Below are 72,089 nucleotides of genomic sequence, written 5' to 3'. Positions count from 1 at the left end.
AACATGATGGTTGAGAACAAGGACTCAGTCAACTATAAAAGGCTAGAAGTATTCTGTACTCAGACTGTTTCACAGTTGTCTTTATGTTCTTAGCTTAGCTTAGTCCTCAAACTGTAAGCTATATGAGGGAATCAAATAGGTCCATTTTTCTCACCATACCTGATGAATAGCACAATGCCTGGCATATTGCAGGTGCTCCATAATATTTGCTTAATGAAGGACCCTCTATTTACATTTTGGTGCATTTCCTTCTAGTGTTTTTTCTGTGTGTAATATATATGTATATGATTTTTTTTTTGGAATACATTATGTATCTTTTTGTTCTCAGCTTTTTTCCCACTTAACCTGATTACATCCTAAACATTTTCTCATGTTATTACAAATACTTAAGAAAAAAACTTTGTGTTTTGGAATGACAGCTGGTGCTCTGAGAATTGTGTACAATGTACTACCTGTCTCACTCACCTTGAAGGTTCTACGACATCGTGGGTGTGGCTAAGGGGACGCTGGGTTTATGAATGGCATCCTTCATATGTGTTGCTACAGAAAGAGGTCGCAATTGCTGCTTTACTGGCTGGAATGACTTACAAAGAGCAGATTGGATTATTCAGTCCTGAAGGGTTTCTGCTAGAGACCAAGAGACTAAATAATTCTTATTTCCTGAAATGACTCTCTTGGTTAGCTTCTCAGGATTTACAAGCACCAGAAACTCAACATGTCCAAACCTTTCTTATCCCTCCATGTTATCTGGACCATTCAAGACTACCACTGTTCTCTCAGCCTTTCACGCTGCAAACTTTGGGCTCCTCTTTGAGTTGTCCCTTTCCCTCCACATTGGATAAGTCCTGCCAAAGCCATTTCTGAAAACTCTCTTGAATGTTCCCTCCATGTTCTCTGTTAATCATGACCTGTCCTCTCTCAGACCTTCATCACTACGGCTTACGCAGAATCCTCCTAATGGGGCTTGTTACTTTCTGCCTCAACCACTTCTGATTCATGGTTTACATTTTAGTGAGCTTTCTTTCCTCCTCAATGAAGATTGAATCATATTGATTTTTTTTTTTTATTTTCTGCTCAAAATCTTTTAAGGGTTTCCCTTGCTATAGAATAGAGTTCTTACTTTTTGCTATGGTATTCAGGGCATTTTACTTCAACCTCTATTTCCAGTGTCTTTTAGGGTATAAATTATTTTAAATGAAAAAATTTTTTTAAAGAGCACTGTCTTTATTACAGAAAGGTAGACATGGGCCAAATCCTGGCTCTACCCCTTTCTAGGTGGTAACTTTGTGCATCTTACTTTCCCCCAACAGAACAATAACATGATGGTTGAAACAAGGACTCAGTACCCCCTCCACCTGGCTTTACCTCTTACTGGTGGTAAGACCTCGGGCAAATGACTTCAACAGTCTGGAACTCAAGTTCCTCATTTCTAAAATGGGTTTTGCACCTGTATGGTTGAATCGTTGTGAGGATTAAATGAACTAATACACATGTAGTTCTTAGAACAGCACACAGTATGTCCTAAATGCTAGATAGCTGTTTACTATTATCGTATGAGACATGGTTTTCACATCTGTAAAATGGGGGCAGTACTACCCGCTTATCACATAGGAGTATTTTGTAATTAAATAAAATGATATAGGATCACCTATGTGAAAGTACCTAGAACAACCTCTTATACAAATTAGATATTTGGTTTTCTCCATTACCCAGACCTCAACTTAGAATTCAGTTCTGCCTCTTGGGAGCTTCCATAGCCCTTTTTTAGCAGTGTTAATATAGCACCAATCACTTTATATTGTAATTATATAATTATATATATATATATTCTCTCTCTCTAGAATATATATGTATATGTATGTATATTCTACATTGTTAGCTTCTTCTTAAGGGAAGTAGCTGTGTGTCATTAATTTCCATATTACTAACTCATGACTCAATCCCTTGCATGGATGGGTAAGGCAGTACGGGTTATGATTATGAATGCATCCCCTTGATTCAGACAAATGTAGATCCAAATCTCCCTGACTCTTGCTAGCTGTATATAAGATCTTGGACAGGTTACTGACCCTCTCTGTTAATACCACCCTCCATATAGGGCTAGTTGAGGAGTGGATGAAGTGATCAAACATAGAGCACAGTGACTTGATCATAACAAGAACTCAATAACTGTTGTCTGGTGATAATTTGTAGACATTTGTTAATTTTAATTATTATCATAGGGATGCAGAGGTATCTAAGCTTTAATTCTTTAAAAAAAATTGGCTTTTTTACTTTTTTAGATTATAATATAGATAGATGTGATCTAGGAATTTACCATTTAAGTTTCATTTACTGGCCTTTACTTCCTCCAGAAAGCTGGGACAAGAGGTAAGGACAGAAATGGGAAGCTCAACAGTGAGGGTTCTCTATTTTCATCAATAAATAATAAAAATAGGTCACCCATGTGACAAAGGAACAACCTTTTCTATCATTTCTTTGCTGAAATTGAAGAAACGAAATGAGCACTGACGGAGATGGGTGACGTCACACTGTCATCTGCCATCCCTGAAATACCACTTCCTCTTCGTGGGGGCAATGAGGACCCAACACATAAATGCAGCTTGGTCACTCACTGAGGGGGTGTCACCTCTTTAGATGCTCACTTTAGATGGAAGGGTGTCATTGCCAAACACCTGTCTACCTGTTTTTAGGGAGGAAAAGAAACATAATATGAAGAAATACGGAAAACACCAGCATAAGGGCTCTTACTTTTCAGACAAACAATATAAAAGGCCTGATACATTATGCACTCCCCATCACCACCACCCACACCCACTTCAATTCAGTTCTACAAAAATAAGTTTTGTGTGCCACATTTGTGCTAGATGTCCTTCTAGATGCTGTGGGAAGTCACGGTGAGTTAAATGCAAAGATTTCCTGATATAGTAATGCCCTCAAGATAGTTTATGATCTAGTGGAGAGACAGAAGTATTCTAAAGTTATCAATAATTTGTAAAATAATGCATAATAAACTAGTGGAGAGTAAGCAGAGAGCCATGGGACACTTTTAAGGAAGGAATTGCCCAGATGAAGGGAATTAACATTTGTTAAGTAGCTACCATGTGGCACACGCTGTGCTAGAAATTTTACGTATGTTATTTCTTCCACAGAAAAAATCAGCTTAAATCAGTATTATGAGCTCTTTAACAAGTGGTTAAGTTGAATCTCAGAGAGTTTAAGTAACTCGCCCTTATCATACAGTTAACACATCACATACGTCAGGGGGGCATGCAGATCCGAGGTTGTTTGATGCCAGTCTTGACAGTTCTCTTTCTTTTCCTTTTTTTTTTTTTTTAAGATTTTATCTATTTATTTGACAGAGAGAGAGAGTACAAGCCGGGGGAGCAGCAGGGAGAGGGAGGGGGAGAAGCAGGCCTCTCGCTGAGCGGAGAGCCCGATGTGGGGCTCAATCCCAGGACCCTGGGATCATGACCTGAGCTGAAGGCAGACGCTTAACCAACTGATCCACCCAGGTGCCCCAGCAGTTCTCTTTCTGTTAGAGATAACAGGAGGTAGCTTTTGATTGGGGCTTGAAAAATGATTTGGGAAACAGGGGGGAAGAGGGGGCAGAGTAGAGCGGACACGAAGAGAAGACCTTCACCCTGAGGAAAGGATGGCATATCATGAAAGACCTTAGTAGCTATGTTGAAACTCCACCTGTCCCATCCATAGCATTCATTCCATCAAAAAACTTATACATACTTCTTATGAGACAAAGCCTATACTAGTTATGAGGAGATATATGTTAAAAATACCATCTATGACCTCACTCATATGTCATGAGTGTTAAAATATACTCTGTGAAACATGCAGACAATACATAGGATAGTCAATGCCTGATGTGGCACTGGTGGGTTATGAATCATGGTTATTTTATGTAAAGGAGAACAATGGAAACTGAGAAAATGTATCATGAAAAGGCACTGGATTGGAATTTGGAGGATCTGAGTTCTAGTGTCAACTCTACCACTTCCTGATTTTGTAGCTTTGGACAAGTCACATCCATTCTCTGGGCCTGACTTTCTTCATGGAAGGAGTGAAGGTTTAGTTTACATGATTTTAACATCTTCCTTCCAGCTCAACGTGTACACTGAGGAGCTTTGCTAAGTTTACTGTGTTCTAGCAGGTGCTTTCTCCTTTTTCAAGTTTTCTCCTCCACATCTTCCCTAAGATGGCTGATGCTCCATTTTAGGAGACTTTATTGCAAACCCTCAACCTGCCTGAGTGAGGGAGCAGAAGATCAGAAGGGGGAGGGGAGCCAAACACAAGCTCTGTCTCTGAGAAGGAAGGTGGAGTTGGATACGGGCTCAAGGCAGTAACTCCCTGGAGGTCAGCTGACTGTGGCTGGGGAATCCCAGACTGGAAGGTCTCTAAGGTCTCAGCTCTGACCATCTGTGTCTCCATGGGTGGAAGTGACACCGTGGGCCTGCATTATTCACCCCATCACCAACTATGTTTACAAAACATGACTGGTAAATTCTGGATAATTGACCATTCTTGGGTAAAACAGAAAAGTCACTGTGTCCTTGTGCTTCAGCCCAGTGGAGATGACAAAAGGGAGAAAACGGGTTCACTTGAGGCTAAATTTAAGCATTTGGGTTGTTTATCATCACTGAATCCGTAATTCTTCCTTTCCATGTTTATGATAAATGTCAGCATAATCGTGAACTGCTAACTACACAAACTTCAAATAATCTCTTCTCGGAGAAGAGAAGGCTGTTGGAAAGCTAGTTTCCTAGAAACTCTGTGCATTTACAGGGCATTCAAAAGCCTTGCATTCCAATCTTACCTCTGATGCTAACTCTGTGTCATCTTAGACAAACCTTTTTGTACCTGACTTTTGTCATTGGCAAAATGAAGAAGTTGGTTTTCATTCATTAGCTTTGATTATCTTTTTCTTACCATTGACTCCACATTTTAGAACATTCTCGCTCTCAAAAATTTACATAAATAACAATGAATCTATTTTTCCTAGTGCTATCATTTATCATGGTTGTATATAATTTCTAGCCAGAGCTTTTGGTCACAGTGAAGTACTCAGTGTGACCACACTAAGAGGATGTCATTCCAAATGTTAGAGAAGAAATTTGGCCTTTGACCTCACTTGGGGAGACTTACCACAAGAAGACTTGTGATTTCTGGAAAGATATTGAAAGGTTGGAAAGAGCTGGAGGAACCAATTTGCCAAAAACATAAAGAGACCTTGGGTTAGATCTTTATTTTACCATTCAGTAGCTACATGACTTTGGAAAAATTATTTAACCTCTCTGAACCACATTATTCTCATTTATAAAATGGAGATAATCAAGAAGTGTAACTGCCCCACCCACCTCACAAGTTTCTTTTCTAGTAATTAAATAATACACTTGGAAATTTGTTCAAAACTGCAAAACCTGATACGAATATATGTTATTCATGAATACTCCATATTCCATATATTCTTAGAATGTATGATTGCAACTGATAGTTTTTCAGACTTAGATTCCATCATCCATCTTGTTAGATGTATGAGATGATTTGCCTCGTCTTGGTCATCTGTTTTCCTTATTCACAAAGTTGTTCTTTTTTGAAAAAATTGTGGTAAAACATATATAACACAAAATGTATCATTTTAAAGTATACAATTCAGTGGTATTTACTATACTGACAATATTGTGCAACCTTGGTCACTGTCTAGTTCCAGAACATTGTCATCATCCTGAAAGAAAATCCCATATCCATTAAGCAATTGCTCCCCGTTCTGCCCTCCCTTCTCCCCTGAGCCCTTGGCAACCACTAAAAATCTAGGTTCTTCTGTATAGATTTGCCTACTCTGGACATTTCATATAAATGGAATCACACAATATGTGACCTTTTGTGTCTGGCTTCATTCACTTAGTATAATGGTTCCAAGCTTCATCCATGTAGCAAGTATTAGGACTTCATTTCTTTTTATGGCTGAATAAGATTCCCCTGTATAGCTATGCCACAAAAAGTGGTTTTTAACCTTTGGGTTATTGGCTTCTTTGAGACTGACTATACACACACAACTAGTCTCCTTCCCACACAATTACATGTAATTTATGCCCAAGCCCATTAATGTATCCCAGATGAAAAACTCTTGCTCAAGTAAGAGATCATTCTCTGAATCCTTACATTCACTCATTCATTCTGACCATTCATTCATAATTACTGTTTGAGTATAAGGTACTTTTCTACACTCTAGGGGAAATAAAAATGATTTAAAAAAAAGCAGACAAGAATTTCCTTCACCCATGGAGCTTACTTTCAAATAGTGGGCAGCATACAGTGAACAAATAAATCATACAGTTTATAAGAGGGTCCTAAGTGCTATAGGGACAAACAAAGCCAGAGAAGGAGGTAGGAAGTCCTGAGGAGGCAGCTGTGCAATTTTAAATAGGGTAGTCAGGGGAAACTTCAAAGAGAAGGTGACCTTTGGATGAGTGTGTGATGAAGTAGCCATGGGTTCAGTCTTATCTGTCGAAAGACCTGATCACTGTTGCAAAGATGCCTAAATAACATTCCTTTTCCCTGTAACAAGGGCAATTCCATCTTTAAATTGTCAAATAAGAATTCATGTAGATGTGGATTTCCACAAGTTTGCCTTCCAAAAAGCCTAAAGTTCCCTATGTTTTATGATAATTTAGGGCACAGGCTTGGGAGTCAGACTCTATCTCTGCCACAAAAGGTCTGCACGCCTTTCCAGAAAGTCAGTTAGCGCACATTATAGATTTTTCATTTGTAAAATGGTATCCTATATATCTTAATCCCTTCCACAACAACCCTATTCAATAAAATGAAGTATCTAAAACACCCATAACCCTTCACGGAGTATAGATTTTCATCAATAAATGGATAAGTTTATTTGTTTACAGAACACTTGCTGATTGCTATCCTCTCCTGAAGTAAACCACTTTTGCATGTTGTTTAACCACGGGAAAAAGGAAGTGTTCTGCTGCCTGTGTGGTTTCAGTCAGGAAAAGAAGGAAGTGGGACGATGTATTACGGGGCTTGAAGAGAACGAGCCCAACTATTTCAGCCCCACAGATGCACACTGTTGATGTCTCAGCCCTCTGTCTCTACTTTAGGAATCATTCTGGATTTTCCTGGGATTTGAGTTCTTTGTGTTTTGCTTTGGCCTCAGAGGCAGAATTCCCTTACTTGGTTCCCTCCCTCAATTCTTCCAGTTCTTTTTATTCAGAGAATCTTTCCCTGAACTTGCTTTTCACCTCTTCTGCCCCAACCCAATCCCTCACCACCCATTGCTCCACTTTATTTTTCTTCATAGCACTCAACAAATTTTTTTTTAAATCCCCAGTACGTAGAATAGTGCTTAGCACTAGCAGGCACTCAAGAAAATATTTGTTGAGTAGGCAAATGTATTGAAGATCTTGAAAGCCATGAGTTTTGTACTTTCTACCATTTGATGCTGGGTGTGACTAGATGACTTACTTTGACCAATGAACCATGTGAGTGTAAGTGACAACATATCAGTCAGGTGGAAGCTTTAACCAGGGCATGCTCTGTTGCCTTCTCTTTTCCTCTGTCAGGCAACTAGCAATGTTAGAGAGAATGGCTGCATTATCATCCTGGGTCCCCCAGAATGATTACAATGAATGGAGCTTCTCCTGACTTCTTGTGATAAACATGTAATATGAGCAAGAAACAAACCTTTGTTGTTTTAAGCCATAGAGCTTTGTGGGTTGTTTGTTACCACAGCATAACCTAGACTCTCCTGACTGATAAAAGTGCCAACCTTGTAATTTGGTCTTCTTATTCTCTCTTCTCAAGAGAGAGATCTGGGTATCATTTACTTTTAAATGAAAGTTCTGTGATTAGGAAAAAAAAATGGATGTGGTATGACAATATCATGTGGGTCACATCTGACTTATTCAAAGAAGTCTACCAGACAACCTTTGGTCAGCTCCTGTTTCATGTGCACTTTAGGCACTGGAGAATGAGATTAAATCTCAGAAGTCATCTCCTTCAGGGAGCAGAGGTCTCTCCACATGAGACAGCCCTCACCTACCTCCAGACCCAATGCCATTTGTTCTTTTTCAGTTTCTGCTGTACCGACCAAGTCTGTGCTGCCTCTGATTAATTTACCTCTTTTATGTCAGTGGGATAGACAATTATCTTAATACTTAATTTCAGATTAATTGTTTGAGGTTTAGTGTAGTGGGGAAAATAAAACCCCAAAGATTGGGCATCAGAGGATTTTGGTGTAAGTATCTATTTACTAGCTCTGTGATTGTGGGTAAATTGTTTAGCTTTCCTGAGTCAAAGAATCCTAGTTATAAAAGTGGGATGATAATGTGAGTCTATGAGAGTCCAATGTGAGTCCTCTTCCCAACCAAAATTCTTGAGGCAAGATGTGTTTTTGGAATTCTGAATTTTTTACTTTTTATTTTTTATGTTCTTTTTTAAAGATTTATTTATTTATTTTAGAGGGGCAGGGAGAGAGAGAGTGTGTGTGAGCAGGGGGAGGGGCAGAGGGAAAGAATCTCAAGCAGATTCCCTGCTGAGTGTGGAGCCTGACGTGGGGCTTGATCGCACAACTCTGAGATCATGATCTGAGCCAAAATCAAGAGTTGGACATTTACCTGCCTGAGCCACCCAGGTGCTCCTGGAATTCTGAATTTTTTAGATTTTAGAAAGGTAACATGTTACATATGATGTATAGATCAAAAAAGCCCAACAGGATCTAGGATGTCCTCTGAAAGCAAATGTATTAATATTTCTGCAGCAAAATGTATAAATATTTACATAAGTAGGGTAAGGACTATGAAAAGGCTCATTTCAACTCAAATCAAGCTTTTCATCACATGCATTTCCCCCAAACTTTTGGTTTTAGATTTTTAAAAAAATATGGATAATGTACTGTGGACTTATTTTTCAAGTTGTTATAAAGAATAAATGAGGGGCGCCTGGGTGGCTCAGTTGGTTAAGCGTCTGCCTTCATCTCAGGTCATGATCCTGGAGTCCTGGGATCAAGTTCCGCATCAGGCTCCCTGCTTGGTGGGAAGCCTGCTTCTCCCTCTCTTCCCTGCTTGTGCTCTCTCTCGCTCTGTCTCTCTCTCAAATAAATAAATAAAATATTTAAAAAAAAATAAAGAATAAATGAAATAATGTGTATGAAAAGGATGTTGTGTACAGTGTCACCATAAAAATGAGAATTGTTTTATCACAGCACAGAATTTGTAGTTCATTTAACAACATTCAACATAACATTCAACAATAACAGTAATATTCAATGAGCATCTACTATGTGTTTGTCATTGTTCTAGGTGCTGGTACTTACGTTATTAATGGACCAAGGATCCATTTCTTCCATTCAGCCTCTTGCCCAGAGGATGCATGTGTTTCTACACAATATTTTCCCAAGTGTGTGTATACACAGAGTCAGTCTCTTGATTGTTTCTTAGGCTTATTAAGATACTTCATTATTTGGAGCTTTAAAAAATACTTCAGATAAATTAAATTTTCTACTTTTCAGAACAAGTTAGCCCTAGAAGGTCTTCCGGTGAGTCACATTCTAAGCAGAGAAATCTGGCATTGAGGCATAATTAACATTCTGGGTTGCCCCCAGTTTCTATGGAGATGAGTCTAGCCCCTCAGGGGGAGGAGTGATGGATGTGTAATCTCCAAGATAAGTAACTGACAGGTAAGAAATTTTCCTTTCTCAAATGCATTAATTATTCACATTCATTATTCATCAAACACTGTGAGTTTCCATTTAGAAATTGGACCAAATAGAGAAATTCTCCCCTGTCCACCCCTCATAATCAAATTCTTCCAGGGACTGCTAAGCATTTGAGTAGGTCTGCTATTTGGTCTAGTTTAATGGCAAGTGTTAGTCTGATGTTGCTGGGAGATGGAAGGAAGATTAAACACCTTGTTGACTACAATAGCACAGACTTTGGGGGGTTTCAACTTTGCCAAGTTGATATTTTCTTATTATCATTTCTTTCTTCTACAACATTAGCTTCGTAAGAACCCAGCCCTTACCTGTCTTGTTCACTATCATATTCCCAGCTCCTAGAACAGGATATAGACACTTGATAAGTGTTTATGAAATAAGAGAATTAATGGAAGAGATTTGTGTCTGGGGATGGCAGAACCCATCAGAGGAAATGCACATATGAGCAATCCAGCCCTAGTTCCCTGAGGGATTGCTGTCTACATTCTCCTCTCCCCTGCTAGATGAAAACATACACTGAGACACAGAGAGAAGGCAGCTGGGGCAAGACCCTTAGCCCATTCCAGGATAGCCACCCTTTGGCACATCCTTTAAATCCTTTCTTATTGCGAACATTGCCTTTTAATTGACTTATTTGAACCTAGACCTGTTCTTTCCCTGAAGTGTATCCCAGAACCATGATCAGTCAGGAACTATGGATTGCCTCAACAGGCCAGGCTGTGAAACACCAGAGAGCCTAGTCCCAGGATCCAGCATCAGTTCGAGGTTTGCAAAAAATAAATTCTCTAATGGCTGATTTGTTCAATGACCAATTTCCCAAAAACATGTTCTCTGTGATCAACTTATAAAGTAGATAGCCGTTGGTGTTCGATGGGAGGCTTTCAAAAGCTCTTGAGTTTTTCAATGGTGTCTTTTTGTTCAGTATTACTGTTAGTTTCATCAGAGCTGGGTCTCTATGGCAGGTCAAGGCTTCTTGCTTTGTAGATTTTCTTCTCATTGGATCTGTGACTTTTGGGCATGAGAATTTTTTTCATGTATTCTAATCAGGCATTGTGTGTGTCTTAAATGTTAAAGATAGTATAAAAGACAGGGCAGGTGTCTGCTAACACATTCTAAATCCACTTTACTGCTTAAATACTTGTTGACTTATTCAAACAAGTGAATATTTTGTTTGGTTTTGAGCATTAGAGAAGCTTTGGGATCTGAATTATTAAACACACAAGAAACTGATGTTCAGTCCCCCTGAACTGAAAGGGCCACGTGACTGAGGGGAAACAGTTTCAGGAAAGCTAAAACTAATTGTGCTTCTCAATAGCACATCCTTTCATTAATTAATTAATTCAACATGCATTGAGTTCCTTTTTAGTGCTGGGCCTTATTCTAGGGACTTGGAATAAAAGAAAAATAAGACAAGGTTTCTACTTTGGAGACAAGTCTGCTATTTTGAAGTTTCCTGGTAAGATGTAAGGCCCATTCTGTTGAATTCATTTAAACTTTTTTTTTTTCCTTTCAATTTTGTGGTCATTCTTTTAGCCTGTTTCACCTTCTACTCTGACAGGTATAACTTATGTGTCTTAAACATACTGGAGTTGATCTTCATGGCCCATCTTAATTCTTGCGAAAATGTCCTTTCTCATCTTACAAATGTTGTGTGTGTGGTTAGAGACGCAGCTTCATCCCCTCAGCCCCTTCCTGCCCTCTCTTGCCCCGGCAGCCCTGCCCCTTCAGGGACCACGTGAATCTGAAGACCTGTGTTTAAGTCCTGCTCTTCCTTTGGAAGCTCGTGCATCTGTTAAGTGGGCTAATGGAGACTAACTCACAATGTTATTGCAAGTAAAATGGAGCTAAGAGTACTTTGTAAGCAATAAAGCAATAATGTGAGAGATTATAATAGATTAGAGCAAGTCAGGTTCTAATGCACAAATAAGGAAAACCCTGCGGGAATATAGAGGAGAGACAATTAGGGAGATCAGCAAGGTTTTGCAAAGCTGGTATGGCATAACTTGGCCTTGAGATTAGGAGATCTCTAGGTGAAGCAGAACATTCCAGAAAGGAAAAAAAAAAAGCAGCTGACAAAGTCTCAGAGGCACCAAAAAGTCCTATATGTTTAGCAAAAAATGAACAAGAGTGATTGTAGATTGGGGGGAAGTCATAGGTGTTGATAAATTAGGTACAAGTCAGTTCCTGAAGAGCTCTGTATGCCATATTAAAGAGTTTGAGCTTTATTTACAGAGCCACTGAAAAGTTTCTTTTCTTTTTCAAGATTTTATTTATTTATTTATTTGAGAGAGAGAGAGAGAGCGCCCGCACGAGTGGGGGGCGGGGCAGCGGGGGAGGGAGAGGGACAAGCAGACTCCACACTGAGCACAGAGCTCAATGTGGGGCTCCATCTCACCACCCCGAGATCATGACCTGAGCCAAAATCAAGAGTCAGATGCTTAACCCATTAAGCCACCCAGATGCCCCGAAAAGTTTCTTTCTACAAATAGTTTCTTGTGTGAGCCAATATATGCCAAGCACTGTTGTAAGCACTTGTGATTTATCAGAAGAATCATAAAAAGAACATCCATGCATCCAATTTAAGAAATAATTTAAGAGATGACGGATCCCCTGTGAAACTCTCTGTGTTCCCCTCCTCGGTAGAACCCTAATTCCCCAAGAGTAACTCAAACGCTAAATTTGGTGTTTGTTATTCCCTTGTTTTTCACTACAGTTTTATTCATACGTGGGGTTCAATGAATATTTGCTGGATAGAGCAATGAAAACACATGTCCCCATGTGGGTGGTCTCTGGTGCCCAGTCTCACAGGTGTTGCTCCCATTTCTGCTGCATCCATTATCATTCCACATTCTTAACGTGTCTGTCACTCTCAGGTTTCTTGATTTACATGCTGGTGTGAGTCTTTATCAGATAGTTGTGTTTGTTATCAAAACAACTTTATACAGATTACTCTCAGAATTCCATTCAACATAGCAATGATTTATAATTTCTACCTCTTCTTCCCATCTTTATCCATGTTAAGTGGAGTTATTATAATCTAGATATTTTGTGTTTTGTCCTTGAGTTTTTTGCTTTGTGTTATTCTGTAATGCCTGTATTTCTAGGTAATGTTTGTATTCATTATTTTTATGAGTTCCCAATATTCTATCAAGCAAATATATTACAATTTGCTTTATCATAATTAAATTGCTGGATATTCAGGTTGCTTCCAATTTTAAACTATTATAAGTAACATTGCTATAAAACATTGCCTTTTTACTTAAAAGATTTTTTTTTTCTTGTTTTGAATTCTTTCCTTAGGATATATTTTCATGAATGCGATTACTTGGTCAAAGGCATGATTAATTTTGTGGTTCTTGTTACCTGAGGGGCTTGCTTTACATGAAAAAAACACTGTTTATTTTTCTGATTATAAAAGTAATTCATGCTCATTATAGAACACCTGGAAGACACAGAAATGTGTAAAGGGAAAACCAAAACTTTCCTAATCTTATCCCACAAAGATAACCATCGTGAACATTAATTTTTTTTAATCCATCATTAACATTTTGGTGTATTTCCTTTAACTTTCATAAATTGGGATCATATATTGCTTCGTATCCTGCCTTTTAAACTTGACTATCAGCTCTTCCCATGTCACATAATCATTTTCAAAGATGTAATGTTTTTTAATGGCCACATAATGTGTTATGTGGATGGCTATCAATCCCTTCTTACTGAACTTTTTACTGGAACGAATAATGCTGTCAATGAACATCCTGATATAGAATGAGAATTCTGATTATTAGGACAAATGTATGGAGGTAAAGTGCTAGAGGAAGGATACAAATATTGTCAGTTTTTGATCCATGCAGGAATCATGAGCCTTGATTTGTAATATTCCTTTGCCACTCTGTATCAGTTTCCTATTGCTGCTGTAACAAATTACCACAAAGTTAGTGGCTTAAACAAATACAAATTTATTATCTTAGAGTTCTGGAAGTCAGACGTCCAAAATGTGTCTCACTGGGTTAAAATCAAAGTATCAACAGGGCTGCATTCCTTCCAGAGGTTCTAGGAAGAATCCATTTCTAGCTTCTAGAGGCCACCGGCATTCCTTGGCTCATGACCCCCTTCCTTCATTTTCAGAACCAGGAGTGTTAGGCCAAGCCCTCACACTGCCATCTCTCTGGCTCTCCCTCTCCTCTCCCTCTTCAACTTTTATATTGGAAAAGTGATTACACTGGGCCCTCCTGGATAATCCAGGCTGCTCTCCCTATCTTAAAGTCAGCTGTTTAACAACCTTAATTCCCCTCCTGCCACGTAACCTAATATATTCACAGGTTCTGGAGATTAGGACATGACCATCTTTTGGGGTGTCATTATTTTGCCTACCACACATTCCTTCCTTTGTGTATTGTCATCCTACCTCCCATTGCTTCGTTTTGATCAGGAGTCAGTTCCGCCAGGATTCAACAGAAAGCCAGAAGTGTTTTGGTCCTTAACTATATGTGTAAGACACTACCAGATACAAAGCCCTAAAAAATTTCTGCTGATGGAGGAAATATTTACTTACACGAGGACCTTAGTCAAAGCAAAGTATGACTAGTGATGAAGAGTAGTCCCAAGTAACTCAAAGGAACACAGAGGACAGCCGATTAATTTTTACTCTGGAAAGCTTCCTGAAGGAAGTGCCACTTGAACTGAAAATGTAATGATGGCTAGAATTTTTATAGGTAGAGATGGGGAATGGCAAAGAAGGACCAGAATGACTAAAGGCACAGAGAATGTGTTCAGAGATTGCTTAGTCTGGTAGAGTGCTGTCTGATAGAACTTTCTATGGTGACGGAAATGTTCTATATCTGTGGTGTTCAGTAGGGTGGCCACTAGCCAAATGTGGCCATTGAGCACTTTAAATGTGGCTGGTGCAACTGAGGAACTGAATTTTAATAAATTTAATTTTAATAAATTTAATTGTAAATAGTCACATGTGGCCAGAGGTTGCCATTGGGACAACACAGATCTAGAGTGACTAGAACAAGGGATCTTTTGGGGAAAGGGTTTTTGAAGACTGCATTAGAAGATTTATTGAGGCAACATAATACAATAGAGGGCCTTGAGAGACTCTGGACTCTGGGAACCAAACTGAGGGTTACAGAAGGGAGGGGCGTGGGGGGATGGAGTAACCAGGGGATGGGTATTAAGGAGGGCACATGTGGTGATGAGCACTGGGTGTTATATGCACTACACTGAACACTACATCAAAAACTAATGATGTACTATATGCTGGCTTATTGAAAAAAATGAATCATGAAAAAATTAATTAATTAATTTAAAAGACAATAGAGGGCCTTGAAAACCATGCATTGGGTAATGGGGAGTCACTACAGTGTTTTGAGCTGGAGAATTACATGATCACAAGTATGTCAGACTTAAGAAACTATTCTGATGGCTTTTGGAGGATGGGAAGGATGGGAGGAAGTTTAAAGCCTGTTGATACCAGGACTGATGCACAAGTCCTATTAAGTTCTACATACTTCCTAGTCAGTATTAACATTTTAGGGTGGCTTTATGTCCATACTCTGGGCATTAGTATGCAGATATCTGAGGATATATGGATAGCCTTTCCTATTGGATTCTTAGCACTATTGGATACTTCCTATATCTTCTGTATAAAACTGTATTAAGATCTGGTTTAGAATTTTCCTAGCATTTTTATTCTTTTACCTTTAAATTTTAACTTAAAGCAAGTGATTGTAAGGGCTGTGAGGGCACAGACAATGGTATCCATTGTTGTATTTCTAGCTCTTTGAAGAATACTTGGCACAGTTTAACTGTTCAAAAAGTATTGTGTAAAATAATGTCTTATTAGGTTGATGAAGAATCTTGTGGCTCTGATAGGATTTCCCCGTACCTTTCCAAAAGCCCATTGTCAACCACAGTCCTGAACAGACTCTCACAATCCTCTTATGTAGCCAAATGTTCACCTCCTACAGTTATTTGTCTTTCAAGGTCATACCTTTCAACTGGAAGAAGTTGCCCCCCCAATCTCTCAATTTTTATCCAGTACTTCCAAGTGTCGAGAGAGTTATCCATAGCCTTTTGGATGCTTTATGGATCTATAAATAAGTGTAGTAGTTGGTTGCATTTTGGGAAGCTTGGTCATCTCTCTGACATCTCATGACCATGTACTCCTCACACCCTGTCCACCCAGGCTACCTCCTCCCCGGCTCAACAGAGACAAATCAACCTTGGTAATGGAGCACTTCCCCAGGCAATTATCACTTATTTCTTTGTACTGCTAGTACTTAAAAATCCTTATTTTTTCCAGGTAGTTGACCACTCATTTTGGCACTGTTTTATATTATCATTTTATTATTTCCTATATATCTTGTTCTTTCTCCTCTCCTCACTGTAGTATAAGTTCCTTAAACACAGATGTCGAAGTAAACAAAGACCATCCAAATGAGAATAAGCAAAGGCTATTTAGGCAGAGTTTGCTATACTAAGGGAGTCAGCCACCCTCACTTGGGTTGGGCGGAGATTCAAAGGCAGGCAGGGGCATAGGAAAGCTTTATAGTGGGAAAAGGGGAACGCTTCACGTGTGCCCTGACTGGAGGCCATTGGCATGGAGAAGCCAGAGGCAGGCTAACTAGAAGCAGAGCATTCTATGTGAGTGGTTAGGAGTGCATATTTGGTTTTCTTTGTTTGGTCCTAAGTTGGACGCCAGAACAAAGAGGGAACCTGTCAATGATTCATCAGTTTCCACCGTTTGGAGCTGATTGCTATAGGAGTCATTGTTTGGCTTCCTTGAATGTCCGTTGTAGATAGTGGATTGTCTTCCCGGACCGATGGCTGCAGACTGTGGGTCAGAGTCCTGTTTTTATATACGTCTGGCCATTGTCCATTTGTATATTCAGTCTCTCACAGGGACTGTGTCTTAGGCTTCTGTTACACCTGGCCTTCCCCCATGCTCTTCAGGCTCTCTAGTGTCTTCTACATGCCCAGACATAACACAGGTGTATGGTCCACATTTGGTTGAATGATTTGGCTGCACATCCTGTAGAAACGGACACTGAGCTGGGAGTTGGCTTGGGCAAGTCACTCAGTTCTATTCCGGCGTATTCCACTCCCTTCACATTTACAGTAACCCTGTGAGATGTCAGGCCCTAAAAACCAAGCTGATGGCACAAAAAAGAGCGATACAAAATCCCTGCTCTCAAACAGTCCTTAACAGATCCCTCTTTACACTTTAGGTTTTCATCTGTAAAATAGCAACAATAATTGCATCAAGCTGTTGGGAGGGTACGATCAGATGAAGTACATGAAAGCATGCAGCACATTGTAAAGAGTTATAAGCTGTGAGGAAGTTTTGCTATTTTAAATGTTTAATAATTGTTTTTCTGAAAAGACAAAGTAACTCCAGAAGATGATGCATCTTGATAAACTTTTCCTCCATATTTTCTATAATTTATGATATAATCACGCCATGGACAGAGAACCTCTGCATTTCTTTTTCTAGATTTTTACTGAAGGATCTGGGTATAATTATACCTCTGTCTTTTCAGGGGGTGATACAGTTTCAAAAGCCTGTTTAAAGGATTTCTAGTTGCCAAGCTGTCCTGTGAACTGGCCAATACGATTCCTTGAATCATCGCCCAGTGCGGACCCAATTTATATTTGGAATTTCATGCCATCTTGAAGGAACATCATCCAGTGCCAGGGTCTTCTTTGAGCTAATTGGGCTTTGGCAGTGATGTCATTCCATGGTGGGCGTTTGTCGAGACTATGGCAGTGATAACGCAAGTCTCATTTTCGGCAGCGTGTGCCCATGTGTGCAAAAGGCTGCTCCCCTCCCTCACAGGCAATCACTCCTCCTGCTGTAGTTCCACTTCTGGTCCCTTTCTGAAGACGGGAGATCAGTGGGCTATTTATACCCCATGGCTGGAAACATTCCTCTCCTTCTATTCCACGTGCAAATATTTCTCCTATCATTAATGTGGCTTAAAATATAATGAGGGAGAGCAATCATCCAACTTATCAAACTTTTTGATAGGCAGGAAACAGTCATAGAATCACAGAGGGAGGTGTCTCCTGGGGCTAAAATGACAGGTGTTGGGATGAAGCAGATCTGTGTGCAATGGCTGCCCAGCCACTGTTAGCCGTGCGCATCGGACAAGGTTGTTAACCTATACCAGCCTGTTTCCTCACCAGTAAGATGAAGGTAATGCTTTTTGTCTCATGGGGTTGTGGGTTAAATGTAACCCAGATTTATGGCTGTTCCCCTATGTCTGCTGACTTTGCTGACCTCAGATTTTCTTTCTACCCTGTGAAGTGATCTTCATGACCCAAGAGCATTGGGGAATAAGGAAGAATTTTCTGGTGATTTTCCAGGGGAGATGGAGAAGGTTTCATTACATGTATCACAGTGGGTTTTCGCAATCCCTAGGATCCCTCCAGAACACTGTCCTCAGCCTCTGCTCTATTATTTCTGAACAATTCAGTTCTGCCCCAAACTTGCACACCGTTGCAGTCATGCCAGTCCCACGGGCATCTTGCTACCCAGTAGTTCAAAAGCCCTGCCATTAAGTGGACATCCAACTGTCTATCAGAAGGAACTTTGGCACTTGTCCCTTATTATGTCAGTATGTTTTTTGGGGTCTCATCTTTCACTCACACGGTCTATCAAAGTATTGCTTGCAGTCATGTTCAAGTTTGACCCCCTGAGAGGTGTCCTAAGGGGAATATAAAAACACCTTCCCTCATTTTGCTACATTAGTTTTGTATTACGTAATACATATAAAACACTTAGCACCATGTCATAGTACTCACAGACATCATAGTACTCAACAAACAGAAGTTCATTTTTTAGGCAAAGTGAAAGCTATGTAGTGAGATACATAGCTTTGATATATCTGGAACAACTGCTATACTTAAAAATTTATATCTTGGGCACCTGGGTGGCTCAGTTGGTTGGGCGACTGCCTTCGGCTCGGGTCATGATCCTGGTGTCCCTGGATCGAGTCCCGCATCGGGCTCCCTCCTCGGCAGGGAGTCTGCTTCTCCCTCTGACCCTCCCCCCTCTCATGTGCTCTCTCTCATTCTCTCCCTCTCAAATAAATAAATAAAATCTTTAAATGTTTAAAAAAAAAATTTATATCTTGTACTTGTCCCTTAATTATTTACATTTTATTAGAAAAGGTATCAGCAATCCTAAAGTGTAATGCCCAAGGCATCAAAGACTTCAAGGGTGTGTCACTGCGGACTTAAACTCCCATCTGGAGACCTGGCCACACGCCCACACAGACAGCTCAGTAAGCCATCAGCATCTTTTCCTCCTTATACAGAGAGGTTAAATGACTTTCCCAAGTTTACATCAGCCTCTAAATTGCAAAGGTATGGGCTACCATGTAATTTTGTTAAAGAAAATAAATACTTGACTGCCATTTTGTCTTCTCCAACAGGGAAGTTGTATTGACCCCAACCCACAATGTCCCATGGTCTCTCAGTGCTTCAGTGAGTAGTCATTGATGTTCCTAGCTGGTTTAGTCTCTTCTTTCTGGGTCTTAGCAAGTCTTTTTGGACTTCATTCTACCACTGTGTTGTTTGTCAACTCTTCTGCTGGCCTGGTCACTTTTTATCCATTTAACTAGAGAATGTGCTCTGGGCCAGACACTCAGCCAAAGGCTGGGGAAATGGGGTGGGTGGGGGAGGAAAAAAAGTTCTTGGTGAACTCAGCTGCATCACATGGAGTAGTAAGCTGCAAAACACTCGATGAGCTAGTGTTCAAGGCAGGGCAGGACGGGAGAGATTCATTTTGCCTAGGAAGTAGGGAGCGAAGGAAGGTTTCAAGAGCCTTGGTGTCTGATATGGACTTTAAGGAAAAGGAAGATTTTTTTCTAGGCAATGAAACAGATGATGACAATCATTACAGACTTTTTTGGGTGTGCCAGCCAAATCAAAGTGAGAACTTCAAGGGGGAAAGGAAACTCAAAGGGACAGAATTAAGATCTTTTATTACATCATCTCTTCCTGTGTGGAGACCCCGTTCACGTACTAGAGGGCTTTGTATTTTCCTTTAATAAGGAAGGCCATTCCCTCATAAATGAAGGTTTTTTTCCTCTTAGTGAGGTTAAATGACTTGTCCAAGTTTGTATACTTAATAGGTAACAAACAGAATCTAAACCCAGTGCCTACCACAGGGTCTAACCCTTAGTTTGTGGTCAATAGCCAGTATTTATTGCATGAACAATGAATGAATGAATGAGTGAATGAGAAAACCCAGTTCTCCTGACTCCCATATAATATGATTTCTGCTACTTGGCATTTGTTGTTGTTGTTTGGTCACATGTTAGCTGATGATTATCACCGTCTCGAGCAACATCCCAAGGATATACCTTGAGACCTTTGTGGCTCCTCAAATTCATGAAAGCATGCATTTTTAAAAAATATTTTATTTATCTGAGAGAGAGAGAGAGAGAGAGAGAACACAATGGGGGGTGGGGGAGGGGCAGAGGGAGAAACAGACTCCACTCTGAGCAGGAAGCTGGATGCGGGGCTCAATCTCAGGACCTCGGGATCATGACCGAAGCCGAAGGCGGATGCTTAACTGATTGAGCCACCCAGGCACCCCAGTTTTTTCTATTTTAATATGAACATTTTATATAGGGCAGGGAGTCCACCAAACAGTTTTAAAAATTGCTTTCCATTCTCTCTGACCCTAGTCTCACTACCTTTCGATCTCTCCTGCCCATAGTCATCAGGGGCTTAGCCTAAGTGTACCTTGACCTGCACCCCTCATATGCTTTCTTTGTGGCCTGTCACAGGCCAATATTGCTTTTCCAGGCCAGAGTTAGAGCCTCCAACCTGCCTTCTTATCCTTTCCTTTCACTTCATTTATTCTTGCATTCATTCAACAAATATTGAGCATTTCGTAAGAATTAGACCCTGTACAGTGTACTGAAGATCCAGAGGTAGAGAGGAAAGACACAAAGTCTCACCTCATGGAGCTCACCCTCCAGTGGAAAAAACAGTAGAAAATGAAAGTTATGTTATGTATTGGTTTATATTATGTCATGGTAGTTTTGTTAAGTGCCACAAAAGGGAAGTATAGGATGGTGAGGTTGTTTAGCAGGAGAATCTAATTTGTTTAGGAGGGTTAGGAGCAGCTTCCCTGAAGGACCGCCTTTAGGGGAGTAGGAAATAGCTCAGCAAAGAGATGGGGATGGAGGGGGCATTCCTGACAGAAGGCACAGTATGGGTAAAGGCCCTGAGGTAGGACAGAACTTGGTTTTCCCAGACATTTAGAAAGCCTCACAGGACTCTCATGGTCTGGCCCAACAACAGCTTCACGATGGCTTCCTACTGCACTGGGAGCAAAATCCTAAGTCCTTCTTCTCATAAATAAGATCACACATAGTCTAGAGCCCCTACTACAGCTCAGATCTCATTTCTTCCCTCTTCCCCCCACCCCTGGCCTCATCTTGCTGTTCCTCCGAAATGGCAAACATAGTGCATTTTCTGGGCACCTGCATTTTTTTCTCCCTTCTACATAACCACCCTCATACCAGATATCTTCATAGCTCACTCCTTCATTTCCTCTGGGTTTGCACTAAAATGTTCCTGAAGGGGCCTTCTCTGCTCACTCTTCCTATGACAGGGGGTAGAGCCTAGGGGTAAAGCATTGGACTGCACTTTTCCTATGACAGTGGCCTTCCCTTGCTCTCTGTTCCACTACCCTACATGTTGTTCTTGATCACACCTATCACCACCTGGCATATCATTTTTATTTGTCAATGAATTGTGTCTCTCCACTAGCTTGTGAGGGTCATGATTAAAGCTACATTTTTGATTGCTGTATCCTCAGCACCTAGAACAGTGCCTGACTCATGGTTGGCACTCAACAAATATGTATAACAGCTGAATGGGAAGGGTGATGCAGGACCAGACTGGAGAGAAAGCCAAGAGCCAGACCCTTTGACATGTACCATATATTTTCATGCCTCTGGGACTTGCTCATGCTTTTCCTTCTGCCTGCAATGCTCTTCGCCACCCGCTTCCACTGTCATCTCCCACAGTGGAAGTCCCATTGACATAGCCATTGTGTGAACTTCCACATAGCATTTAATTCCTCTTCGGATTCTAGTGGGTGGGATATATGTTTGACTCCAGTCCTCAAATAGACAGCTCCCATTGGATGAAACCATATTGGATTCATGCCTGTACCCAGTCCATCACAGAGCTTGATCCAGAGTAGGTACTCAGACAAGTCTATGCTTAATTGGATGGCAAGAGGGCAGTAATTCAGGAGAGCTAATAATCCAGGTCGGGAATTACAGTGAGGTCAGGGAGCTGAGCTAAAGTCATGGCTCGATTTGAAGGAACATACAGTTAAGAGCATGAACTCAGAGACTTGTTGCCTGGCTTTTGAATCTAGCTTTGTCATTTACTAGTGATTTATTTAAACCCTAAGGCCTTAATTTTCATATCTGTAAAATGGGTATAATAAGAGTAACTCTCATAAAATCATTACAAAATTTACATCAATCACTATATGGAAGTATTCAGAACAGTACAGAACATAGTGAAAACTATATACATCTGTTGTTTTGATACATAAATAAAAAGCCTAGGATACTGTCTACAGGCAAGAGACCTCAAAGTCCAGGGGAGGTCTGAACTTGGTGGAGGAGAAGCACCTGGAGATTCACTTGGTAACCCTGGCAGGACAGTTGCAGGCAACGAGATCTTGGGAGCCAAACCCCAATCCAAGGCCATTCTCTAGTCTGTTGTTTTACAGAAAGGGAGACTGAGTCCAGGAAGCATCTTCCCCAAGCTCCCACCGTGGCAAAGGAAAGCTGACACCTCCAGTGGCCCCCCAGTCTAATGCTCCCCCTGCTATTTCCCCGCAATTTATCAGTGGGAGCCAATAACGTTTCCCAGATGGTGGTTTATTATTTATTTTCTTGTTGATTTCCCTCCTTTTTTCTCAGACCAGTCGAGGAAGTTTATAGGAAGCACTAGAAGGCAAACTATCATTAAAGACAAAATTAGGACTTGGAAACGTATACATTAAAATAAGAAGCCAGAGTGATGGTGAGGTAGGAGAGAGCACTGATGACAAGCAGATTATAAGGGTCTATGCAGTTGTTCTTTTCATGTGCAAATTAAGTTCTGAGCTTCCTAACTGCCAAAGTGAAAAGAGATACATGGACAGTTATATAGAAAAGAAGATCAAAGTGCTTTTCTAGCTCTTAGCCCTAAGAGAAGTTCCTTGTTTGTGCCAGGCTCCACAGGATGACACGGAAACTCTTTCTTCTGATGATCACCATTCTTCTGTCCTGGAGCTGTCTTGGCTGATGGGTTGTCCGGATTTCTTCCCTAAGTGGGTTAAAAATTCTGAATTTGCTTGAAAAATCTTAGATCCTCATTCTGACTCTGCTGTGATTATGGGGTTCCCCTGATCAGCCAAGAAGTACATTTGTGATTCAATCTCTTAGAATTTCATGGTTCTTAAAAACCTTAAAGGTCATCAAGTCTAACATCCCCATTCCATTCACCTTCTGATGTCTGAATCCTCTCTGCAACAACTCCATCAAGTGGCCATCCAGATTTTTCTTGAATGCCCCAGTGACAGGGAGCTCACTACTGCAGAGGGCATCTCATTTCATCCATCCATGAAGTTTTTTATTCTATCAACTTGACATCTGAATCTTGGCCATACTTACTGAAAGCTACATTTCATCACTGAGGAAAGAAATCAAGTCAAATGGCCAGCAGAAAGAAGCTCTGGGAATCCTGAGCTTCCTTAGAAGTAGACTTTTGTTCAAATAAAGTGTTAAAATTAAAGCAGTATATATCTGAGTGGGGCCAATTGGCATTAACTCATCACAGCATATGGTGTGCTTCCTTTTATATGCATGTTTAGCAGCTAGTGGGTACCAAACCTCACACAGCTCTCAATTGCTAGCACTAATGAAGGATCTGTTTGCTTTGGGGGATAAAGATGGTATCACTGATTCACAGTTGTTTTTCCAGGAGTGATGAACAGATTTCATTTCCTCATCCCCACTCTCTTGCTCGGTCCTTTATCGTCCCCACTACCACTACCTTCTTCAAACCTCATTGTCTCTTGCCAGGACTGTTCACTTGCCTCTGACTGGCCTCCCTGCCTTGGTTCTGGCCCTCTCCGGTCTAAGATCACACTACCAGAGGGATCTTCATCAAGCACAGATTTGCCATATCACTTCCAGCTTGAAACCCTTCAGTGGTTCCTGTTAGCTCCTTCATGGAAGCCAAGTTTCTTAGCATGGAAGGTAGGCCAGGCAGGGGAGGGGGTCACTTGAGGCCGCGGAATGGGACAAAGTTAACTGTCCCTCTTTCAGGGTCAGTGGTGTCCCCAAAGTAGTACAAGTCCTTCTGGAACAAAAGCTTACATTTGGAGAACTTTACAGTATTCATTCTTTCCACGGACAAAAATTAATTTTATCTCCAGCAAGCAGAAGAAACAGATTCTCTCAAAGCTACCGGTAATAGTACGGCTACTACTGATTATAATAATAATATTGAATATTTTTATAGCTTATGTGTCAGGTTCTGCCTCGAAGCACTTTCTTATTTCATTTAATCCTCACGACAAGACGATGGCACTTGCACGGCCCTGAGAGTGAGCACCTCCTGGGGTGCCTCGCTTACCTCACCCTTGTCCCAGCCCGGGCAAGACCCCGGATCCCGGACAGGTTTCGGGGGTGGCAGCCAGGGGCGGGGTATCTCAGATGGGAAGGTTGGCCTGAGCAGAGGTTCAGCCTTGCCGCTGGTGGTCAGATAAGAAGACCCAACCCAGAGTTTTGCAGTCAGGGTCGGAGACCCAGGAGGCCATCCTCATAAGTCACATGGTGGAGACGAAGCTTCGGGGCTGGGATCCAAGTTCCCAGCTGTGTGTGCTACTGGTGGGGATGGGGGGGCACATGCACTGTTTCATTTCTGGTCCTCAGTTTTCTCCTCTGCACACACAGTGTTGACAACCCCCTGTCTCCTTCCCACGTTTAGTTTGCAAGTGGCAGTCAAGGTGTCTGATGAGCAGTAAAGTGAAGCACCAACACAGCATGAGGCCGGGAGAGGGTATCCGAGTGGGTCCAGCTTATCCCCACCCCTGACGCCCTCGGAGAGCGTTGCGCATGACTTCCCCTTTCTGGGGCAAGACTTCATATGTCATTAAGGTGGTTGAGAGAGCTCAGTTTGATGAAGGCAGCTGTGCTTCCTGTCCACACAATCAGATCCCACCATCCTGGCCCAGAGGCAACAGGCAGCTAGGAGCAGCACGGCCTTCAAGTCCGAACCCCAGCTCTGCCCTCTTGGCGAACGCTTTTTCGGGCTCGGCCACAGTGAAATGTTTCCTTCCATATAAACGTGGGGCCGTGCCCCTGCTTGCCTATCCCATCACCCACACTTCCTTTACAGCTTAAAACATGCCACTTCCTCAAGACTCGGAGGCCCACCTTAGGAAGTGTGAGATCCATGTTGATAACTAGCTAGAAGGCTAATTGGAAATATTTTGGGGTTTGCATGTTAGCTCTGTCAAATCAAGTAAAAAAATCATTCTTATCTCTTATAACCAGCAGTTATGCAAGTCTGCCAATGGCATTAATTAAAGCATGTTCTTACTTCTCAGAGCATTTATCGTAAATGAGGAACAGGAACATTCAGGGGCCTATTTTATTCTCTGCAGGAGCCAAAGCCCCGTCTGAATTCATGCCGTATGGGAAGAGTCTATCCTGGAGGGCAAGGTTATCTGATTCCTTGTGGGCAGATATTTGAGTTCTGTATTTATGCAGCACTGTATCTGTCCCAGGTGTCAGCTTAGATGGGATAGGCTATCCCCCAAGTGAACCTTCATACTTCCCACAACAACACTTGAGATTTCAAGCCTTACCTCGACCCCGTATGGCGGGCAAAGTGGACGCTGTCTGCAGAACAATTTTACATCCACTACCCTTTTCTGATCTTCACAACAGCTCTCTGATGCTGGTTATTATCCCTGCATTGCAGATAAAAAATCTTAAACTTGCTTGCTATAAAATAAGGTTGAACAGAATTTTTGCAAAGGGTCAGATAGTAAATATTTTAGGCCTTGTGGGGCTCTGTCACAACTCTCAACGCTGCTGTTGTAGCATGAAAGCAGAGATAGACACTAAATAAACAAAAAACACGGCTGTGTTCCAATAAAATTTCCATTACAAAAAGAGATGGTGGGCCATACTTTTCTGAGCTCTGCTGTAAAACACTCAGAATATTGTGTGTGGGGGGATGCCTTTGGTAAATAGAAAACCTTAATGAGGGCATTTGTTATAAACTCAGTAAATGTAATTGAGTGCCTACTATATGTCCAGCACTGTAAGGGATACATAGATGAATCGTAGGTAAATCAAGGAGCTCACGATATGGTGGGGGAGATATCTATTTGAACTCACATCACTATCATGTATGTCTCAGAGTGCTCCGGGCCATTAAAGAGGGCAGATGGGACTCAGAATTCATAGCATCAGGAATATCAAGGAGCTTTCTGGAGGAAAACGCATTAGCTGGGCTTTGAAGAACAACATGGATGGAACCCAAAGCCTTGTTTATGGGGCGGGGGGAGTGGGGGCATACTTGTTGGAAGGTCACTGCGATTATATTTCCTCTCCTCATTCTGCTCCTCCAACCACTAGAGACCGGCCGTGTTCAAAGCCAGTGCCCAAGTGAGAGCCCTTGTAGGACAAGTGTGGTGGTGAAGGGCGCCTGAAGATCTGGGCTCAGGATGGTGCTCCAGGCTGATGGGAAGAACAGATCCTAATTAGGCCATGCAAGGGCCAGCTGGAGCGACACAGGTAGTTTTGGGCAGCCAAGAAAGAGAAGTTAGGGTAGAGGACATCCCATGGCACTGAGTCACAGGGAGGGGCGGTGGCTGTTGTGGAAGCTTAGGTGGCAAGTCACGATGCTGTGGTTGCATCCCTGACTCTGGGTCCTGCACCGGGAGGAGCCCCCCACGCTAAGTACAAGCAGAATGACCTCACTTTGGGCTTGTGCCTGGGGTGCTTGGGGGCTCCCAAGGCACATTCATCGCCATTGTCTGTTCATCTTTACAACAAATCCTTACAAAATTAGTACTACCACTCCCATTTCACAGGCGGAGAAGCCGAGGCTCAGAATAAGGCACTGCTGCGCCCATGCATTTGAAGCTAGATCTGTGTGACCTCGAAGCCAGCACTTTTCTCACTGCTCTATTCTGCTCCATGGGACATGCACCAGCGGTTAGAGATGGAAGAGTAGGAGAAAGAGAGAACCCAGGTCAGAACCCCAATCAGCAAAAGCCTCTCGAGTGGACTTAGGGTTCAAAAGAGTGCTTTCCGCAGGAGACAAATTGCCACCCGACTGGAAGCACCGGGCCTCCACGGAACAGGCTTTTATTCTGGCACAGTCTGCTAGAGGCGGGGAGAGTGGCCCCAGGCTGTCTCCTTCAACCCTCCGAGCACATCCCTACCCCTACCCGCGCGTGCCTGCCAGCTGGTGGGCTTGGGACTGCTTCCGGGCTCTTCCCCCTTTGCTTCCAGCCCTTCCTCAGCCCGGTCCTGCTGGCTTCTAACTCTTTCCAGCCAGCAGCTTTGGATTAATTATTTCTTTGGGCAGGTTTTCAGGGTTCAACTGTCAGAGTATCCACCACCGGGCCTCAGTGTTTATTCCCGAGGACCACATGCCCAGGCCTCACATTTGTGTCAAGCCCCTGGTGTCTATTTTTAACCTCATCTCAAAGCAGGGTTATGCACACAGTCTCAGTGAGGCCCTGCCAAGCCTGGGAGAAGACTCTCCGTGTGCCACTGAAAATTCTGTCGCTTTATGAGCCCTGATGGTATAGTAAACTCATTGATGATTTCTCTGATTGTCTTTGGAGAGTAAACAAACAGGAACTGCTTTGTTCATGTGGTTGAAAAGCCATCATTTTTTTTTAAAAGCAAATATTTCAGGGATACTGCAGTTTACTTGGCCCCGTTTTTGCATTTCTTTCTTTTGATACAAAGTACTAACTGCCTCAAACCTGGAGATTCTCTGCAAGTCTCTCGATCCCTGAGTAGCCCTGGTGCCCCCAACAGCCCCAGTTTTCAGGGAATAGGAATCAGATGGAGAATTCTGCCTCTTGCCTTCTGTCCAGATCTTGGTTCACAGCACAGCTCCCAGCTCAGTCCCCAGGCAGCGCTTCTGCCCACACCACCACTGCCTTCGTCTGCTCTTCTTCATCTCTCTTGGACTGTGATTTAAACATTCTGGAACATGATCCTTCTGTCACCACTTTCTTCCCGTGCACTCCATTTCCCACACTGCTCTTACAGTGAAATCTCTATAAAAAGCACATCTGATCATGCCCTCCCCGGCTGAAAGCCCTCCTCCATAGCTCGGTTTTACTCCCAGCTTGGCTGGGGTGGGGGTCTTCGCTGCTGTCATCACCTGACATGACTTGTCTAGCGTAGGGATGCCCGCAGAGGACAGCCCCCTTCGGTCCCAGAGAAGAGAAGCTCCCAGGGCCACTCCCTTCCCCCACCTTACCCCTCCAGCCTCTGCAGACCCATCAGCCAGACAATGTGATCATTGTCTGAGACTCTTTCCCAGATCCAGGAAGGGACATCCCGCATCAAGCTACAAAATGCAGATACTTCCTCCTTGTTTTATTCCACGCCAGAAAAGGCCCGAGGTCCTCCGGGCGATGTCTGACTTTCTGCCCTTGGGTTCCTCTCTCTCAGGTTCTCTTTCCCCGCACGGTTTTCTCTTCAGTTCTCAAGTGTGGTGTCCTCACTGCAGACCTTTGCCCAAGGGGCAGTTCTCCCTCTCTGACTGCACCAAGTTGAGTGACACCTCTAGTTTCAGCGCATCCCAGAGTGAGAGGTGAGGGTGGCTCTCATCCTCCAGGGGACCGGGGACCGGGGACCGGGGACCGAGCCCCTTCGCATCAGTAGATTAGCATATGTCAGCCTGGCCCTTTTTAGAAACCTAGGTCCCCTCACTGTGGTGTCTGGTTTTGACTGACAAGCCTGGCTTTCCTTGAAGAGAAGCCAGGCTAGCTGTAGGTGGCTGGTTTCTTCGCCAGAAAGGTGAAGGGTAGCATGGCTTGGATCCATAGCTGATAGAAAGCGGAAACAGAGGGGTCGCCGGATTCCTGACACAGTGAACAGCTGGTCATCTGTATTAGCTTCTGAGGGTTGCTGTGACAAGTTACCACACGCTTGGTGGCTTAAAACACCAGAGACATCATCTCTCACAGTTGGGGAAGCCGGAAGCCTAAATTCAAGGCTGGCAGGGCCATGCTCCCTCTGAGGGCTCCAGGAGAGAATCCTTCCTTGCGTCTTCCACTTCTCATGGCTCCACGTGTTCCTCAGGCATGGCAGCATCCCTCTGATCTCTGCCTGCTTCTTCACGTGGCCTTCTCCTCTGTGGCCTTTCCCTTCTCTCCTGTCTCACATCTCCCTCTGCCTTTCCTTCATAAGGGTACCTGTCATAATAATCCAGGATAATCCAGGAGGAACTCCTCTTGAGATCCTTAACTTAATTATATCAGCAAAGACCCCTGTTTTAAATAAGGTCAGATTCATGGGTTCCAGGTGTTAGGACATGGACATATCATTTGGGGGAGCCACCAATGAAGTCCTTTATGCGTTTGCATTGGTTCCTGATCTACCCTTGATCCTTGATGGTCCTTCACCATCTTCCCACCTGTGCACCATCATCATGTTTTCCTCACTTTGCAAACTCATTTTATCCTTAAAGTATGAGCCCCAACATCACCTTGTTCCTAAAGCCTTCCTTGACCCCCAGAGGCACCATCCCATGTTCTGTCCTCTGGAACCCTGAGGCATGTTGCTCCCTTGCCTGGAAGGTACCTGCCAGCCTGAGTCTGGAAAATGAAGCCTGTCAGACAGGAGAGTGCACAGGGCCAGGCAGGAGAGAGCCAGACTGGGAGGGAAGGTCCAGGGTGGCCACAGAGCTTACTCTGCCGCTATTCTCACCCTCATTTCTAACCCCAGCCAGCGGCTGCTTCTCAGAAGGGTCAAATGCCCCAGAGCAAGAGGAGGTGGCTAAAGCAGTAGATGTCATGGGAAAATCCTACCCTCTTTCAATCTCTCCTCCTTTTCATACAAGCTCAGAAATTTCTGATACGGAAACAACCCAAGGATCCATCAGGGGGTGACTGGATAAAGAAAATATGAGATACACGCACACACACACATATTCACACAATGGAATATTATTCAGCCATAGAAAAGAAGGAAATCCTGCTATTTGGGACAAGGATGAACCTGGAGGACATTATGCTAAGTAGAATAAGCCAAGCACAGAGACAATGTAGGGTCTTACTTATACATGGAATCTAAAAAATGTTGAACTCACAGAAACAGAGATTAGAATGGTGGTAGTCAGGGACTGGCAGTTGAGGGAAACATGGAGATGGTGGTCAGTTTTAATAAGCAAGGGAACTTACGCACGAGGCTTGTGTTGGATGGCTACGAGATGAGTAGATCTCTACACCAGCCCGTAAGAACCTTAAAGTTTACATAGAGGCCTTAACAAGGTTTAGTCAGGTGTATCGTCCAGATCGTCCCAACAACACATTGTTCTCTCGAGGCTGTGACCTTGAAAATGGTCAATGTGTGGGAACAGTGGGCAGAATGTACATTCCAAGGACAGGGAGGGGCAAAGAGCCTCCAATTACCTGTGTCCATTACCAGTGGTTATATCCTCTCGATGACTTCCTTCAACAGTTAAAGGGCACAAACTTCCAATTATAAGACCATCAAGATTTGTGGCTTAAAAATTTTTTTTTATTTTAGAGAGAGAGAGAGAGAATGGGGGGAAAGGCAGAGGGGGAGGGAGAGGGACAAGCAGACTCTGCGCTGAGCACAGAGCCCGAGGTGGGGCTCTATCTCATGACCCTGAGATCACGACCTGAGCCGAAGCCAAGAGTCAAACGCTTAACTGACTTGTCCACCCAGGTGCCCCGATTAAGATCTGGGGATTTAATGTACAGCATGGTGACTATAGTGAATAATACTGTATTGCATACTTGAAATTTGCTAAGAGAGTAAATCTTAAGTGTCCTTTCCACACATAAAAAAAATGGCAACCATGTGAGGTAGTGGGTCTGTTAATTAGCTTGATTGTGGTAATCATTTTGCAGCATATACATATATCGTATCATCACATTGTGCTCCTTCAATATATACAATTTTTATTTGCCAATTATTTCTCAGTAAAGCAAGGGGGGAAGAAAAGAAGTTCCTTTAAGAGGAATAAGGTCTTTCCCTTCCCGTTAAAGGAAAGACAGGAGAGAGAGAATCGTCCCCTCTGCATGTAGTTTCCATCTGTGCCTTCTCCACTTAGCTGCGAGGGAGGTGGAGAGCAGAAGGGCTCCTGAAAGATGGCCATGGCAAAGGGGCAGACCACAGACACCGGAGACATCCAGGATGATGGTCAGTGCCGCTCCCCCTCGGCTCTCAGGGCCTGTAGGAAAGAAGCCGCTTGTTGCTGCAGAATGAATGGTGAATTAGGCAACAGCAGTTTCAAGACTGAACTCTGCCCTGACTGCCCATGACCTTCCCTTCTCTGGGCTTCACTTCCCTCCTAGGAAAATGAGACGGTGATTAGGTGAGATGTGAGCGCTCAGTGGTTCCAGGAGGAGCTCTCATCAAGGACCACTTTGTTCTCTGGAGATTGACTAGAACATTTCTGCAAGGCTGTCTCAGCACATGAATCTATAAGACCACAACACAGGAAATCTTCACTGCCCACACAGTTTTGGGAATCACCGGAAAGTTAACAAATACTTAATGAATACAAGGACAGTGCCAGCCTTTGAAAGGCACTAAGGACAAAGAGACTGTTCTGGTTCTCAGAGAGCTTATGAGCTAATGTAGGGGCACATGTCTTTAAGAGTTACCATAATACTGGCCAGACAGTGATGCATACTATGATAGAGCAAGTTAAGGGAAATCCAGAAAGGCTTCAGGGAGGAGGTGACATTCTAGCTATGTTTAAGTGTGAGGAGGAAGTAGGCAGGCAGTAAAGGAGAAAAGGAAGGAAGGGCATCCAGATAGAGTGACCAGTCTTAACAGAATTCTGGTGGTTTAAAGTAAATGGGCTGATGTGCCTAGGTATGAAAAATGTTAAGAAATGAGCCCCAAGAGGTAGATTGGAGTCTGAATCAATTATAAAGCATTTCATTGCCCCTAGTCAAAATCAGTTCAAACTTGCTTAAACATTAAAAGGGATTTATTCATTTATGGAACTGTAAAGTCCAGGAGTAGGGCAGATTTCAGAATTGGTTTATTTCAGTGGCCCAAGAATGTTCTTAAAGTCTGCCTTCTCTCTGTCTTTCTCCTCTGCTTCTGCAGGATCAGCTTCATTCTAGGCTGGTGCCTCTCTAGCCAAAAGATGGTTGTCAACTCACTCCCCCCACGGATATGTTCTTCCTTGAAGGTAAGCCTTTCGTTCAAGAATAGAGAGAGAAGATTATTTCTGGGAGCTCTCTTGGAAGATTAAGGTAGTTTCTTTTATAGAAGCCTCCAGCAAATGTCTACTTCATTTAACCAGCCTGAGTTGGGTAGGTCATATATTCATTCCTGAATTTATATCTGTGGCTGGAAGTGGAAGCTATGCTCATTGCCACAGACCAATCACAAGCATGACCCAAAAGTTGAGACTAGAGGCAGCTTCCTCCAAATCCAGGTTACTACAAAGTTAACAAAAATCAGGATGAAATACACCCCTAAAAGAAGGAGAAATAGATATTGGAAGGTGCCATAGACATTGTAGATTCCACAGACTCCTTTGTAGTTACAGGATCTACATGTGGCCAAAGATCTGCCAACAGGGGGCTGAAATGAACAACAGGAGGTGTTGACTGTGTGGGCAGATTGGTTCTTCTGACAGGCATGGTGCTGGGGGCATATGCTTCTTCTGGGGCAGCTGTGGTGGAGCTTCTAGGTCCATTCATACCAGAACAGTCCTAGGGAACAGCGGGAACTGTGTCCTGACAATGTGGCTCCATATTTGTTATTTCTGATGATAATGGGATTCAAGCCTAGTTCTTGGGCCCTCCTGGAGATTCTGTGAGATACCTGATGGATATAAATCAATCCCTTTCTGCTCACAGAAAGTAAAGTGGATTCTGTTTGCAGCTAAGAACCCTGACAATTACTGACTTCCTCTATAGAGTTCCATGTCGGGAAGTTACTTTTACGGAAAGGAATGCAGCCTTTATCCGTTTATGTGCAGGACAAGAACCACTGATGAGTTTCAAATGGGAAAGTGGTAATGATAGGACAAGATCTCATTCCTCTTTTCAACCCACCATCCCACTGAAACTGTAACTCTCAAGGTCACCGGTGACTTCCATTTTGCCAAATCCATGGGTCATTTCTCTCTCGCTCTCTCTCTCTCTTTTTAAAGTAAACTGTTTAGCAAAATCTGATGCAGTGAATTGCTCCCTTTTTCTTGGTCATTTTCTTCTGGCTCATTATGTGACAGTTTCCCTGTCTTCCTCCCACCACTGGCCACTGTCTCTTACTATCATTTGCTGGTCCCTCCTCCACCACTGAACCTCTGGACATTGGAGTGCCCTAGGCTCTTCTCTTCCTTATGAATCCCATGGCTTCAAATAACTGGGGTATATGCCAGTGACACTTAAATTTATATATTTAGCCCAAACTTTCCATTTCCCTCTGGATTTGTATATCCAGCTATTGACTTGACGTTTCACTTGAATGTCTAGTGGACACTTGTAACATAGTCAAATAAAAATGCTTATTTTTCTCCCAGCTTACTTTCTTTCATTGCCCTCATTCAAAATGGCACTGCCATCCACTCAGTTGCTCAAACCCTAAGCCCAGAATCATCCTTGGTTATTTTTTTTTTCCAATTTCCCCAGGTCAAATCCATTGGAGAGTACTGGGAGCTCTACCTGCAAACTGTCTTGAGCACACGTGTCTATTCTCTTCTCCCACTGCCACCCCGGCGCCTGCTTCACTTCTCCTGCGTCAGCTCTGACCACTTTCCCCCCTTTCACACCACCTGCTAGCCTCCTGGGCCTTCTTTGTGTTCTTCAAAGAGCCACACTCATTTCTACCTTCTGGATCTCTTCTTTCCATTGTCTGGAATGCTCTTCTCTCAGATCTTGGCATAATCCGTTCCCCTCTTGTCTCTAAGGCCTTGGGTCAGATGTGACTTTCCACCTAAGTTTCCCCCCAGTGCATGTCACTTTCTATCCCAAGACCCACTTTGATTTCTTCCAATGACTAAGCAGTGATCTGAAATAATCCGGTTTGTTTCCTTTAGTAATGTTGTCTCCTCTGTCTGGACAAACGCAGATACTTGCCTGCCTTGATCACTTAACATACCCAGAAAAGTGCCTGGCACTTAATTGCAACTGAATATGTATCTATGGGATAAATGAGCGTATGTTTTAGAAAAATCCCTCTGATGACAATTTGAAAAATCACCTTAAAGGGAAGAAATCTGTGTCTTTGAAAGTCCTCTCTGGCTGGAATGTGCAGTACGTATCGGACTTGGAAGCCTCATAGTCTCTTGGAACAACAAACCTTATAGGATGTTAGGGGAGGTGAATTCAGTATGATTAAGCCCAGAAATGACTTAGGAGATTTCTTCGTCGGTTTCAACAGGTGGGCTTTCTTTTTCTGTGCTGTTGCCTTTAAGTCGAATAGTTAAAATGGCCAAAATAGCTTTCTGTATTTGGGTTGCTGACACCACAAGTGTGTGAAAGTGGAATTAGATACTTTTCCCGTGGCAGCTCCTGACCCACAAATCACGGACAATCACTGCTAGGACAGAGCCATTCTCTGAGTGTGTCATCTGGCAGCGAAGAGGCGAGGGGAATGAGTCTGCAGCGGGGTGTGCTTCGCTCCGCGAGTCAGAGGTCCTTTTGGCTGGCCTAGTGGTGGATAATGTGGGACAATTCTTTTCTTTCCACCTCTTCATTACCGCACAAAAGAGCACACAGACCTTCACAGAAAAGGGGTTAGCCAGGCTCCGTAACTCTAGGATTCTTCTTTTTCTCTTTACCCCAGAGCCTGAGTTCTCTCGCATTCTTTTCAAAGCACAGTGGAAACAGAAAGGATGCTTAGAAAAGCGGATAAAAAGAAAACAGAATAGAAATCTCCTAAACCTGCCAAATTCTTTCCCCTGAATCCCATGTCATGCACAATTTATATTCAGTAAAAAATTTTTTGCAAGACAAATAAAAAACCATCCCAATGGCAATTATCCCCTTTCCTTATTATTATTATTTTTAAAATAACCTGTATGGAGTGATTTAAATTCTTAGGGCCGCTCTTCCATTGTGCAGACTGAGAAATTGTAAACCTCGTAATTGGGAGAGCTGGGAGATCTGAAAGAGTGGGAAAACCAGACTTGAGGAGCTGGCAGAGTCCCCACAGATCCACATGGAAGCTGAGTTTTGCCAGTCTGCACGGACAGTCCCTTCTGAAAGGCATATGATGTTCTACTTGGCAGCACCATGTAGTAGAGAAGTGTGGAATTAGCAGACAGGAAGGCAGGACTGCCGTCCTCACTACTCGGGTGACCTTGGGCTAGCTATTGAGAATTTCTGAGGCCAGGCTTCCTTGGGATGCCGTGGGAGCCACGTTACCTCCTACCCTGTGTGCAGTGCGGTTCTGAGAATTTAATGCATCCATGAGAGCGCTCAGGAAATGGGGAAGACCTCTGTGTCTCTTAGTCTTTATTTTCTAGTTTGTCAAATCAAAGTCGTAATCTAGAACGGATAAATCTATTCACAGTGAGTGTTCATTCATTAGACAGGCTGATTGATGATGAGTTGGGATTCTGGATTCAGACCAGAAGACAGAAATAAACCCACTCTTGATATTTTAGAGCCTCTCCAACTTAATATGACTGAATTTGTGCATTTAGTATAGAGCTTGAGTATTAGATAGAGCTACAAATGTGGCTATTTAGGTTCAGTGAGAATAGATGGTTTTATCCCTTCAACATTTACTCAGTAAGTATTTTTGGGTGCAGGTAAAGTGTTTGTAACAGTGCTTGGCACATAGCAAGTGTTCAATAAATTCCCACTGTTATTACTGTCATTGCTAGCCTGGGCTGAGCTCTAGAGCTACAAATAGTCAAAGCCACGGTGTCTGCCCTCAAGAACTCTTGAGTCTAGTGGGGGAGACAGATTTGTGAGTTGAAAACTACAGGACAATAAAGCTAGTGGGGACAAAGACGGACTTGAGTCAGCCTGCCTGTATTCAGATTCTGCTCCATTATTTATTAGCTGTGTGAACTTGGGCAGGGTGACTTACCCTTATTTCCCTCATCTGTAAAATGGGAGAATACTGGCATTGATGTTAAGGGATCACTGAGTGAGTGAAATTAGATAATTATTCATTCATTTACTTATCAAAGGTTTATTGAGTGTCATGGTTGGCAAAATGACGACCCCCCTGCCCACCACAGGTACCCATGGCCTGATCCCCAGAACCTGTGAGTATGTTAGGTTACTTGACAAAGAGGAGTTAAAGCTGTAGGTGGAATTAAGGTTGCTAATCAGCTGACCTTAAAATAGGACATTTAACCTGGATGAATGGCATGGGCCCAGTATAGTCACAAAAATCCTCAGAAGAGGAGGAGGGAGGCAGGTGAGGAGTCAGAGTCAGAGAGAGATTTGAAGATGTTTCACTGCTGGCTTAGCAGATAGAGAACCAAGGCCGTGGACCAAGGAATGCAGGTGCCCTCTAGAAACTGGCAGAAGCGAGGAAACGTATTTTTCCCCTTAGAGCCTTCAGAAGGAATACAGCCCAGCCTACTCCTTGATTTTAGCCTAGTGAGATCCATTTCAAACTTCTGACCTCCAGAGCTGCACAATAATAAATCTGCACTGTTTAAGCCACTAAATTTATGGTAATTTATTACAGCATCCATAGGAAACTGATACAGATGTCTACCATGTGCCACCAGACTCTGTTCTAGATGCTGGGGCTAAGCACTCGGACGCACACACAACCACACACTTGTGCGCTCATACGTGCCCTGGTCTTCTGCAACTTAACTTCTAGGATGATAAACAAGTAGACAAATAAATATGTATCAGAGCCTGATAAATGCTATGAAGAAAAATTCAGGCAGAGTAAGGGCTGGAGAACAAAGGGGATGTTGTTTGCATAGGAGTGGTCAGAAGGCCTTTGCAGTGAGATGGCATTTGAGCAGAAACATGGATGAGATAAGGACTTGACCCACACGGGTGTTTATGGGGAAGAGCAACCTGGAATGAGAGCTCCTTTCTGAGGGCTGTTCCTATGAGGGATGCAGCTATGAACCTTCAGCACATGGGGGAATGAACACCTCAGTTCCAAAGCAGGGGGGGGGGGGGGATCTGACTAATGCATCACAGCACCCACCACGGGGCTGTTATAATAGTCTGTTCCAGAGGTGACGATAATTTGTATGAGGGTGCTTGCAGGGGAGAAGGCAAGAAATACTCATTTTAAAGTAGAGCTCACAGATTTGCAAATGGATTTGCTACAACGGAAAGAGAGATGTCAAGGCTGACTCTAAGCAAGTGGAATGGAATTGCCACTTGCTGAAATGGGGAAGACTGGACGAGGGGAAGGTTTTGGGGAGAATAATCAAGAGTTTAGTTTTAGACATATTAAGTTCAAGCTGCTTTAGCCTCTCTAAGTAGGGAGATGTTGAATTCGGAGGAGAGATCAGGGCTGGAGATGTAACTTGAGGAGAAACCATGGAATTGACCTTAATCACTTTAGGGAGTGGAGGTAGGCAAAGTAGAGATCCAAAATTGAGTCCTGGGGCACTTCATCAATGAAAGATTGGAATGATGAGAGAGGGCTCTTGCAAAAGCACAGGGCCTGGCATGTGGTCAGTGCCCAGGAGAGGGTAGCAAGCTGCTATGGACTGAATTGTGTTCCCCTAAAATTCGTATGTTAAAGTCCTAACCCACAATGTGACTGTATTTGGAGATACAGGTTTTAGGATGTAATTAAAATTAAATGAGGTAATAAGGGTGGGGCCCTGATCTAATAGGATTGGTGACCTTCTAGGACTCATGACAAGTAAGCAAGCTAGGAAGAGGGTTCTCACCAGGAATGAATCGGCTGACACCTTGATCTTGGACTTCTAGTCCCTGGAACTATGAGGAAATGCATTTCCTTTGTTTAAGGCCCCCCAGTCTGTGGTACTGTGTTAGGGCAGCCCGAGCTGGCTAAGACATTAGCCGTGGAAGGGTGACAAAGGCCAGAGTGACTTAGGCTAGAAAGAACTAAGAAAGCTGGGAGGACATGATTTGTGCCCAACTTTTGGACCAACCCATGTTCATCCACATCCCTCTCTGGGCCTCAGTTTTCTCCTTTGCAAATTAGGGGCTCCGTTCAGTTCTTGCATTCTATAAACAATGTTTTGGGAATGGAATTGTTAGAAAACGTGGACTAAACAAATATTTCATAATTTTATTCTTTATTGTGGTAAAGTATACATAACATAAAATTGAGCATTTTAACCACTACCCCTGTCCAGGACCTCTTATCTTTCCAACTGAAACTCTGTTCCCATTAAACCATCACTTCCCTCCCCTCTGCCCAGCCCCTGACTCCACCACTCTACTTTCTGTCTCTGTGAATTCGACGACTCTAAGTAACTTGTATGAGGGGAATCCTACAGTATTTGTGCTTCTGCGTCTGGCTCCTGTCACCTAGCATAATGTCTTCATTTCATCCATGTTGTAGCATGGGTCAGGATTTCATTCCTTTTTAAGGCTAAATAGTATGAGTCATGTGGATTTGAAATCACAAGACCTGTGTCCAAATTCTAATTTTTCTACTTATGAGCTCATGTGACCTTGAGTGTGCCCTCGGCTTTCTCATTTCCTCATCCTTAAATATTGAAAATAGTACCTACCTCAACAAACATGTTGGGTGGAGAATTTGATATAATGGATGTGAAACCTCTTTGAAAAGATGATGATGCTCTGGCTATTTTTAGCTATAAAGAGGCCACTAGGTTGGCTGCCAGGGTTTGATTCTTCTCTCTTGGCCAACCTAATGACATCTTTCCAAGCAATTCCTTGGCTGAGGATGATCCAATTCACTTATCATGGCCGTCAAATAAATGGACTTGGTTGTTTTCCTATCAGCCTCTCGATGTGTCACTTCAGAACAGCCAAAGATAAGGAGCCTCTGTCTCTGACCCAGACAATTTGGACCTTGGTGCCTCCATAGTATGCCAGGGAAAGTACAAGCCCAAGGCCTGGAGAAAACTGTCTTCTTGTTGGCTTTTTTTTGTGTGTGTGTGACATTCTAAAGCAACATCAGGCTCCCTGTTTCTGGCCTGGCTCCGGGAGGTAATCCATCAGATGGTGGGAGGTGAATTAGTGGGAGGTGACATGAGGCAGCATGGCCTGGGAGTCTGGGGCCTGAGGGCCAGGATGGGTCTCTTGTGGGTGTGCTTTGTGACTGGGAGGGAGACATTTCCCCAATCCAGGCAGGTCACCCTCTTCTGTGTGATGAGGGGTGGGACTCGATGGCCTCCAAGGTCTGGCTCTAGCCTTCTGTGAATCATGAATTATTTAAGAATGCAATCCCACTTTCTGTCAATGACTCTCAATCTTTCCTTCACCCCCACTCTTCATGCACTCCACTTGTCCCCAAGAGCTGTTCATTTCAAGGTCAGCTTTAAACGTGATCCTTACCCCTAGCACTGAGCCTATTGCCTCCCTCCTTCCTCTTCATTTTGACTCCTTTCTGGTCCAGTTTTCTGTCGTCCAGAGGAGCTGGCTTTAGAAACCTCTGGTTTCCTAATGCATGCTGAAAGATTAATGGCAGATTATGGCTTCAGTTCCCATTCTGCTTGTGTTTTGGGAGAAGAGCAATACTCCAACTTCAGAAGAATGGCCCTCTTAGAGTAGAGTCTAGACTCAGAGTGGGGAGATAGGTTCAAAAAGTAGACAGGGGGCCACGTTACGTAGGCGTCCAAAGAGAAGCTAAGAGGTTTGGACTCTATCCAACGGCTGCAGCGAGCCACTGAGGGTTGTTGGAGCTGTATCTGAACTTCATCTTCTGGAGATCATTCAGGCAGATTTTTGAAGACTAGATTAAAGTGGAAGAAAGCAGAGGCGGGCAGGAGAGGGAATCCAGCCTCTAGGTGAGAGAGACCAAGGAGGGTGGTGGCAGAGATGGAAGGGAAGAGCCTGGTCTGAGAGGTTAGAGAAGAACAGACTGGACTTGGCCCGGTGGATGTGGGGATGAGAGGGAGGAGTTGAGAATGACACTGAAAAGCGTCTAGCCGGAGAGGCTGAGGCACAGTTTGGTCTGGGGTCAACAGGAAAACAGCTGCCTTGCCATTCTCCGTCAGCCCACCCCGCTGCAGCCACAGCCACATCTGCTCTTGCCTCAGGGCTTTGGCACTTGTGGAGCTCGGTGCCCAATTTTAGCTTAAATGTTGCCTCTTTCAAGAGGCTTCCTTGACTAACCAGTCTAAAGCCGTCTCCCTGCCCTCTCATCTTCTACCTCGGGTCTTCATTCCCCTCGCTCTTTTTCTCCAGCTAATGCAAGCTCATTTATCTATGTGCCTCCTTCCACTAATTTAAGTTCCACGTGTGTAGGTGTCTTACCTGTCTTGCACATGAGTGTATCCCTAGCACCTAGAAATAGGGCTTGGCTCATAGCAGGTGCCTAGGAATTATGAGAGTTTAATGAACTGGAAGGAAGGAAGGGAGGGAAGAAAGGAAAAAGGAAGGAAGGAAGAAAAGGGGGGGGGGGGGGGGGGAGGGAGGAAGGACAGACAGGAGGGAGGAGGATAAAAACTAGAGTCAGCTGTGGCAGGTTATTTCCAGAGATGGCCGCAACAGAAACTCCCATCTTACAGGCCTTTCCCTATGAGACTTGCTGCTCCTCTCAGCAGGTGGAGTCTGTTTCCTCTCTCTTGAACCTGGCCTGGCCCCATGAGGTGCTTTGACCTGTGGAATGCTGCTGCAGTGACATTGCGTGGCTTGGGAGCCTAGGCTCTAGGAATCCTTGTGGCTTCCATTTCACGCTCTCCCGATGCTTCCTCTCTGAAAGGTGCGGTAAGACCATCTTGCCAAGAAAGCCCAAGGCCCTGTGGAGAGAAAGGGAGCCTTGCAGCCAACTGCTCCAGGGGAGCCCAGCCCCCAGCAGATCTGCCAGCTGAATGTGGCTGCGAGTAATCCCAGGCAGGAAGAGCTCTCCGGCCACACCACAGAGTTGTAGAGACAGTCCATTGTTTTCAACCACTGCGTTTCTTTCTCCACTTTGGGCTTTGAGTTTAAGATCTGGTGGGCATCCAGATGGAGATGCAACAGCAGGAATTGAATATATATATATATATGTATATGTATATATATACACACACATATACATATATGTATACATATGCATATATGTTTATACGTATGTGTGTATATATATACATGCATTTCTGCAGAAACTGGTTTGATGACCTGTGTATCATATATATATATATATATATGCCTTTAATGTGAGTCAGAAAAGAAGTTCTTCTGTTTTTTGTTTGGACTGTAAAGACAGTTATAATAATGGTGTGCTTTCTTACTCCTACTCTGAAAATTTTTCAAATGGATGAATGGGGGCAGATATAGCCAGATAAAGGAAGGGTTTCGCACCTGGTGTGGTTTGAGAGCCTGCCTGCCCTAAGCTTCTGCCCCATTCTATTCCCTGACGCCAGTCTTCCGCCCGCCTGTCAGCCCTTGGTCCGAGAGTTAGGACAGTAGCCGCCGAAGCAGCAATTGCAGGCCGCCCTAGCATGAGTAAACACGCATCTGGTGCTTTTCACCTGAGAAAGCAGTAATCCTCATACGAACTCTGTGGCACGGGTTCTGATTTTTTTTTTTTTCAAAATGGAGAAACAGAGGCTCACACTGAGTCACACAGTGCACAGGTAACAGTGAGGAGGGATCCAGTTGACTATACTCCTGGGTCAGCACGCTTTCCGTACCACCACCCTCAGTCCACAGTCCGATGGAACATTCTATGAGCTTCTTGGAAACTATTTACATAACAAAGAGAACAACCTTGGTCTTGAAAGCCATTCATTGTCTGTCACAGGAGACAGGGAGATATCATCTTTGGGCAAGGTCTTCACCCATCTTGTAATTTAAGTAAAACTTTCATGCTAATTTCCTCTCCCTTCTAGTGTTAGTCCTGGCTCCTGGGAAAGGAAAGGAAGTGCTTTCACACTTTATAGACAACCTTGGCTTCAATCACATCATTTGCTCCATTTTTTTTTTCTCCTACAAAATATGAAAAAGCAAAAGTAAAGGCTTCTCTGTTTCTCTTTAAAGGAAGAATATAATAGTTGTTTTGCACATTTTAATTTAGCATATTTAAAAAGATTGAGAGTTGATGTTTTTTAATTGCAGGATTTACTTTGGATAAAAATTAATGTGGGATGAGCTAAGAATACTTTTTCTTTTCTTTTTTTTTCTTTTTGACTGTAGGGAGACAAGGGGAAGGCTCTGGAGATCTGTTTGCAAACCTCCAGCAACCTTCCTGGTCTCCCTGAGACCAGCCACACGCTGCCTGAGACTCTGGCATCACAGGCACAGTTAGAATATCTCCCATCCAAGTACCAACCAGGCCCGACCCTGCTTAGCTTCCGAGATCAGACGAGATCGGGCGCGTTCAGGGTGGTATGGCCGTAGACAGTTAGAATATCTGATTGGGGGCGGGGTGAGGGTGTCTTCTAACCAGACCTCTTAGCTGTGCAATTTTCTATCACAGAAGAAAGGCCATACCTGACTCTCCTTTCCCGGTTAGTGTCCCACTCATTTCTTGACTAATGCAAGCTGCTTCTCACTGCTGCCTTCCACACCCCTCTCCATTGTGCTCCTGGGCCCCTGCTTCATGCCGAGCCACTCCCCACTCCCCTTGCTCATTGCTGAGATCTGGATTGCCCTATGGGACTTGCCCAGTGAAAGCTACTCATTCTTCCGCTTTCCATGTACCATGGAGCCAGGAAAGGAGTTGACATTTTCTTGGATCTCCGCTTATGTTTACAGACATTACACTGTCACCCAAGTTAAAAATTGCAATGTATTTTGAGTTTTATTCTATTTGGCTATATAATCCATTATCTTTTCTATATCACTGTCGTGTACTAGCCTTCCAGGCACTGTAGTTCATTTATTGAAGACTTTGGCACCTGACTCATGACTTGTCTCTCCATCTCAACTCCTGCCATCATCATCCTAGGACATTTCAGTGACAAGAATTGGACCATCCCACATCCTAGTCTCATAATTCTGGAACTCCTTCTTCCTGGAGACCATTACCTTGCCTCACTTTCAGTCACATACTCTAGGACCATCTCCTAGAAGAGTTTCCCTTTTGAAGTCTTCAAGTCCCTTCCAGTAACCCCATGCTTTGCTTCCTCAAGGCTCTTGGACCCTTAATTTTCTCTCCATCAGTTGGCCCTCTCCCAACGTTTATTTCTTTTTCTCCCCTTTTTAGAGTCCATGATTGATTACCCTTTCCTTCTCAGCAACTCTCTAAACACTTACTACTCTCCTTGAGTTCCACACCCAACCCCGCACCCCTCGCTCTACATTCCCAGTGGAATGTCATGTCTCACACTGCACTGAGAAAATTGATCCTTCTAGTATCAATCCATCTCTGTCAATTTACAGCAGCTTCTCATTCATTGCCTCTTTTCCCCTCTGCCTCAGAGGATATGTATCCTTGATGCCACTTTCTCTTCCTGCACCTTGTTCTACCAGTCATCAACTCTCTATGAGACCTTTTTCCTTCTATGAAATCCTTTCCCTCAGAATATAAAAATGGTCATGTTTTTCCCCATCCAAACAAACAAACAAACAAACAGACCATGATTACCTCTATCCCATGTTTACCTCTAACTCAGTAGGATCTTATCCAACTATCTCAAAAGAATGGCCTACACTCACTACCTCTAGTTTCCCGTACCTCATTAACTCTCCACCCTGCTTCAGTCTGCTTCTTGCCCCAGTCCTTCCACCGAAACACCTGTTCACTAAAATTAATAGTAACTTTCTAATTGCTAAATCCAATAGGTGTTTTTCCAGTCCTTATCCTATTGAACCACTTCCCAGTATTGAATACTGTTAATCATTCTTTTCCTTCTTGAGACTCTGGATTTCCTTGCATCTGGGATATGCATCCTTCTGATTTTCATAGTAGCTGGGATTTCTCTCTCTGGTTCTCCATGGCTCCTCTTCCTCTTACATATTGGAAGCTGCTAGAGTTGTGCACTGTCTTACACTCTCCCTAAATGAGCTCTTTTGCCCTTATGACTTCTGTTTTTAACACCTATAAGTCACTAACCCCAAAGTACTTTTTCTTTCATTCATACCTCCCCCGAGTCAGGAATTTAACTATCTTCTAGATAGCTCTAGGTGACTCTTCATACATACATAGCATGTTCCCAAACCAGTTCTTCCTCCTAAATTCTACAATTCACTCATCCTTGCCTAGGCACCAGGTTAAAACTTGGGAGTCACCCTTAACATCTCTTTCTCCTTGCCAGCCACATCGTATCAATGGGCATATCCTGCCAAAATAAAGCTTCCCCTTTTTCTTTATCCTGGATTGGTGCAATGGCCTTCATGCAGGGCTCCCTGCTTCCATTCCTGTTTACTTCTGGTCAACCCTCATGCCACAGTCAGCACAATTTAATGAAATATAAATCTGACCAGGCAAGCCCATTTTTAAAGCATTTAAATAGGCAGTATGTCCAGGGGAATGTCCAGGCTCTTCCCACACAAGGACTTCTTTGATCTAACATCTGCAGACATCTTCAGCCTCATTGATCAGCCCTCCCTGCCTGATCCTTTCTGCTTCAATAACAATTAGCTGCACAGAGTCCATACCTGACACCACCCCAACCAGGCAGGTCTTGGTGCCTTTGCTTGTGTTCTTCCCTTGCCTGGAATTCCTCATCATTCTCTAACTCTCCTTTGCCTGGCTGAACCTCACTCATTCTTTAAGACTCAACTCACAAGTCCTTCCTACACCCCTTGGCTAATGTATGAGACTTTCCTCAGAGTTTCCACAACACAGTGTGCATACTTCCATCAAATTGCTTCATACTGTCTTCTATGTATATCCTTCCACTACATTGTAAGCCTTTTGAGGTCTCATTCAACGTTCCATCCCTCTTGCCCAGTCCAGTGCCAGATATTTAGAAGGTGCTTGGGAAAAGCTTTGGATGTGGAATTAAGAGCCAGGGTTCAAATCCTTCCTTTTTCATCCATTTTCCCTGTGACAGAGATAAGTCACCTTCCTCATCTGAGTCATGCTTTCTTATCGGTAATTATTCCATTTACCTTTCAAGAAAAAACTGAGGATCAAATGAGATAACATTGTAAACTGCAAAGTACTATGAAAATATTTTATTATATAGGATATGCAGAAACACACAGAGGAAAAAAAAGATCTATCATAACATTATGGATCCTGTACAAATTTTAATGAGACTTCATATTCATTCAAAAATCTGCATAAGCATTTTTATATCAGTATGGTAGTTTGCAAAGTGTAGCGAGGGATTATTTCTTTGTTTTAAAAACCTACTCACTGTGCCCAGAGGCACTAGAACTGGGCTTGTGAAAATAGTCAGCTGATATTACTTAATAGCTGTGACAAGAGCACTAATCCAGTTTAACATTAGAAGCACACAAATCTACGGAGAATCCTAAGGAGTTTATGGCAATGCATCTTCTTTGCTCTGTGCCTTCAGACCGCCCCTTCTACCCAGCTCTTCCAACAGGGCATTTTACACTACTTTTCAGTTCTGTGTGAAAATCAGGCTACGGAGAAGGGATGATTCAGATGAGATTTCACAAGCCAACCTGATTTACCTTAAGTGAATACATGTCATTTATCCAATTCTTTCTCTAGTGCTTGGCAAGAGAGGAGGAGAAACAGTTCCACTCCGAAAGGACAACTCCCAGTTCAGATAAGTAGAATTAGAAATAAATGAACAAGCAATGAATGGGAGTGACCTGCTTTAACGAGTCAAATCTTTATAGAAAATTGGAGTGGGAAAACTCTTAGTTCCAGGTTGTACAACAAAACACTCCAAGGAACTAAAAGCATCGGGCAAGAGGAACATGTACATTTCTTCTCCATAGGGAAGAAGGGGGCAGTTCAAGGGCTCCCGGGACAAGGGAAGTTGTATGGGGTACGGGCAGAGGCCCGTACCTGGGTTTTGGAGGTGGAGACCTGGCTCTGCCACCTACTGATTAGATGACCTTTGGCAGGTTATTTCATCTGTTTGGACCTGTTTCCTCATATGTCACATGGAGATCAATCATAAGACATGTCTCATAAAGTGATTGAGAGAGAGAGAGAACCTGGCATATATTCAATAAATAGTGGATATTATTTTAATTAAAGTTAAATTTATTTGAAGGGAAAATGCAGGGAAATAAAAAATGATTGGAAAGACACGTCGGTGACACGCCGGGGCCAGATTATGCAGCTCTTGAATTCCAGGCTACAAAGTTTAGATTTTGTTTAGACAAGGAGGAGCCTCAAAGTTTTTGAGCAGCAGTGTGACACAATGACAGATGTGCTTTTTGAAGTTGATCTGGAAGTGCTTTGTGCAGGGAGCTTGAAGGGAACTATCAGGAGGCAGAACCAGCTAGGAAGCTATCATTTGGTCCAGTGAGACCTGATAAAGTCTGACCTAGGGCAGTGGTAATGGAGTTAAAGAAGAAGGAGGTTATTGGGATAGAACTGGCAAGAGTTTGTTAAAGAGGGTTCCTGTGTGTTCCCACCTTTGTGGCTGGGAGGATGGTAGTGCTCATTATTTCTTCAAAGAAGAGCCAACAGTCATTTGGGTATAGTAACTCTCTGAACATCTGGTCTGTGATCAAATTTTGGAAAACTTCACTGGACTATTGGTTCTTATTTCAAAAAAGTTTATGTCTGATTCCTGATTTTCTTAGAAGAATGCCATCAGTAGGAATGTAGGATTCACCAACAGCAAACCTGGCTGGAGTGCATCTCTTCTGTGAAATGACTCCTTAGGCCTTCCCAGCTCACTGCAGGGCTACCCAGGTTAGCCACATTCATCTGCTGCCAGGAGGATGTTTGAATCCAGGTGAGAGCCCATGCCAACCCCTCTGGCTCTTCTTCCTAGAGTGTCTGTGTTCTCCTCCCCACCCAAACTGGCTGAAAACATGAGCACATCTGATCCTAGTACAACCATGTTGAATAGTCTGTTCCTTCATTCTCCTTATCAAAGAACTCAGCCTGGCTGCAGAGGCTTAGCCTCCCCAGGGAAAACCGTGCTGAGACCCAGTATCACATCCACCTTATCTGTGTTGTACTATTCTGTCCTTCTTTAAACTCTCCATCTGCTGTCCTGATACCGAGGTAAGGCTTAATGGTCTGTAATCCCCAAGTTCCCAGTGATGCCTCTGAAAAAGATTGGGCCCCACATTAACAACCTCCCAATTTTTGGCAACAGCGTCTTTTGTAACCCCATTTCTCTGTTGACGGGGCCATTTTGTTTATGTGAAAACAGCAAATACATAAAAAAGTAGCCCAAATGCCATCTTAAATGACATATAAAGAAGATCAAGACAGTGTGCTGCATAAGTAATTACAGTTTTGGTGTAAATCTAGGATGCAAGTAGGGCTTGTGCTAATTAGTTAATTAATTATTTGTAGTTCGTTTTCGGACTACAGATCTCATTAATACAGGCTCTAATGGAAGACACATTTTATGTAACATTCCGTGTGTGCAGAAATCATGTGAATTTATCACGCATGTACTTTACACTTTTCCATTTGATCATCATACCAGCCCTGTAAACAGCACATGTCTTAGTTCAAAAAGGTATGGGACTTGCTTCAGTTTCTCCCTAACCAGAGGGTAATTTTCTGGAAGTCAGGGACCATCTTGTGTCTCCAAGGCCAGAGAAGAACTGGACCAGAGTTGGAGATAGAGCTGTGGCAAGACCTTACAAGCTTTCCTCAGTTCTGTGCTTTTATTAAAGAATGGCAACCAATGTTGTGTAAACTGGATCAGCTGGGGCCATATCCAAAGGAACATCTCTGATGCTGGAGACATTGCTAGAACTCTAGGGTGCTGAGGGCAGGTTTCAGCAAGATCAGAAATTCAGAAATTGTTGGGTTCACACAAAAGGATAGAGTCAAGTCCACAGGTTCGGGGCTAGAGAGGGACAAAGCCAGAGGTAGGGTCAATGGATTCATAGCCATAAGACCACAGATGTGTGTTCTTCTTTCAAAGGATGTCTTCAGCCTCACCTGCTTTTATCTTTAGGTTTCTATGGCCCTCTCATTGCCCTGATGGGCAGGGATTCGGGAACCTTATGGGAGTCTCAAGCAGTTAAAACATCTCTGAGACCTCCAAAGCAGAGACACACCTTTATCATTGTCCATATCCTTACTTAAGCCAGGGCTGGGTCCTTTAGTGTGACCCGAGGTTCAGTAATGGGAACAATATTCACAGCAGTCCTGGTATACTGTATTCCAAGGTGGCAGTATGGATTATGATAGAAACATCCTCTTGGGAAGAGTTTTTCTTCTCCAAGGCAGGGTCAGGAACTGTAGCCTATTAATTAAATTTAAGGATTCTAATGTAACAGGGGACACTGGTTTTAAACCATAGACTGAGACAAAGCATGGCGGCAGTACATGATGCCTGTGATGACCTTGGAGCATTGACAGTGTTCGATATTATTTTGGCATAGGATCCACGAGAGCATAAATTCTGTCTCAGCTCAGCCTCTTCTTTTCTTGACATATTTACAAGAGATATACATTAACGAAGAACAAAGGCAAAGAAAGGCAAATTCACATTTTATTGTTCGCTGGGACTGAGACCCAGTCCAGCACAGAGAACTTTGGCAGGCTGGACTGGAGTTATGTAGAACTCAAGAGCTTTAGCCAAGGGTCAATTTAACATGCTTGTTAATAAGGGCAAAAATACACAAAGAAAAAGAGACTCTTTTAGGTGCCAAGTTGGCTTAAACTCCCCGGGCAGTAGCTTCAGGACCATTGCTGTTCAATTTATCCATTTTTTATTTTACGTTTAATGCCTTTCCTGTCCTGAGTAAAAAATCTTTGCTGACTTCAAGTTCTCAAATATTTTCTCTTACATTTTCCTCTAGGAGTTTTATAGTTTCAGTTTTCTGTTTTGTTCTATGATCTATTTCAGGTTAATTTTTGTGTATGATGTGGGGTAAGGATATCTTTTCCCATATAGGTATCCAGTGATTCCTGATTGAAGACTGCCCTTTCCCCATTGACTTACTTTGTCACCTTTATTGAAAATGTATGTGTGTGATCTCTCTGATCTGCTCTGTTGATCCATTTATCTATCCTTACACCAATACCACACTGTCTTGATTGCTATAGTTTTATAGTAAGTCTTGAAGTCAGGTAGGGTAAGTCCTCCAAATTTTTGCTTCTTTTTCAAAATTGTTTTGGACATTTTCAATCATTTACAATTCCATATACATTTTAGAATCAGTGTGTCAATTTCTACCAAAAAAGGCTGCTGGGGTTTTGATAGGGATAACATTGAATCTATAAATAAATTTAGAGAAAACAGATATCGTAACAAGATTGAGACTTGCAATTCATGAACACATGTATGTGTACCTTTCAATTTGTTTAGTTATTCTTAATTTATCCACAACATTTTGTAGTTTTCAGTGTACAGGTCTTGCATATATGTGTTCAATGTATTCCTAAATGTTTTATTTTTTTTATGTTACTGTATTGATATTGTTTCTTTGATTTCATTTTCTAAATTTTTCACTGATATTCTATAAAAATACAATTGATTTTATATAATTACCCTGTAACCTGCAACTTTGCTAAATTCACCTTTTAGTTCTAGTTTTTTGCAGATTTCTTAGGATTTTCTGCATACAGAATTATGCTTTATCTTACATGATTTTTTAAAAAATTTTATATGACTTTTAAAAGCAGTGATACTCAGACCTGTACCTCTGAAACAAATAATACATTATATGTTAAAAAAAAAAAAAAGAAGGTAGTAGGAAGGGAAAAATGAAGGGGAGGAAATCGGAGGGGGAGACAAACCATGAGAGACTATGGACTCTGAAAAACAAACAGGGTTTTAGAGGGGAGGGAGGTGGGGGGATGGGTTAGCCTGGTGATGGATATTAAGGAGGGCATGTATTGAATGGAGCACTGGGTGTTATATACAAACAATGAATCATGGAACACTACACCAAAAACTAATGATGTAATGAATGGTGACTAACATAACATAATAAAATAAAATTAAAAAAAAAATGGAGTGATACTGCCTACTTGAAAAAGTGGCCCAATTCTTGTCTTGGGAACTGACCAATATAATTACTATTTACTCATCTTTGGGGAAGTCATGAAAGATACTGTGCATGGATGAAGGCATATTGATTATACAGTGAATCAGTAACCAGCCATCCCTGGAAGTCTTAATAGATTTCCCTGATTGAGGAGAATAGGAAAGAGGTTGATGAATGCCTCTTGGTATTCCTTCTTAAGAAAGAGGTAGATAGGAGGGGAAAATAAAGGTCAGAGAAAATTGAGGAGTGAAAGATTTCAAGGGACCGTGGGTTGGGCCAGTCCTCCAATCAGGAAAGGACTGACTTCTTGGAGCAGGTGTCTGGGCTGTGGTAGTGTCTGCTAAGATATCCCACTCTTAATGAATCATTTGTGTGGGCAAATGTTATCAATATCTCCAGGGATTCTAATATGCTAAACAGGACACTGCAGAACTTATGGGTACAGGCACAGCTTTCTTCAGGTCATTATTTGGAAGATGACTTGGAAGAAATAAGATTAACTGGGAAGTTAATGACTGCCTAAGATGCATGTCTGAGAATGGAATTTGGATTTGGAGATCGAGGTTTTAGAAACTGAAATTATGAGCTCTTAGTTAAGACACTAAGTATCTGGAACTTAAGACACTGGAATTTTGAGAAAAACAAGGGCTTTGGAGTTAGACAAACCAGGGTTCAAATCTCATTTCCACCCTTCTTGACCTTGCTCTGTGTGCTGGGGGTTGACTTGAGATTTGCTCTCCTACCTCCAGTTGGGTTTAGCCAATGGGAGGTGCTGGCAGGTAATCAGAGGTGAGAAGTGAGGTCAGGATATTTATTTTCCCAGTTCCCTCTCTGTTGGGTTGCAGTTTGGCCATGGCTGCTCCCGACAGTTGGCCTTTTCCTACAGCTTTCTCTCCAGGTTCAAGTAACCACTAGCTTTTCTTGCCCCTTCATGCCCAAGGATAATAAAAGCTTTCTACTGTTTCTATTAATGGATTACTTTATCGCCCCTTGCAGGTTTTCTATAACTCTGCATACCTTACCATGTTCCCTTCATTAAACTTTCTTCAATCATCTCTTTTGAGGATGTCAGGACGCTGTTAGACCAGCCCACCTGTTTAATAGCTTTGGAACTTTGAGCAAATTATTTCACTACCTGAGTCTCTGTTTTTTCATCTATAAAGTGGAAATAAAAATATCCCTTGCAAAGGTAAGAGATAATAGATGGGAATGGCTCAGAGTAGCTACCCATTAAGTGGTACTTATCATCATCATTAGTGGTAACTATTATCACATGAGGACTGGCAAGATCATGGAGTCCTTGGTGACTATTCAGAAAGAAATTGTTAAGAGTTGGTTACTAGTTACCCAGAAGCATAAGACTGGGGGTGGGGGTGGGAGCAGGGAGAATCTCAGGTAATGAAGGGTGAAAACTAAACAAAGCGTTGAAAAGATGTATTAGTACTGTGTAATAGAATAATTTTGATATTTTAAGGCAAGAAGGGAGATACACTTTTAGGAATCTCAGACACTTGATGGGAGGATCCTTACACCTAAATATGGTAATGGAGGCATTCACCTTGTTAAAAGGAAGCAGGTATGGTAGTGCTACCTATCACAAGACAAATCCTTGAATGGAGATGCCTTGAGCTATGAGTCAAACCTTGAGAAAGGCAAAAATATAAAAGAAAAGAAGTTGTTAATGACATGGGGGCATTCTGAAGATCATCCAGCCAGATGGAAAAAATGAGTCCCTGACTCAGATTACAGGTCTGGTAAGGAAGCAAAGTGTCTTCATGTTGCATCTTGATTGTCCCCAGCTTGCTCCTACACCATCACTTAATCCCCACTGCTACTCTGGCCAGCTGGTCCTCCTCCCTGTCTCAGTCTCTTAGAAGAGCTCTCAACAAATTTTGGTGGAAAGGTCTTTAGTTCACTCATTGCCCCCTTCTTTCCAGGGCACGCATGTCTGTTGGGTTGGAGGAGTCAGAGTTGGTTCAAGCAAAAGCTCCCTATCATGGTACTTGCAATGTCTCTCCCCACAGACTCTCAGGCTTTGCCATTGAATCTAACTAGTCATGCAAAACCCCTCGTCTTTGGTTGTAATTTATGTCCAAGGGACTCTGCACATCCTCTTGCAATTTACTTTCTGTTGAACGCCCCTCCCTATCATTTACTCTCCCATGCCACATGCATCTGTGTGAGTTCTTTTTTTTTTTTTTTTTTTTTTTTAAATTTTTTTTTATTGTTATGTTAATCCCCATACATTACATCATTAGTTTTAGATATAGTGTTCCATGATTCATTGTTTGTGCATAACACCCAGTGCTCCATGCAGAACGTGCCCTCCTCAATACCCATCACCAGGCTAACCCATCCTCCCAACCCCCTCCCCTCTAGAACCCTCAGTTTGTTTTTCAGAGTCCATCGTCTCTCATGGTTCTTCTCCCCCTCCGATTTCCCCCCCTTCATTCTTCCCCTCCTGCTACATTCTTCTTCTTCTTTTTTTCTTTCTTAACATATATTGCATTATTTGTTTCAGAGGTACAGATCTGAGATTCAACAGTCCTGCACAATTCACAGCGCTTACCAGAACACATACCCTCCCCAGTGTCCATCACCCAGTCACCCCATCCCTCCCACCCCACCCCCCACTCCAGCAACCCTCAGTTTGTTTCCTGAGATTAAGAATTCCTCATATCAGTGAGGTCATATGATACATGTCTTTCTCTGTTTGACTTATTTCGCTCAGCATAATACCCTCCAGTTCCATCCACGTCGTTGCAAATGGCAAGATCTTATTCCTTTTGATGGCTGCATAATATTCCATTGTATATATATACCACATCTTCTTTATCCATTCATCTGTTGATGGACATCTTGGCTCTTTCCACAGTTTGGCTATTGTGGACATTGCTGCTATAAACATCGGGGTGCACGTAGCCTTTCGGGTCCCTACTTTTGTATCTTTGGGGTAAATACCCAGTAGTGCAATTGCTGGATCATATGGTAGCTCTATTTTCAACTTTTTGAGGAACCTCCATACTGTTTTCCAGAGTGGCTGCACCAGCTTGCATTCCCACCAACAGTGGAGGAGGGTTCCCCTTTCTCCGCATCCCCGCCAACATCTGTCATTTCCTGACTTGTTAATTTTAGCCATTCTGACTGGTGTGAGGTGGTATCTCATTGAGGTTTTGATTTGGATTTCCCTGATGCTGAGCGATATTGAACACTTTTTCATGTGTCTGTTGGCCATTTGGATGTCTTCTTTGGAGAAATGTCTGTTCATGTCTTCTGCCCATTTCTTGATTGGATTCTTTGTTCTTTTGGTGTTGAGTTTGATGAGTTCTTTATAGATTTTGGATACTAGCCCTTTATCTGATATGTCATTTGCAAATATCTTCTCCCATTCTGTCAGTTGTCTTTTGGTTTTGTTGACTGTTTCCTTTGCTTTGCAAAAGCTTTTTATCTTGATGAAGTCCCAATAGTTCATTTTTGCCCTTGCTTCCCTTGCCTTTGGCGATGTTTCTAGGAAGAAGTTGCTGCGGCTGAGGTCGAAGAGGTTGCTGCCTGTGTTCTCCTTTAGGATTTTGATGGACTCCTGTCTCACATTGAGGTCTTTCAACCATTTGGAGTCTATTTTTGTGTGTGGTGTAAGGAAATGGTCCAGTTTCATTCTTCTGCATGTGGCTGTCCAATTTTCCCAACACCATTTGTTGAAGAGACTGTCTTTTTTCCATTGGACATTCTTTCCTGCTTTGTCGAAGATTAGTTGACCATAGAGTTGAGGGTCCATTTCTGGGCTCTCTATTCTGTTCCATTGATCTATGTGCCTGTTTTTGTGCCAGTACCATACTGTCTTGATGATGACAGCTTTGTAGTAGAGCTGGAAGTCTGGAATTGTGATGCCGCCAGCTTTGCTTTTCTTTTTCAACATTCCTCTGGCTATGCGGGGTCTTTTCTGGTTCCATACAAATTTTAGGATTATTTGTTCCATTTCTTTGAAGAAAGTGGATGGTATTTTGATGGGGATTGCATTGAATGTGTAGATTGCTCTAGGTAGGATTGACATCTTCACAATATTTGTTCTTCCAATCCATGAGCATGGAACGTTTTTCCATTTCTTTGTGTCTTCCTCAATTTCTTTCATGAGTATTTTATAGTTTTCTGAGTACAGATCCTTTGCCTCTTTGGTTAGATTTATTCCTAGGTATCTTATGGTTTTGGGTGCAATTGTAAATGGGATCGACTCCTTAATTTCTCTTTCTTCTGACTTGTTGGTGTATAGGAATGCCACTGACTTCTGTGCATTGATTTTATATCCTGCCACTTGACTGAATTCCTGTATGAGTTCTAGCAGTTTTGGGGTGGAGTCTTTGGGATTTTCCACATAAAGTATCATATCATCTGCAAAGAGTGAGAGTTTGACTTCTTCTTTGCCAATTTGGATGCCTTTGATTTCTTTTTGTTGTCTGATTGCTGTGGCTAGGACTTCCAATACTATGTTGAATAGCAGTGGTGATAGTGGACATCCCTGCCGTGTTCCTGACCTTAGGGGGAAAGCTCTCAGTTTTTCCCCATTGAGAATGATATTCGCTGTAGGTTTTTCATAGATGGCTTTTATGATATTGAGGTATGTACCCTCTATCCCTATACTCTGAAGAGTTTTGATCAAGAAAGGATGCTGTACTTTGTCAAATGCTTTTTCTGCATCTATTGAGAGGATCATGTGATTCTTGTTTTTTCTTTTGTTAATGTATTGTATCACGTTGATTGATTTGCGGATGTTGAACCAACCTTGCAGCCCAGGGATAAATCCCACTTGGTCGTGGTGAATAATCCTTTTAATGTACTGTTGGATCCTATTGGCTAGTATTTTGGTGAGAATTTTTGCATCCATGTTCATCAGGGATATTGGTCTGTAATTCTCCTTTTTGATGGGGTCTTTGTCTGGTTTTGGGATCAAGGTAATGCTGGCCTCATAAAATGAGTTTGGAAGTTTTCCTTCCATTTCTATTTTTTGGAACAGTTTCAGAAGGATAGGTATTAATTCTTCTTGAAATGTTTGGTAGAATTCCCCTGGGAAGCCATCTGGCCCTGGGCTTTTGTGTTTTGGGAGATTTTTGATGACTGCTTCTATTTCCTTAGTGGTTATAGGTCTGTTCAGGTGTTCTATTTCTTCCTGGTTCAGTTTTGGTAGTTGATACATCTCTAGGAAATCATCCATTACTTCCAGGTTATCTAATTTGTTGGCATAGAGTTGCTCATAATATGTTCTTATAATTGTTTGTATTTCCTTGGTGTTGGTTGTGATTTCTCCTCTTTCATTCATGATTTTGTTGATTTGGGTCATTTCTCTTTTCTTTTTGATAAGTCTGGCCAGGGGCTTATCAATCTTGTTAATTCTTTCAAAGAACCAGCTCCTAGTTTCGTTGATCTGTTCTACTGTTCTTTTGGTTTCTATTTCATTGATTTCTGCTCTGATCTTTATTATTTCTCTTCTCCTGCTGGGTTTAGGCTTTATTTGCTGTTCTTTCTCCAGCTCCTTTAGGTGTAGGGTTAGGTTGTGTACTTGAGACCTTTCTTGTTTCTTGAGAAAGGCTTGTATTGCTATATACTTTCCTCTTAGGACTGCCTTTGCTGTATCCCAAAGATTTTGAATAGTTGTGTTTTCATTTTCATTGGTTTCCATGAATTTTTTTAATTCTTCTTTAATTTCCTGGTTGACCCATTCATTCTTCAGTAGGATGCTCTTTAGCCTCCATGTATTTGAGTTCTTTCTGACTTTCCTCTTGTGATTGAGTTCTAGTTTCAAAGCATTGTGGTCTGAAAATAGGCAGGGGATGATCCCAATCTTCTGGTACCGGTTGAGACCTGATTTATGACCTAGGATGTGATCTATTCTGGAGAATGTTCCATGGGCACTAGAGAAGAATGTGTATTCCGTTGCTTTGGGATGGAATGTTCTGAATATGTCTGTGAAGTCCATTTGGTCCAGTGTGTCATTTAAAGTCTTTATTTCCTTGTTGATCTTTTGCTTAGATGATCTGTCCATTTCAGTGAGGGGGGTGTTAAAGTCCCCCACTATTATTGTATTGTTGTCGATGTGTTTCTTTGCTTTTGTTATTAATTGCCTTATATAATTGGCTGCTCCCATGTTAGGGGCATAGATATTTACAATTGTTAGATCTTCTTGTTGGATAGACCCTTTAAGTATGATATAGTGTCCTTCCTCATCTCTTATTACAGTCTTTGGTTTAAAATCTAATTTGTCTGATATAAGGATTGCCACCCCAGCTTTCTTTTGGTGTCCATTAGCATGGTAAATGGTTTTCCACCCCCTCACTTTCAATCTGGGGGTGTCTTTGGGTCTAAAATGAGTCTCTTGCAGACAGCATATCGATGGGTCTTGTTTTTTAATCCAATCTGATAGCCTGTGTCTTTTGATTGGGGCATTTAGCCCATTTACATTCAGGGTAACTATTGAAAGATAGGAGTTCAGTGCCATTGTATTGCCTGTAAAGTGACTGTTACTGTATATTGTTTGTGTTCCTTTCTGGTCTATGTTGCTTTTAGGCTCTCTCTTTGCTTAGAGGACCCCTTTCAATATTTGTTGTAGGGCTGGTTTCGTGTTTGCAAACTCCTTTAGTTTTTGTTTGTCCTGGAAGCTTTTTATCTCTCCTTCAATTTTCAATGACAGCCTAGCTGGATATAGTATTCTTGGCTGCATATTTTTCTCATTTAGTGCTCTGAATATGTCCTGCCAGTCCTTTCTGGCCTGCCAGGTCTCTGTGGATAAGTCTGTTGCCAATCTAATGTTTCTACCATTGTAGGTTACATATCTCTTCTCCCGAGCTGCTTTCAGGATTTTCTCTTTGTCTCTGAGACTCGTAAGTTTTACTATTAGATGTCGGGGTGTTGACCTATTTTTATTGATTTTGAGAGGGGTTCTCTGTGCCTCCTGGATTTTGATGCCTGTTTCCTTCCCCAAATTAGGGAAGTTCTCTGCTATAATTTGCTCCATTATACCTTCTGCACCTCTCTCTCTTTCTTCTTCTTCTGGGATCCCAATTATTCTAATGTTGTTTCGTCTTATGGTATCGTTTATTTCTCGAATTCTGCCCTCGTGATCCAGTAGTTGTTTATCTCTCTTTTTCTCAGCTTCTTTATTTTCCATCATTTGGTCTTCTATCTCACTGATTCTTTCTTCTGCCTCATTTATCCTAGCAGTTAGTGCCCCCATATTTGATTGCACCTCATTAATAGCCTTTTTGATTTCTACTTGGTTCGATTTTAGTTCTTTTACTTCTCCAGAAAGGGTTTCTCTAATAACTTCCATGTTTTTTTCAAGCCCAGCTAGTATCTTTAAAGTGATGATTCTGAACTCTAGATCTGACATCGTACTAATGTCCGTATTGAGTAGGTCCCTGGCAGTCGGTACTACCTCTTGTTCTTTTTGTTGAGGTGATTTTTTCCGTCTTGTCATTTTGTGCAGAGGAGAATAGATTAATGAGAGAACAAAATGCTAGCAGGGTAACAACGTCCCCAGAAAATATACTCTAAACAAATCAGAAAAGACCTGAAGCAGTGGGAAAAGAAAGGGAAAGAGAGAAAAAAGAAAAGGAAAGAAAAAAAGAAAAAAGAAAAAGATAAAGATAAAAACAAACAAAAGCAGAACAAAACAAAACAAAACAAAAACAGAATGTGATCAAATATGATCAGGCTGGATTATAGATCAGTGCCACACACTAGATTTTGGGTGTATTTTGGTCTGTTAAAAGAAAGTCCCTCCCAAAATTTTAAAGAAAGAAAAACTTATATATGTACAAAAATAAGGGTTGATATGATGAAGGGATGGAATATGACTGTAAAGATGGAAATTATAAAAAATTTTAAAAAAGGATTTGATAAGTTGTTTGAAAAAAGAAAGAAGAGGATTAAAAAAAAAAGAAAGAAAGAAAAAAGGGAGAGAATGTGATCAGGCAGGGGAGTAGAAAAAAACCATACACTAGAGATTTAGAGTATATTTTGATCTGTTAGAAGAAACTATCTCAAGATTTTAAAGAGAGAACAACTTATATATATATGCCAAAAATACGGGTAACTACTATGAAGGGATAGAATATGACTTTAAAAATGAAAAATAAAAATGTTTTTTTTTTAAAAAAGGGATTGATAAGATGTTGGTTGAAAAAGGGAAAAAGAAAAATTCAAAAAAAAAGAAAAAAGGAAAAAAGAAAAAAAGACAGTTAAAAAAAATAATTAACTTTGAAAGACTAAAGAATCATGGTAAAAAAGCCATGAATTCTATGTGCTGTATTCCCCTAGCGCTGGAGTTCTGCCGTTCTCATTGATCGGTAAACTTGGTCTTGGCTGGCTGTTCTTGCTGATCTTCTGGGGGAGGGGCCTGTTGCCGTGGTTCCCAAATGTCTTTGCCGGAGGCAAAATTGCCCCGCCCTTGCTGGTCCGGGCTAAGTAATCTGCTCGGGTTTGCTCTCCGGAGCTTTTGTTCCCTGCAAGCTCTCCGTACAGCTTTGGAGGCGGAGAGTGAAAATGGCGGCCTCCCAGTCTCCGCCCCGGAGGAGCCGAGAACTCAGGGTCCCGCTCCTCAGCGAGCCCCCAGAGAAAAGCAGTCAGTCACTCCCGTCTCCCCGGTCTCCGGCCGCACTCCGCCCTCACCCGGCCTGTGACCGCGCCTTTCTATCTGGCACCCGACCCCGGGTGGAGTCTCCAAACCCAGCAGATCCCCGCGGTGCGCTCCCGCACCTCTCCTCCCGGGGGAAGAAGGTGAGTCTCCCCGGATCTGCCGCTTGTTGGGTCCCTGCTGGAGGAGCAGTGGCCCGACTGTCCCACGGATCACGGTTTATAGCAGCCCCGAGCTGAGAGCCCGCGCCTGGGCTCCGTCTCTGCAGCCGGCTTCCCCGCTCCGATACCTGGGAGCTCTGCCGCACTCAGGCACCCCCGGTCTTTCTGTGACCCCGAGGGTCCTGAGACCACACTGTCCCGCGAGGGTTCCACCACCCACTTCGCCACCAGAGTGACGTCCCTCAGCGGAGCAGACTTTTAAAAGTTCCGATTTTGTGCTCCGTGGCTCTATCACTTGCCAGAAGCGGCCGACGGAGGCCCCTCCCCCGCCGTCTATCCTCCCGAATATCGCCTCGGATTCACTTCTCCGCACGTCCTACCTTCCAAAAAGTGGTCGCTTTTCTGTTCAGAGAGTTGTTGCTCTTCTTTTCTTTGATCTCCTGTTGAGTTTGTAGGTGTTCAGAATGGTTTGATCCCTATCCAGCTGAATTCCTGAGAGGAGACGAAATCCAGGTCTCCTACTCCTCCGCCATCTTGCTCCGCCCCCCTGTGTGAGTTCTTTTCCCAGGAGGCTTCTCAACATCCCCGAAATTCAAAGAATAAAGCTGGAAGCCAGAAGGTGTCAGATCTAAGCAAATTTCAGATTCCGCCCAGCTTCTAATAAATCCTTATTGCCCCACAATTTTTTTCTCCCAGCAGGTAGATAAGGTGATGAGATTGTCTCCTGTACTTAATTGTGATAGAAAGAAGAGGAAGCCTGAAAGAAAGAGAGAGAGAGAGAGCTCCCATTAGCCAGGGGGGAGAAAAGAAACCCAGAGAAAAGATTCAGCTAGTTTGAAATTCTAAAGTGGTAGATGTCTCAGCAGGTTTGGGAAGGTCCCCATGTGGACATTCTGTCTATGAAATTACATACAATCCTGATGACAAAGAAACTGAGGTGGACTCTAAATAGAAGGAATCCTTTGGTTTCTTAGGGAGCTCTATGTGAGCTCAGCTCTTCCAAGGACATTACTGGAAACCAAAGAATGAATATAAAAATGGTGAAGATTTGTGCAAATGACGTCAGAAAAGCAAAAGCTCAGGATAAATTCTGACTTGTGAACAATGCTCAGGACATCATAAAAGACACAGAATGCTATTTGGAGCAAGCTGAAAAGTGAACAAGGCAAAAGCAAATGTCTTGGGTAAATACTTTCAAAGCCATTCCAAAACTTGGCCTTCATTTGCTCTGCCAAGAAGAATGACCTTATGAATGGAAAGGCTAGAAAAATCAGGGGCATAAAAAAGATCACTGAAGTCCAAGCTGGTGAAGAGACTGACACAAAGCTTTCAGCCTCCTGCCTAGGAACATTGTATTCTAGGGAACTGCAAGACCTTGCAAATGAGATTACTGGGCCACTTCTTGTTATCTCAGAGGAGCTGTGAAAAATGGGGGATGTGTCAGAAGACTGGAATCAGCTAAGAATAGTCATGATTTTCTAAAAGGGGAAAAAGTGGGTTATGTAAAAGAAACTGTAAACTTAAACGTTTACAGAGACCAGAAAATAATGGAAGAGTCAAGTAGGACGGATGGAGACCCTAGCAAGCTGGAAAAGGCAGGTTCTTTCTCAAAGGCACAGCTGTTACTGAGCTCCGGACCGTTGTAGCCATGTCTAGAATTGCTGGAACTTCAACATTTTTAAGTTAAATTTTTAAATTTTCAAATGGGGTAACAATTTGAATGTTTTAAAAAGTATTGTACAGGCCAAATTAAACAGGTTTGTGGATGGATAGGGCCAACAGGCCACCAGTGTTTGACTATAGATTTACCATTTTGCAGCTCAGAAGCTAGGATGGTGTATTAAATGATCACCTGGTAAGTATTTTAAAGGACTGATGATCCTCAGGATAATTTTGATATTATCTCCATTCAAGGATTTGTCTTGTGATAGGTAGCACTACCATACCTGCTTCCTTTTAACAAGGTGAAACACCTCCATTACCATATTTAGGTATAAGGATCCTCCCGTCAAGTCTCTGAGACTCCTAAAGCTGTATCTCCCACACTCTAACCTCTCTCAAGTCCTCGATTCTGTGATAGACTTGGGTGGTGTGATTTCAGCAAGGCCCTGCCAAGGATAGCTGTCTTACCCCCGGGGACTAGATGGAGAAGTTCAAATGGAATGTGAGTACTTCCAGGTGGATTCTTAGCTGAAATGAAAAACGATGCTCAAGGTTGACGGATTAATAAACCAATACTGACCCACAGGGAAATCTCCATTCTCTTGTCTCTGACCAACTACACCTGTAGAACCTAGAGATAAAAAAAAAATTAGCTTGTCTCCTCCTGCAGGGTGCAGTGAGAATATCAACTCCTTTGTCTTGGCTCTGCATTTTGTAGCGAAGGGGTCAGCAAACCGACCCAGTTTGTTTAACTGAAGTTTTATTGGAACATAGCCACACCCATTCTTCTACACATTATCTCTGGCTGCTTTGGATAGATAGGGACAGAGTTGAGTAATTGTCACAAGAGCCTGTATGGCCTGCAAATTCTAAAATACTTACTACCTGTTCCTTCACTAGATGAGTTTGCCAACTTTCTGATGTAGCTAAACATCATAATGGTAATCTTAGTGACCTTATTGGACTGTTGACTAATATTGGATTTGTCAGCCCAAAGTCTGTATCATACGAACTGCTATCAAGCTACATCTTGAATCCTAGATTGAAACAATTGATTTAATGACTCACAGACCACAGCTTTAAATTTATCCCTGATAAAATTCAGCTTATTGTTTTATAATTTTCTGTACAGTGTCTTTTAATGCCTTTGGCTTTATTTCCAATGCATCCCATTTTTAAGATAGGCTGGAATGGGACCTCCTGGTGAGGTAGGATTCAGAGGCCTGGGTCCAGATGGCAGCTCAGAGTGGCCAGAAGTAGATCTAATTTGGGGGTAAGTTCAGCATAAGTGTCCAGGAGAAGAGCTAAGGGTCAAGGTCAAAGAAGCCATGTCCATCATCATTGTGATGGGCAAAGGCAGAGCAAGAGGTCGGGGGTGAGTAAATGCAGAAGCAGGACTAGAAGTGAGCTCAAAATGAGAGCAAAGCAAGAGAGTTCTGGATTTTATCTGTTAATGAGGAAAGGGTGTCTCTTCCTGGATGCCTATTTCAGGAGTCATTAGATTTAGATGAGTTTAAGAGGGTGGGTCCCATGTTGATATTAGTATATTTATGAGGAGAGGGAGAGACCAGAGCTCACTCTCTTTGCCTTGTGAGGACTCAGCAAGTAGGTGGTCATCTGCAAGCCAGGAAGAGGGATCTCAGCAGGAAGGTAATCTTGCTGGCCCTTGATCTTGGACTTTCCAGTCTCCAGAAGTGTGAGAAATACATATCTGTTGCTTAAGCCACCCTGTCTGTGGTATTTTGTTATGGCAGTCTGAGCTGACTAAGACAGATATCATCAATTTTACCCTTTTTAAAAAAAAAATTGTGGCTAAAAACACATCACATAAAATGTGTCACTTAACCATTTTTTAAGTGTATAGTTCAGCAGCATTAAGTTCATCTACATTGTTTTGCAACAGATTTTCAGATCTTTTCATCTTTCAAAACTGAAATTCTATACCCACTAAACAAGAATTCCCCATTTCCCCTCAATTTTACTGTTCAAAACAAGTTATGAAAGCAGCTAAAGAGAAACACTACCAGATATATAAGAAACTGTACTCCAAAAGCAAAATAATAAAGAAAAGTAGATGCAATCTGGTATATTAGTATCCTCTTTTCCACTTACGTCTTCAAAGAGAAAAAAAATATAATTCCTTCTCTTGTTTACCTACTTGAGCATTGAGAGCTTCAGGGGCTGGGACCCAGGTTTTTGGCTCTCGGCAGAAGAATCTTCTCAGTAGTGTTCTTCACAGCTTGGACTGGCGTGTGGAAGAAACCTCAAAGGAGGGCACGCCTCCTTTCTGGTGGCATGCCCCCAAAGGCTTATTATTAATGAACCAATTCCTATTGCTGCTTTCCTTCTTGCTACTGAAGAAATTACCAATGGTTTTAGAATTCCTTCTCCCCAGAGTTATTTTTTTTTCCCATACTTCTTCCATACAGCTTGACCAAAGCTCAAAGAGATTATTACCAAATGCATTCCACTTTTTTTTTTTTTGGTATGAAACATGGTAATTTTCTTTGCCCTGACCAGAAAGGGCTTTCCAGTGCCTAAACATGACTTGCCGTTCTCCAGCTTGCTTGCTTGCTTATTTATTTATTTATTTATTTATTTATTATTTTAAAAAAGATTTTATTTATTTATTTGACTTAGAGAACGAGAGACCATGAGTGGGGGAGGGCGGGTGGTAGGGGCAGAGGGAGAGGGAGAAGCAGAATCCCCACTGAGCAGGGGGGCTCAGTCCCAGGACCCGGGGATCATGACCTGAGCCAAAGGCAGATGCTTAACCGAATGAGTCACCCAGGTGCCCCTCCAGCTTATTTATTAAGCAATGTCTCCCTCTATGCAATTGTCCTGTACATTTTTGTGTTTTTTTTTTTTTTAAATACTGATTGCTATTTGAAAGTGCCAGGAGTTATTCATCTTGATACAATGCAACTTTAAACAAAATGGAAATATCTTTATATTTTCTGAAAGTACGTGATTGTTGTACCATAATTCAAAGGTTAGAATAAAAATGAAAGTTCTCTTGTAGTTGCACCCTAAGTGGTTACCCTTTATGTCTTAAAGAAAACAGCAACATTGAAACAAAATTCCACCAGAGCTTTAATGTATCCATTCAGAAGAAGCTGTCTTAATGTATTGGCGAGCTGCTGTGGGGTGTGACATGGATGCTGAAGTTGTATGGTTAAGGGCCGGGATTCCAAAATTAGAGAGACCTGGTCTTGACCGCGCTCGCTTCCTAGCTGTGTAACCTGGAACAATTTACTTTATTTCTCTAAGCCTCCATGTTCTCATCTTCAATGTAGGAATAATAATCATCTTTAAAGTAGGGACAGCTGCTCCCAGGCTTGTGAGATGACGTGACATAGAATATCTGAAGAGCCTGGGATATAGTAGATGCTCAGTAATGGTAGTATCATAAAAGTCATCTATTAGGGTTTAAAAAAAAAATTTTTTTTTAAAGATTTTATTTACTTATTTGACAGAGAGAGAGAGAGAGCACAAGTAGGCAGAGCAGCAGGCAGAGGGAGTGGGAGAAGCAGAGTCACCGTTGAGCAGGGAGCCCAATGCGGGACTCAATCCCAGGACCCTGGGATCATGACCTGAGCTGAAGGCAGACGCTTAACCAACTGAGCCACCCAGGCGCCCCTAAAAAATATTTTTAATGTGCTAAAATACACATAAAATTTTAATAGCTTAACAATTTTTAAGTGTACAGTTCAGTGGTATTAAGAACATTCACATTTTTGAGTAACCATCCCCACCATCCATTATATTATTAATAATAATAATATTAATTGTTAATATGGTTCTAATGCCCTGTCCTGGGGAAAAATAAAAGTGTGTGAATTTACTGCTCTCCTGTGTGAGACTTTGTCAGAATAGAGTCCTTCCTCATCTCTCAAAATCTTTTCAAATCTGGTCATATGTTTGTGGCTGGGTTTTGAAAATCCCTTCGTATGACGCGTTCAAGGCATCGGTCTGATTCTAGTGTTATCTGGCGTTCAGAGCTGTAGAGGTGGGGGCTAAACAGACCTGCACAGCAACTCCAGGGTAAAATTAATTCCCAAACGCCCTTGCTGACACTTCGCAGTGTCTTCCTCAGCAGACGTTTCTGACGGCTGCCGGCCTAGGCTGTGCTAATGGAGGTTTATAAAGGCCTTCACAATTCCTATGGTAACACAGGAGAAAGGCTGTTGCCATGGGGACTAGTCAAGCCCATATAAACCTTCCATCTCTATCAGACAGATGAGAACGATACGAGAATGAATCTTTTACTAGTTCACCTTCTGAAATTGCTAACAATTATCTCTGTTTTTGGAAAAGGATTCATCATTTCTTGCAGGTGGAAACTCATTCACGTTTTCAGCTTTCAATAAGTATTATTTCAAAGCCTGCCTGATGATCTTGGTGTCAACCAAAGTCACCCAGAGAATGAAATGGCTGGTGATGGAACCATTTCCAAATTTCTCCAGTGTTACCAGCCACTAAATAACATTTATCACAAGCATGTGAACTTCATATTGTTTTAAGAGAATAATACGTTTCTTTGAAATGGATTAATCCTAAGCATATGTCTATCAATGCACCTTTAAATTGTTTTACAGTTAACTCTAGGAGGGTCTGAGCTCCGTGAAGTCAGGGTCTGTGTTTTATTTATCTCCATATGCCCAGCCTCTAGCCCACCATGATATTAAGGATTCAGTAAATGCATCCATTAATCAGCGTACACCCTTATGTTGATAAACGCAGAAATAGCAGGTATTGGTGTTCCGGTGTGTAAGAAGTAGGAGCTACCTCTAAAATATTTATTTATTTATTTATTTTAAAGACAGTTTATTAATGCCTACTGGCTTCATTCATTCAGTGATAGCTCAGTTCCTGCTTTTCATTCATGGAGCTAGTCTTTAGGTATATAAATCTAAACACGACAAGGTCCCCGTCTTCCTGGAGCTCTTGATCTGGAGGCAGAGACAGAGAGATACCTCTGCCAGAGTAAAGTAAGATTGGCGTTAGAGTAAAAGGATAGCCACCAAAACCATATTTAATTCTGACTGGGGCTCAGGAAGAGAGAAGATGAAGTTTGAGGTTTGAGCAGGGCCTTGACAGATGAGTAGGAGTTCCGCAGGCAGGTGAAGCAGGTGAAAGGTGATTGTGTGGGGGAGGAGATGAGACACGTAAGGCTGCAGGAAGGACATATATTAGGGAACATAGTGCATTGAGGGCATGGTGAATATTCTCAGGTGGCTGAAATACAAGTTTTCTGAAGGCTAATGCAGGAGGCACACCTGTGGCCAGATTACTATGTGGGGTAGAGAGAGGGAGAAGGTCCACAGAATGCTTTCAGGATGTGAAGGCAGGACCAGCCCCAGAGCTACAGAATGAGGAGGCCCACCGTTCAAAGGGTCGGGCACAGCCGACGGGCATGGTGGTGGCGTGAGGCTGGGGGTGCAGAGCCAGATCTCTTTTAGAGGGTATTTAGAATGATAGTGTTTATTCTAAACATGGGAATATTTGAGTCATCTTTTTGTGACTGATATCTAACTTAATTCCACTGTGGTCAGAAAACATACCTTAAATGATCTCAATTCTTTGAAATTTGTTAAGGCTCACTTTATGGTCTAGCATATGTCAATTTTAGTAACTACCTCTCATGTGCTTGAAAAGAACACGCATTTCATCCTTATCTGCGGTGTTCTATATATGTCAATTAGGTTAAATTCGTTAATTGCATTATTTAGGTCTTCTTTGTTCTTACTGATTTTTTCTTGCTTATTCTATTCATTATTATGAGAAATATGTTAAAGTTTTTTTTTAAATGATGTGCATTTAAGTATCTCATTTTGTTCTGTAAATTTTTTGCTTTATCTATTTTGAAACTGTTCTTGGATGAATACAAGTTTAGAAATTGTTTTATCTTCCTGGTGAATTCAAACTTTTATTATTATCAAAAATATCTCTTTTTCTAGCAATGGTTTTTATCTTAAAATTTACTTTAATGTTTATGTGGCTATATCACTTTCTTTTGGTTAGTGTTTGTATGTATATCTTTTCTATCCTTTTACTTTCAATTTTTTCATGTCCCTATATTTGAGACTCTTATAAGCACTTCAGACTAGGTTTTATATTTTGTTTTTATTCAGCTTGACAATCTTTGCCTTTTAATGGGAGTATTTCATATTTATATTTCTGTAAGTGATATATTTATATGTATTTTAGTATACCTATAATTTAATTTTTTTCTATTTGTTCCACCTGTTTTATATTTGCTTTTTGCTTCTTTTTTCCCTTCTTTTGGGTTAATAAAGTTCTTTTATTGTTACTATTCCATTTTCCCTCTCTATTCATTTGTAATTACATTTTTTTTTTTACTATGTCTTTGATGGCTAGCCTAGCAATTAGAACATGCAAACTGGACTTATTGCAGTCTAATATAAATTAGTGCTTTTACCACTTCACTGACAATGCTAGGGCCTTAAAACTCAAATTCTACTTACCCCCACTCTCTGTATTTTGTGTTATTCTATACATCTTTTAGACCACACAATATAGTATCATTGTTATACTCAATATTCATCTACATTTACCCACATTTTTACTTTTTTCCGTTTTTCTTCATTCTTTTTTATATTTCAGTGTTTTGGAGGAACCATTTTCCTTCTGTCTGAGGAATTTCCTTCCCTATCTTTCAGTGCAGGCTTATTTGGGATTAATTCTCTCGGGGTCTTTTTGGCCTAAAAATCTTTTCCCTTTGGCTTCACTTTTTAGAAAAAAAAAAAAAAAAACATTTTAATTGATTTTCAAACTTGTGAATATTTTCAACAATAGTAAAAAGAGATCCCATATACCTTCACCCACATTCCCCAATTGTTAATATTTTACCACATTTACCCCTCTCTCTATTAATATATATTTTTCATTGAACTATTTGAGAGTAAATTGTAGACAGGATCCCTCAATACTCTTTAATATTTCAGCGTATATTTCCTAACAAACAAACAAAACTCTCCTACATATCCGCAAAACAAACATCAGAATCTATAGACTCCATTAGAAATGTTTTAATTGTCCTAGTAATGTCTTTTATAGATCCGGGATACAATCCAGAATCACGCATTGCATTAGTCATTGTGCCACTTTAGTCTGGACGAGTTCTTTACTTTTTCCTTACCTTCCATGACATTGATATTCTTGAAGAGTTTAGTCCCATAACTTTGTAGAATGTCTCTCCATTTGGGTTTGCCTAATGTTTCCTAAAGATTGGATTCAGTTTACGTATGCTTGTCAGGAAAACCCTTTCCAGTGCATCATATCAGGTGGTACATAATGTTCATTTGTCCCATTACTGTTAAGTTTGTCATTTGGCTAAGATAGTGTGTTGCTAGGTTATCCACTCTAAGATAGATGAACTATTTTGTGCTTAGCAATGAATAAGTATTTTGTATTTACTAGTAAGTATTTTTTTGGATGATATATTGGGATGTAAATATCCTGTTCCCCATCAAATTTTCACCCACTAATTTTAGCATTTGCTGATGACTTTGCCCGAATCAATTATTCTTGTGATGGTTACCAATCACAATTTTCTGATGTTAACATTTATTCTGTATTTATTGGTTGGTATTCTATTTTAAGGTGCAGCTTTTCCTTCTATCCCATTTTTAAAATTCATTTATTTGTTTGTGTCAGTATGTATTTACAGAATTATAATTTCATTTAATGGGTTATAATCTATGACTATCATCACTTATTGTGATGCTCAGATTTTTCCTGATTTGGGCAAGCATGAGTATGGGTGTTTGGGAGACCAGAGACAGGTGAAAGGAGGGAGTCCTTTCAAGCTGACCTTATGTAATTTTGACATGTTCTCAAAATTTTTAGAGCACTTTTTTACTTCTTAGAACCACAAGATTTTCCTGGCTCATCTTATGCTTCATTGTCCCAACCTTGGGATCCTCCATCTTTCTAATGGGTTCTGGTTCCTTTTAGAAGATCTGTGCTACAAGGTATGAGCATTGCTATAGGTGTATCATGGATTCTAGGCCCTCTTGGTAGAAAGAGCTAGGAAATATTACCCATGTACACACTCCACATACCCATGTAAATTATATCTGCCTGTATTAAAAAACCATGAGTTCACACTGACACCTCCAATTCTAACACCCTTTTCATGTTTGAAACTCCTTTGACAATGAGAAATCTGAGTCCCATTATCCTCAATATATTCACTTAGTTATTTAAGCCCCCGTATGTAACCATCCATAGACCATATGGTGTCTTTGTATGAAATGGAGAAAGATGTCTCTTCTGAGTAAATCCCACCCTGTCCCAGGAAGCACAGCTTTCTGAGTCAGAGTCCGGATTTCAGGCCCCACTAACCCCTCAGCCGGTTGCCTTTGTTCAGGGAACAACATTCATAACCTGCAGCAGCCCTGTCAATGTCAGTCTGTTCTCCCGGCAATTATTCTATAACTCTTCCTTTAGTATAATTAACATTCACATGTGACACTGACAGAAATGGCACAAATAAAAAGCAATTTGGGTCCAGTAAGCCATTTCATGTTATTTTTGCCCAACTAAAGTCTTGTGTGGCTTCTTCAAAGTTAATCATATTCTTAGGAATAGAAAGCTCAAGGAAAATTTGGATGCGTTACTCTGCTCTGCTAAGCCCTGGTGTTACTGCAGCTGGTACATGGCATGCCTTTGGGCTCAGAAAGTTTAGAAAAAAATAAAGTTAGCGGAAAAGCTCTGAAGGATAAAAGCCATAACAACATGCAAGGTTGGGAAGATGTGACATACAGGGGGAGAGAAAGAGAGAAAGAGCTAGAGATACCTGTCTGAGAATATATAGAAGGAAGTTGAGAGGGCCCTGATCAGCCTATAAAGAATTTTAAGGAGGGGCGTCTGGCTGGCTCAGTCAGAAGAGCATGTGACAATTAATCTCAGCGTCATGAGTTCAAGCCCTATGTTGGGTGTGGAGCCTACTTAAAAATAAATAGATAAATTTAAGAATTTTAAGGAGATTGTGTGATTCCTCAATTTCCTCCTTTTCTAATTTTCTGATAAATGCTCAAAAAGGGAAGAAGAGATTTTTTTAATGTCCAACTTTAATGCCATTGCCTTCATGAAAGCTTCCTTAATGTCTACTATTGCATTTCTAAAGCCCCAGCCCCAAAGCACAGTAGAAATTTGGGAGTGAGGTGACACAAACTTGAGCCAGAGTGGAGACGAAGGAAGGAGTCACCTAGGGTTAGAGAGGGCACGGTGACAACAATAGTAATAGCCTAGGCTTACCGGGCACTTACTATGTGCCCAGCAATGTTCTACATGCTTCCCACATGCTCGCTCATTTTAGCTCCCACCTGCAAGATGAGGAAGGCATTATGACTGTCGTACAGATGAAGCGATAGACTTGGAGAAGTTGAGTGACTTGCCCACAGTCACAGTCAGATGGCGGTTGAGCGGTCACACGGTCATTCTCCAAGCAGGAGGCGAACCCGGGTAGCTGGACCCTGGGGCTCAGTCAGTGTGCTGTGCTGCTTCTGATGGTGGGAAGGGGGATTGGGACCTCCCAATAGTAACCTTTCGCCAGAAGCAAAGTTGGCTTTCAGAGGCTGACCAAACATGGGTATGCGTGTTTGGGGGACCAGAGACAGGTAATGGGTGGGTGTTTGCCATGGCAGAACCAGGGCTAGAGACACGTGGGCACTTTTGAAAAGAAGAATCTCTAAATATCTGTTCAGTATTTCAGTAGGTTCAGGAGAAACTGATTTTCTAGTAATAAAGATGGTGTGCCTCTTCCTTTATGTTAAAAATAAAGGATTTATACATCTACTTAATATATCATAACACTTTATTTAGAATTGTTAAGGAATTTTGATTTTTCAGAATCAGATAGCTTTGGGGGGATGTATATTAAAAGGTATAAATTTTAAATAATAAAATGAATCTCTCCTTCCCAATAAGCAGCCCTATACTATGTACTAATTGGTTTTAGAATATGAGCTGGCTAGTCTCAGAGTTGGTGGTATATCCGGGATTTGCACTGTACACTTTGCATATGCAAAGAACTGAAATACTCACCTTGCATTGGTTCGTGCCAGCTAAGAATATTTTTAAAATTTCTATTCCTAAGTGCTATGTCAGTTTCAGCAAGTCCAATTTATATTTTGGTAGTTATCTACAGGAGCTGTGTGGAAATCTGAGTTAGCAGGCACCATATTCCTATTTATTCCAATAATGTCCCATCATCCCTTATGTGGCACCCAAGCAGTTAGAGCTAGAGCAGGGTACAACTGGTTGTAAAGAGTCTCAACATTAATCCCTTTCTTACAGACTCATGATAGTTTGAATTCTTTCCTTAGAAGTGATAAGTAGGATGGGCGACCGCAGTGGCTATGATGAGCAGTGAAGTGAGACACTTGGTGGGAGTTTGACCTCGTTGACATGTTGGGTCTCTCCTTAACAGTGGCGTGTGAGTCTCTATCTGTGTGTGGATGCTTTGGAACCAGAAGAAAGTGCCCCAGGGAAATTTCTACACCTGTTCAGTTTATGAAGTGCAGTGATCACATGATGAATCCAAACAGTTACGATAAAGAGATGAGCTAGGTAGCTCCACCTTCATGGAGGTTACAATCTGTGTGGTAAATGTGGGTCATAGGCAAAAGTAGGGGAGGGGATGACTTCCCAAGGAGTTGTTCTAGGAAGACTGCCCTGTATATACAAGTACCCTGTAATTCTTCTTGAGATTAATCTTCATTCAGCCATCATCTACATCATCACCATCAGCCCCATCCCCATCACCACCACCATCATTAAAAGAGTTGGCCATTTTTGAGACTTCTAATTTGCCAGCTTCTGCTTAAATTTCTATCTGTGATTTCTTTCTTTGCCTTTTTAGTACCTGGGGATTTATCTTTATTTTGAGGCCAGATATGTATTTTTTAAATGCCTATTTATATAGTATCCAACACATATGTGTTGAAAGTGGAGAGGAATCAGCTAATTCCAGTTCAGTCTGCCATGTTGCTGGCAATCTCCTACAGAAATTTATTTATCCATTCAACAAATATATAGTGATCGCCTGCTATAGGTGTTAGGGATAAAACAAACAAAAATCCTGGCTTTCATGAAGCTTACATTCATTCCTGTGGAAATCTACTCAGGACTTACCAGGTGCAGGGGACTATTCTAGGCTTTAAATATTGTAACTCATAGAATCGTCACAATCACCCTGTGAGGGAGGTGCCATTATTATCCCCATTTTATAGATGAGGAAACTGAGGCATACGGAGGTTAAGTCATTTGCCCAAGGTCACTCGTAGTGAGCAGAGGAGCTAGGATACAAGCCCTGGAAGCACAGATGCCCTATCCATGGTATAACCACTACGCCATATGGCCTTTCGGTATGTGAATCTATGCCTGGAACATGGTGGGCTCTTGATAGTTATTTGTTGAATCATTAAGTGAAATGAATGAATGATCACACTCTACTATATCATCTGATGTTTGTCTATC

The 72,089-nt window shown here is 42.0% G+C and overlaps 1 long non-coding RNA gene across 1 annotated transcript; it reads left to right on the top strand.

The window, feature by feature from the left end:
* The first annotated feature begins 26,440 nt into the window (after positions 1 to 26,440).
* On the top strand, positions 26,441 to 32,222 carry LOC116641241. Its single transcript, XR_004301150.1, has 3 exons — positions 26,441 to 26,589; positions 26,889 to 27,049; positions 32,137 to 32,222. It is a non-coding gene; the product is annotated as an uncharacterized LOC116641241 (long non-coding RNA).
* Positions 32,223 to 72,089: the final 39,867 nt, after the last annotated feature.

Source organism: Phoca vitulina, unplaced genomic scaffold (genome assembly GCF_004348235.1).
Source record: "Phoca vitulina isolate PV1807 unplaced genomic scaffold, GSC_HSeal_1.0 scaffold21, whole genome shotgun sequence".
NCBI lineage: Eukaryota > Metazoa > Chordata > Mammalia > Carnivora > Phocidae > Phoca > Phoca vitulina.
This window is presented reverse-complemented; position numbering and strand designations above follow the sequence as displayed.